General features: G+C 41.1%; 1 protein-coding gene across 1 annotated transcript; it reads right to left on the bottom strand.

Annotated features, from left to right (window-relative positions):
* Positions 1–21142: 21142 nt before the first annotated feature.
* On the bottom strand, positions 21143–21887 carry LOC142180036 (uncharacterized). The gene is made up of 2 exons (XM_075250956.1): positions 21645–21887; positions 21143–21541 (listed from the first exon to the last, which is right to left on the bottom strand). The coding sequence occupies exons 1-2, from the start codon at positions 21885–21887 to the stop codon at positions 21143–21145; spliced, it is 642 nt and encodes a 213-aa protein (XP_075107057.1).
* Positions 21888–72089: the final 50202 nt, after the last annotated feature.

Below are 72089 nucleotides of genomic sequence, written 5' to 3'. Positions count from 1 at the left end.
TTTTTAAATGCAAGTATTCACAAATTTTAATGTATCATTTATATGAACATGCTGTCTTTACTAATAAATATTTGCACTATCATATTTTTTTACAAGTAAAAATAACTGGTCTTCGTATGACATTGTATACGGTCGAAATCGAGCTCGCCTACAACTTGGTAGATTAGCCGTAAAACGTGGAAGCCAAGGACTGAAGATCGACCTTGAGTCCCACCGAGCTAGAATCCGAGGTCAGAACGCCTGCTTTCGAGGAGCAGTGAGTCCGGTGTCGACCTTAGCCTCGAACGAGCTCGGAGAAACATTATCGAGTTAACTAACAGAAGACCGAAATATCTGCGACCGATCGGATATTACGGCGGGAATCTCAACACGTATCAGTAAGGAACCGGCAACTAGCGAATCAAGAGATCTTTTACCTTTTATAGAATTGTACCTAAAGTAGGATTCCTCTACTATATAAAGGGGGTCTAATTATTCATGGAACACATTGTAACAAGCATCCCAAAGCAATATATTATTATTCTCTTTAAGTTTTTATTATTCTCTTGTTGTTCTACTCTGATATCGATCAAGGCACTTTTGGCTCGAGGGTGGCTAACCTTCCAGGTCTAAGACCATGCAATTCATGTGGTTTGCATTCACTTTTCCATTACTTATTTCAATTGCAAATTATTTTATCGTTTTCTATCAAGTTAGATCACATATCCCTAAAATCACTTACAAATTCAAATGTTATCCGATTTTGAGGGTAAACAATTTAGCGCCCACCATGGGTCTAAGGATAATAGTGGTTATTTGATACAAATCTCCATAACAAACACTATTTTTCGCTTGTTCTTTGAAGTGTCTTTAATTTCAGGTTAAAACACAAAATGTCAAACTCTCAATCAGCAGCACCCCTACATGTCCTCCAATATCTGAATAGTGCGCTCGAACTATCCGTCCGTCTAAGGGTGGAATGTTGTACTCAACTCAACCTGTGTGCCTAGATCTCGATGTACTGCTCTCCAAAACTGCGATGTAAACTGCGTGCCCCGATCTAAAATGATGGGCACCGTTACACCCTGAAGGCGAACAATCTCGCGGATGTAGATCTCAGCCAACCGTTCCGAAGAATAGGTAGTACAAACTGGAATGAAATGCGAGGACTTGGTCAACCGATCCACAATCACCCAAATAGCATCAAACTTCCTCGAAGTCCGTGAGAGCCCTACTACGTTCCCATTTCCACTCCGGAATCTCAAGCCTCCGAAGCAATCCGCCCGGTCTCTGATTCTCGTACTTCACCTGCTGACAATTTAGGCACCGATCTACAAACCCCACTTTGTATTTCTTCATCCTCCTCCACCGATAGTGCTGCCTCAAGTCCTGATATATCTTTGCGGCACTCGGGTGAATGGAATACCGCGAACTGTGGGCCTCCTCAAGAATCAACTCACGTAGCCCATCCACATTGGGCACACAAATCTGACCCTACATCCGCAACACCCCATCATCCCTAATAGTAACCTCCTTGTCCTCGTCGTGTTGACCCGTATCCTTGAGGTCAATCAAATGGGGATCATCATACTGACGCGATCATATAAGGAAGACCGATAAACCACACAAGCTAGAACCCGACTGGGCTCCGAAACATCTAACCTCACAAACTGATTGGCCAAGGCCTGAACATCTGATGCAAGCGGTCTCTCACCAACATGAATAAATGCAAGGCTACCCATACTTATCGCTTTTCTACTCAAGGCATCGGCCACCATATTCGACTTCTCGGGATGATACATAATGGTAATATCATAGTCCTTTAGCAGCTCTAACCATCTCCGTTGCCTCAAATTTAGATCCTTTCGTTTGAACAAGTGCTGAAGGCTCCGATGATCCATAAATACCTCACAAGACACACCGTAGAGATAATACCTCCAAATCTTCAATGCATGAATGATGGTTGCCAACTCCAAATCATGAACATGGTAGTTCTTCTCATGAGGCTTCAACTGGTGTGAAGCATAAGCAATCACTCTACCCTCCTACATCAAGACACACCCAATACCAATCTGACAAGCATCACAATACACTGTATAAGAACCTGACGTTGAAGGCAAAACTAGAACTGGAGTTGTGGTCAAGGCAGTTTTGAGCTTTTGAAATCTCTCCTCACACTCATCCAACCAACTATATGGAGCACCCGTCTGGGTCAATTTGCTCAAAGGCGCTGCAATGGAAGAGAAACCCTCTACAAAGTGACGATAATATCCGGCCAAACCGAGAAAACTCCGAATATCAGTAGCTAATGGGCCAACTCTAAACCATCTCTATCTTCTTTGGATCCACCTTAATCCACTCACTAGACACCACGTGCCCTAAGAACACTACCGAACTAAGCCAAAACTCACACTTGGACTTGGCATAAAGTTTCTCCTCCCTCAACCTCTGTAGTATAATCCTCAAATGTTGTGCATGCTCCTCCTGGCTACGTGAGTACATCAGGATATCATCAATGAATACTATGATAAACGAGGCAAGATATGGCCAAAATACATTGTTTATCATATGCATGAATGTTGCTGGGGCGTTGGTCAACCTAAAAGACATCACAAGGAACTCATAGTGCTTTAGCGGGTCCTGAATGTTGTCTTCAGAATATCCGAGTCTCGAATCTTTAACTGGTGATACCTAGACCTCAATTCAATCTTAGAGAGCACTCTAGCCCCTGAAGCTGGTCAAATAAGTCATCAATGCGTGGCAAAGGATACTTGTTCTTGATTGTAACTTTGTTCAACTTCCTATAGTCGATGCACATCCGTATAGTACCATCCTTCTTCTTCACAAACAGAATCGGTGCACCCCAAGGCGACACACTAGGCCTAATAAACCCCTTATCAAGGAGCTCCTGAAGCTGCTCCTTCAATTCCTTTAACTTTGCTGGTGCCATACGATACGGAGGAATAGAAATGGGTTGAGTGCCCGGTACCAAATCAATATCCCTATCGGGTGACATGCCCGGTAGGTCTGCAGGAAACACATCCGAAAAGTCTCGCACTACCAAAATAGAATAAATAGGAGTATCAGCACCAACATCTCTCACAAAGGCCAAATATGACAAACACCCTTTCCCAACCATCCGTTGGGCCTTCGAATATGAAATCACCCTGCTGGGAACATAATCCACAAGACCTCTCCACTAAATCCTTGGCAATCCCGGCATCGCCAACGTCACGGTCTTAGCATGACAATCCATAATGGCATGACAAGGAGTCAACCAATCCATACCCAAAATCACATCGAAATCAACCATAATAAGCAATAAGAGATCAACTCTAGCCTCCAATCCCCCAATAGTCACTACACACGATCGATACATACGGTCCACAACACTAGTATCGCCCACCGATGTAGATACATGAACAGGTGAAACTAAGGACTCACTGGGCATATCCAAATAACGAGCAAAATATAATGATACATACGAATAAGTGGAACCTGGGTCAAATAATATAGAAGAATCCTTGCGGCATATTGAAATAATACGTGTGATCACTGTGTCCGAAGCAACAACCTCTAGTTGGGGAGAATAACATAGAATCGAGCCTGACCACCACCTGATCGGCCTCCCCCTCTAAGGCAACCTCTAGCTGTCTGAGCTCTACCCCGAGCTGGCTGCGCGGGTGGTGAAGTAACTGGTGCAGAAGTCATAGCCTGACCCCTCTTCTGAACTGGATCTCCCAAGAGATGGGGACAATGCCTCATGATATGTCCAAGCTCCCCACACTTGTAGCAACCTCGATCCGTCAATGGTGGTGAGGACTGAATCGGACCCCGAGAACTAGAATAACTACTAGAAGAACTCGGCACAGACAAACCCTAAACTGATGGAGCACGGGATGTACTCTGAACTGGGAGAGCACTGAGAAGTAAAAGAATGTGAAAATTTTAAAAATGAAAAGAAAAAGAAAGTTGGAATTAAAAAAAAGTAAAAAAAAGTGGAAATTAAAAAAAAAAGTAAAATAACTGGAAATGAGAAAAAGGATAAGTAAAATAAGTGAAAAAAAAAAAAGCAAAGTAAAAAAAGTAGGAAATTAAAAAATAAAAGTAAAGGAATGTGGGGAATTTATTTATTTTTTAAAAAAAGAAAAATGGGAAGTGAGAATTATTTTTAATTAAAAATAATAAATAAAATAAATCTGAAAAAATTCCAAAATATTTTCTATAAATTGAAGAGAAATTTGAGGATAAAAGGAGAGAAAGGGAGAAAAAAAAGGGAGGAGGGAATTGAGAGAAATTATTTTTCTTCTTCTATGCTAAGGGAATTTCTACTCGTGTCATTCTTTCTTCGTTTTTCTTTCGAAAATTCCAGCAAGTCATCACCCAAAACCCAACAAAAATACTTCATAACATCCCTTTTTACAAGCCAAAAAGTGGAGTCAATAGTCAAGGTTGAAGATTCCGTTGGAGCTCCGTTCACTAGGTTTGATGTTATTCGTCATGCTTGTTCGATGTTCGTCCGAGTTATTGTACATGTTCTTGTGGACTCATTAATTGAAAATTTTGCATTAAAGGTTTATTCTTTCCTCTGTTCTTTTTATCTTATTTCATGTGATTTTATTTATTTGCCTTTAAACTTTATAAATAATAATGTAAGTTAGTCCTTAAATGTTATATGCTTAATCATATTTTTGGATATATGGTATTCAAACTTGCTTTAAAGTTGGGAAGATTTGGACCCTAATGAGTTTGGGCTTCAATTGTTGGGCTGTAGGGTATTGATATATGATGGTTTATTTATTCAAATATCTAAAATCATACACTTCTTCCACAAGTAATTTCATAATTCATGGCATTCACAATAATCTCAAACTTAGGAAAGAAACAAATCATGAATGCGCTAGAATGCTTTAGGCGTACTCTTAATTAATTGAATCATTGTAATGTATACGTTCGTGTGATATAATTACGATTCCCAAAACTAAAATCAAGGTACGCATTCGCGCAACTTTGGGCGAAACAACCTTAAATATAATTAAATGCTATTAATTGCGTATACGTACACGTGATATGATTTTGGCACAATAAACAAAATGGATTCACACACGTGATTTATTTCAAAGATAATTCCATATTTTAATATAAAAATGGATAGATAAAACATGAAAACCAATAAATTACAGTTTATCTAAAATTAATTCAAGCCAAGTTGTAGTCAATAAAGCGATTGTGCTAGAACCACGAGACTCAGGGAATGCCTTACACCTTCTCCCCGGTCAGCAGAATTTCTTACCCGGACTTTATTTTTGCAGACCAATAATAATAGAGTCAAACCTTCCTTTGACTAGGGATTCAAATCAAAGGTTACTTGGAACACCCAAAAAATCAATTTCAAGTTGCGACTCTGTAAATAAAATAATCCCTATCCAAATTTGTCATTTTTATTGGAAAAACTCTTTTAACCCACAACAATCCATAATACATATCTTTTGGGGTAAAAAAGAGGTGTGACAGAGCCAACCCTGAAAATCTCATCTCCTACTGAGTCACAGACATGCCCTCCTGGCGTAGCTGTTCAAACTACCTATGCAACTCTTCTCTGCGGGTCGATGAAACAAACTTCTCCAAGAAGAGAACGGAGAACTCGTGAAATGAAAGTGGTGCAGCATCGACTAGCCTGCTCCGCTCATAGGCCTCCCACCATCTAAAGGCTGCCCCCGTCAGCTGAAAAGTAGTAAATAAGACTAGCGCTAGTATCCAGAATACCCACCGTGCGAAGAATCCGTTGGCACCTATCCAAGAAGTCTTAAGCATCCTCGGACTCAGCCCCACTGAATGATGGAGGCTTGTGCCTCTCAAACCTCTCTAGTCTCTTTTGCCCCTCATCACTTATAATGGGACCCACCTGGGTCTGAGCAGCTGCAACCGGCTGGGCTGGTAATACCCCTGGTGTCTGAAGTCTCTGCATCACCTGCTTTAGGGTACGGGCGGCAGGAGTCTGAGCACCTCCCCCAGCTTGAGAAGTGGCTGGCGCGGCCGGAACTGAAACCGCCTGAGCAAATCTAGTGCCATCAATATCTGGGCCAGAGCTTCCTGAAGGCTTGGAATCACAATGGGCACAGCTGGTGCCTGAGCTGGTCTCACCTACTCAACTATATCTGGAATCTGCTCCTGAGCTGGAGCAACTGGTGGATCTGTAGGTGCTGCTCTAGCTGTTGTATGAGCTGCACCTCGGCCTTTACCGTGGCCCCGGCCTCTCGTGGCCATAGCTGGTGGTACTGGTAGTCATCCGCCTGGTTTGGTTGGATGTGTCCTCACCATCTATGAGAGAATAGAATAATAGAAGTTTAGTTCCCAGATTCAACAAATTCGCACGAAGTACAGGGTGTAGCATGAGTACAACCAACTCAATAAGTAACAAGTCTAACCCTTGGGCTGAAAGCAGTGATGAGCTCAACCAATATAATACTAATACAGAGTTTAACAGCACAAAAAATGTAGACATGCTTCAAGGTTTAACACCTAAGTTCAACACAGATAAAATATACCAAGTGTGACTGATATGAGGAATATTACATCTCTATATCTAAATGCCAATATGAATACCGTATGTGATGCAACACAATGAAAATCTCATGTACTCACACTCTCAGAGCACTTAATCTGATTGTCTCAATTCTCGCTCCTCACACTCAGTCACTTAGCACTGAATAGTGGCTGCTGCAGCGTGCAGCCCGATCCACGTATAGTCATAAGGCCTGTTGTGGCGCGCAACCCGATCCATATATAGCCATAAGTCTTGTTGCGGCGTGCAACCCAATCCACATATGGCCATAAGACTTTGTTGCGGTGCAACCCGATCCACATATAGCCATAAGGCATATTGGAGCATGCAATCCGATCCACATATCTCACTCACAACACGACTCTTAGGCCCCAACTCAGTCATCAATCTCTCAAGTCTCTCGGGCTCACAAATCTCATGCCAATTAGCCCAAACAATAATATATAACACAACAATAATAGTAACAGAGACTGAGATATAATTTGCAAATAATGGATGTGACTGAGTACAAAACTGCCATCTAAGCAAATAAGTCAACAGCAGAAATGACCACAGTGGGTCTTAACGGGATAAACATATAGCCCAACATGATTTCTAACATGAATCGGTAGCTCAATTACTCTAACACATAGAGATCACATAAATGGCTACAAGGTCTGATGACTACACAGTACCGCGAAATCAACCAAATCATAATTTCTACGGAGCACGCCCACATAGGCCTGTAATTCAGCATGTGCGTCACCTTAACACCAATCACATAACACGTAATTCAGGGATTTGTACCCTTAAAATCAAGTTTAGAAGTGTTACTTACCTCAAATCGTGCAATCTTTACTCCAACAAGCCCTTGCCTCGTGAATCAGCCTCCGAACGCCTCGAATCTAACCACAAATATTTCGATACGATCAACACATGCTATATGAATCAATTCCATATGAAAAGCTAAGTTCTTAATCAAACGTCAAAAAACCAACTCTGGGCCCACATCTCGCAATCCACCAATAGTTATAAAATCCGAACACCCATTAAACCACGAGTCCAACCATAACTAAATTACTTAAATCCGATCACAACTCGACCTTCAAATCCTCAAATTAAAGCCTAGGAAATTTCTACAATTTTTTCCAATTTTCAACCCAAAACACTAATTAAATGATAAAATCAATAATATATTCATGTATATTAATCAAATCCGAGTTCAAATCACATATCCCAATCAATCCCTTGAAAATCCGTCCAAGAATCGCCTCAATCCGAGCTCCCAAAGTACAATTATGAAATTTCACTCTAATTTTGAGGTTTTTATAATCGCGTGAACCCCATCCTTCTCTTTTCCTTTTCGCGAACGCGACCTTACCCAGGCGTTCGCGATTCACTACCTCACCAACTTACGCGATCGCAGACTTAAGCTCGCGAATGCATAGAACAAAATCGCAGCTGCCACAATAACACTACTCGATCGCGATCTTCCTTTCGCGATCGCGTACAAGAAAACCAGCACTAGCAAAATCAGAATTCTTCCAAGGTTCAAAATGCGCCGAACATGACCTGAATCACACCCGAGACCCAAAGGACCTCAACCAAATATACCAACAAGTCCTAAAGCATGATACAACTTAGTCGAGGTCTCAAATCAAATCAAACAATATCAAAAATATGAATCGCACCACAATTCAAGCCTAATGAACACTAATGAATTCCAACTTCTACAATCGATGCCGAAACCTATCAAATCAATTCTGATTGACCTCAAATTTTGCACACAAGTCATAAATGACTTAACGGACCTATTCCAACTTCTGGAACCAAAATTCGAGCTCGATAACTATAAAGTCAACTCTTGATCAAACTTATCAACTCTCCAAACTTCTAATTTTCAATTTTCGCCATTTTAAGCCAAAATCACTTACGAACCTCTAAATCACTATCCGGACACACTCCTAAGTTAAAAATTACCCTACGAAGCTATTGGAACCATCAAAACTCTATTCCGGACTCGTTTACACATAAGTCAGCATCCGGTCAACTCTTTCAACTTAAGCTTCCAACCTTGGGACTAAGTGTCCCAATTCATTTTGAAACATCCCCCGAACCGAACCAAGCACCCCGACAAGTCACATAACAATAATTGAGAAAAGAATAAATAGTAAATGGAGGAACGAGACTACAACACTCAAAGCGACCGGTCGGGTTGTTACAAAAACTTTATGCTTGATTTCAAGATTTTGTGTCCTCTCTAATCTGAGATAAAATATGGATAGCAACAATCTAGGTAAATCACTCTTAATGTTATTTATGTGGCACTTTGTGTGGCTGACTTACAAGTCTGTCTAAGGAGCATTTCTCCTTGGCTCTTATTTTTAAGCTTGTCTATTATTTTAAGCTCTTAGCTACAGGGCATTTTTCCTTGGCTGTACAATATTTTCCACGAGTTTTTTTAAATGAGTTTCATCGATAACTTTCTATTCCAAGGGTGTTGAAAAACAGAAACAATCACAGTTATCTTCCTTAAAACTCTTTCTATCTTCTTATTCTTTTTCCCTTTTGTATATTTTTCTCTTCAAGGAAAAGCATTAAAAAAACACACAATGAATTTCTCAGTATGGCATTGTCAGAAATATCCCTTTAGTGGATGATTACCATTAAAAAAATAGGAGGAAGTGCCTTTTCCTTATTTTTTCTTGAAGGAGCTTATCGTTATCTACTCTATTTTTCTACCATTCCTTGCTATTTGGTGCCTTCAGAGAAATGATTTCATTTATGGATAAGTTATGCTTTGTGTGGTTTTCTTCTAGCTCAACTGGAGATTTGCTTCATCATGAAAACAGATAATATGTTGCTTGCGTTGTTGTTTAATTTATAAGTGAACTTGTGACTTCTTAAAAGAAATTCAGTTGCCAAAATTGGTAAACATTGCAAGTACAAGAAACTTTTGTCAAATATGGACTTGACAAATATAGGCAGAATTTGCAAAAGACTGTATTTCTCAAATCATAGATCCTTCCTTTCAATCAAACGAAGGGAAAATTCTCTTTTAACTACTATTTTCAAGATTATACAAGCTGCATTTGCATCTCTTCCTTCTTGAAGTGCAGGGTTGAAAGCGGTTACATATTTTTGGCATTCATTCTGAATTTTGATAAGTGCTTCTATATAATTGGCATAACCTAGAGGTTCATACATCTAATGTAATGCTGCCAAAGCTTCTTTCTTAAAACCTAGATGCTTTACGACTCCTTGCTTTTATCTGCACTTCTTTGTCCTCTGATTGGTCATATCATGTATCTCTTGTTTTAATCGTCCCTCATGCTTACGGTCCTTCTTTTTCCATAGAAAAGTATTCTGTATTTATTTATTCGACCTTTTAACTTTTTCTACTAAGAACTCTCTCTTCGACCTTTTACCCTTTTCTACTAAGAACTCTCTCTTTCAGTTCTACTTTCAACTTTACAGCGTTACATATTTCTACGTTATACAGTAGTGAGAAATCTTATAAATTTTATCTTTTTAAACATAAAATGTAAAACCATTCTTACATGGAATTGTTGCTGAGATTGATTTTTTTTTAATCCATAATTACTTATTGATCTTGATAGAGAAATTGTTAATGATCTAGATGGAACCATTGCTCGATGCAAGATTAATTAGGGTGGGAGCTTGCGTTCAAGAGAAACTGCAGTAAATGGAGAATAGAAAGAACTTCCTCTCTTACAAAAATTCTTGAAGCAGTCAGCCCCTCTACGTAGTAATGTAGTGAACCTGATTCTATTAAATAGAATAGAAGTACCTATGGTTTTTTCTCAGTTGATGAAGTCCTGCTATCTGTTCTTTTCAAAAAGTACTGGCTCGTCTGGAACAAGAACTTGGAGGTGTATTTGGAAGAGCAAAGCAGCACCAAAGTTAATTTTTCTTGGAGTGGACTACATGTCATAATGACCTAACTCGAGCAAACCTCCCACATGATGGTGAAATCATATGCTTAAGATGTTACGTGTGCTTAGAGGAAGCTGAAGTCCATTGTTTCTTCCATGAACCATTGTTTCTTAGCTTTATTGCATGTTCTTGGATTTATAGAAGTAGCCATAGCTGGATGGGCGAGAAAGTAAAGAACATCTGAGAAATGTATGGAATACAATTCCAACTTGCATTTATTAACTAGTTTTATGTGCCATATAATTTTGTATTTACCTACTAAAAGAAAATCATGAAACTCTTAAGACTATGTTGAGCAAGTGATTATATTTTTTCAGAGAAGGTTACCCATCACATGTTTCCTGCACTTTGTTGTTGTAAGCTTCCAATTTTATTGCTTCTGGTCACTGTAAGAGATTAGAAATTCTCTCCCATTTGCAATGTGAGTATTTCGTTAATCTTTTCTACGTGATAATAGTTCTTAAGTTTGGTTTCTTTTGTTGGGAAAAAGAAGGCAAATAACCATCCCACTTTGGAAAAGAAATATGTATAGGTAAACAAAAAGAATATAAAAACCGAACAGTTCTAAAATCTTATTCACAATTTGCAACATTGGACCCGCGAGCTCGCGGGCATGCCTCATCTAGTTATACTTAAGATGCACTTAATGCCAAATATGTATGAAATGTAACAAATATTTTCTTGCACTTAATCAACTAGGTCTAAAGTGAAAATTTGTACTTTAGATGTTCTTAAGGCTAAATAGGTCTAAAGTGCAACCAATGTTTTCATGCATTTAAGGCCAATAAGGTTTGAAGTGTAAAATGACACTTCATATGCACTTAAGACCAAATAGGTATGAAGTGCAACCAATATTTTCACGCGCTTAAGGCCAAATAAGTCTTAGGTAATCATATGCACTTAAGGCCAAATAGGTTTGAAGTGCACCCAATGTTTTTATCCACCTAGGCCAAATAGGTCCGAAGTGCAAATTGCTGAGAAACATATTCTTGTTATTCGAATTTTAACAACCCAATACACGATTTAATACCTAAATTTACTCCAAATGAGCTCAAATTGGAAACACAACCTCCAAATATCATCAAGAACAAAACACAATCATCAATTTGTCAAAACAATAATAAATCTAACAAACTCATTTTGCAATTAAGAAGAAGAAAACCCCAAGCAGTAGTAAAAAATAAAGTTCCATAGCAGTTAACTCCTGTAAAACACCATAAACTACCTTAAAACATGCTCATAAATATCATATAAATTCAATATCACCTTTATTATTACAACGAAGAAGGAAGAGGAGGAGGAGGAGAAAACAGCCTGAAGTTGTCTATACTTTTTGGGTACTAGTTAAAAAAAAAAAAAAGTGAATATAGGTTAAGTTGGAGCGACCAAATAGGGCGTCCCATGAAATTTTTACGACACTGTTAGAGTCTCCCACATCGCATGGGATGGGAAACTTAGCCTCCTTAGCATGGGTAATCTCCATTTCATGAGCTAGTTTTTGGGGTTAAGTTAGGTTCAAGATTCATTTTTTATTATAGTATTAGAATCAAACACATCTCAATTCTTATTTTACTGATGTTGGGACCTAATATTATATTATCCATGCTCCAGTTGGCAGGTATGAGCGTGCGGGGGTGTTGAGTTTTTCACTCCGGATGAGGATAGAGGTATTTGGTATCCTTATATAGCTTTTACGATCCCCGCATCAATAGTTAGCTTTCGAGGATGAGTTAGGCTCAAGGTCCATAATCTTTATTAGTTCCTTCACCAATACCACTTCCTTTACTTTTCTAACGATAATTTGCAGGATCTACGCTCAGTAAAAGCTAGTAGCTTTTAAACATGTAAATTGAGAATTATGAAAGTTTACGTAAAAGGAGTATTAAAAAGAAAAAAACTAAAGATTGTTAACCGACCGAAATAGTGGGGAGAATTAGGAAAACTAGTACGATATACAATGAATGAATGACTAGCTAGCTAGAGGTTGAATTATTGCAAAGGTATATAGTATCCTCAATTGTCAAAATGAAACTAGTTGATTATTACTACTAGCTAGTCAAGCCACATGCATTTCATCTATTTAACTTCATTCACTTCATCAACCTAGTTTTGTAGCTTATGAACGACTCCTGCTTTGTTTCTTGTGGTTACTTGAGCAAGCAATTTACTCATCTATCATTTATCATCACACACAAAAGAGTAATTATAGAGTAGAAATAAGTAACTAATACTAACAGAAAAATACACCACACTGGTATATTATGATATTTTCAACAAATAACAGCTAACTATTCTCAAATTATCGAATGTTCATGGTATCTGTACAAGAAATATTAACTCAGCCAGCTCGCTCGTGGCTTAACTTTACTTGCAATAACTCTCAGGTTTTGTGGTCAAGATTTAGAGACTTATCAGGATTTACTTTTAATGGATATGCGTTCATGTATGCTTCCACTAATTAATCACTTAAAATGCACCATATAGTTAGGTAAATTTTCTACTACTATTAAGTTAGTCGTCAGCAGGCCACCAAAGATATTATATTCCCATGAAACTTGAAAGTTCCAGCCCACCAAATCCCACTCGGAGTCAACTCAAGCTTACTCTTTTAAAGCAAGTTGAGATTTGTTTCTTTAATTATTTTTGTGCAAACATTCATCTGGGACGGCAAACATGATAGTGATTAATCATGTTCGCAATGTTCTTAGCAGGAGCGCTGTTTAATTTATTTAAGTAGGGCAACGGTAGGATACATTTTTGCTTGCAATAAAAACAAAATGAAGTTAGGTAATTTGGAATTATGCCTATGCGTATGGCATGTAGTGGTGCCAAGAGAACTAATGGAATAGAATAATGTGATATTTTCATATGAGAGTTATCCGTGTATGCTTAATTGAGGATTTCGTGTCACATCCATCAGTCCGAAATAAATATTATTTATACCTAATTGTAGTTGAGACACTCTTTCGAATAGTTTAGACTTTCTTTATTTGAAGTGGTGAATTCATCATTAGAGAAGCATTCTAATCCGACCCTAAAACTAGAGGAGAGGAAATCATTTCTCAATAACGTTAAAATTATTTTTCAATGACAGTGATTAGTTTTGCTGCCTCGTTTTTTTACAGTTCAATATTAGGCAGCTAGCTCAGGACGAAAGTTAGTGGAAATTCAGGAAACTGAAAAAATAAATTTGTATAGTCGCCTTCTTAGGTTTGTATATTTTCTGTTGTGTCATTGTCAAAGACGTATAAGCATGATCGCATATACTTTTTTTCAGTTTCAATAAAATCAGCCTAACTGCGTTGGTATATGTATAGGTCAAAATCTATCGTCGAGTATTTAGGGCGAGGTAATATTGAGGGAAGAGTCAATCGAGGTCGATCAGGAAACGGCAAAGCTCGTAGTCGGGATGTCAACAATGACCGAAGTCGAGCACCGTGGAAAGGGTTGTAACAACTAGTTTTTAGAATAGTATAATTGAGGGAATATTCTAAAGAATATTCTTGGTACATGTACTATTAGGTTTATTTTTAGAGATATGTCCCATATAAAGAAGAAAAAAGATAAGGAAGGGGGGCGTGTGATATTCACGGGATAAGAATAGACTTCTGATAAAGATTCTCTCTCTTGTAAAAGATACAAAGATTACCTTTTTATCAAGATTCTTGTTCATATTATTCCACACTTTTCCATCAGATCCGAGAATAGTTCGAACATTCTAGGATTTATCTGTCACTCATCATTGTGAGGAAGAACAATTATCTAGTTCATTCATTATTGGGTGAACCACTTCTCCTATTTACTTAAATTTCATTTATTATTATTTATTGCTAGTTACTCCTCCATTATTGCTCATACCTTTTAGAATATTTAATGTATGTTATTGTTAGTCTCCCACTAGATCTGTTCCACATTATCCACATGTTCAGAATTCGCATTTAGAGACATTATCATTAACTACGTTTAATCCATCATTACATAAATACAATAATTTTAACCGAAAGTTATACTTTTTGGTCAAACAGTTTGGCGCAGCGTGAACAGAAAGGAGCAGAGGCGGACCCATGTGTACGGGTGAGGAGTCACCGTACCCCATAAACTTCGGCCGAAATTCTGTATATATATACGTATATACCTTGAAAATGATCAATTTAAAACAGTTGGCACCCTGAACACTAAAAGTCGGTAATAATGCTTTTACTAAATGCTTTAATGTTCAGAATAATGTGTCCGTCCCATAAAAGTTCTGGTTCCTCCGGAAAGGAGCATACATATTACTAATCAATCAAAGCCTGAGAATAACTGTCATCTTATTCTAAATGGTCCAACACATTTGCTCTCTGGTCCTGAGATATTAAACGTAAAGAAGGAAGAATTTAAGGGATACTAAAACCAACCTTTGGGACATCTCTAAGGTCGTAGAATAACCTAAACTCCTCGAACAGAAACCCTATGCTATGAATTGTATTTTAGGTACATGTCCAGTCGATGGTGTATTCAGTGCATGTAACAGGTGGAGCTCTAAAGCAGCACCTTTAAGTAGAAATGTTTACATTGTGGGTCTGCAGTTTACATTTACCAGCAATAGGAGAAGGGACACCAAACCCAAAATTTTGAGTACTAAAGATTAATAAGAATGTCTAACTCCTAATTAGAGCAAGTAAATACAGAATTAAAAAATTAAGAAGAAAAACATGACTTCGTCCATAAGTAAGGGAATTCATTATCCCCTTTTGAAAGAATACATTTTCTAGCAACCAAACACCAAAAAATAATTTCTTTATATAAGATATTTTCTTGAAAAACAACTTAATTCCAAACACACCCTAAATAAGTATTCAATTGTTAGATTAAGTGCATAAAAACGATTAATTCATTGTTGCCATATCTTAGTAAGCAATAATTTACTACTTTTGTGCATGAATATTAATATAAGTTCAAGATTATAAGACCAGATAGTTTTATAGAGAAGAATTGAATCTGGTTTTTGTGAGACGTTTATGGAGTGGTTTTTTTTTCTTCTTTTCTGAAACTTATTCTGAAGGAAAGTTTTTTTGGCGTTGTTGTCATTATAGCTACTAGTAAAACAAAAATTGTACTTTGAAGTTTTGATGCAAATACAATGTCTAATTTATTTTAACACTTGTCTTCATCCATAGTCAGATAGTGGTTATAGATTACTCGTTAACGAAAAATTTTATTTTGTGCCTCACGCTAGTTGTGTGAGTCCTCTTTTTTATCTCACAATTTTGTTGATCCAAAAGTGTAAGATATGAGTCCACAAATTTGTGAGATAAAAAGAGACCTAGTTGCTAATGTATAAAGCACACCATAAATATTTTTTGAGGGATTCTAGATAAATAATCCAAGTGGGACAATGTCCGATCATTTTTTTCTCAATCGAAATCTATGACGTTGAAGAACGGAATGATAACCACAGGATTCCACCTCTCTATTTTTCAACCTCATCACAATTATACAACCCTAAATAAAACAAAGCAGAAGCACCATGCATAGTATATACTTGTCCGATCTTGTATGGAGCCAATATAAGTTTGCTTTGATGGACCATTTCACAGCCTAATATTGTTGAATGAGCACTCTTCTTAATTGCTAGTCAAACTTATTATTCTTCAAAATAGTGCCATTGTTCTCTGTATTGTAAAGCTGTTAGATTACTCTACGTAAGAACGTACGTTCTACTTCTTCCTTTCAGCTTGGGTGGCCGCCATAGATGTTGATGATTTAATAAGAGTTTTTTTACAGGTCAACTATTTTGCTACTTGACTTATTAGACTAGTACATGAACCTGTGGAGTTAATTTAATGTCGACACCAATCATCTTAAATCAGTGTCGTGACATTGGAGTCCTTCCATCATACTATTCATATCCTACTTATCCCCAATTTTTGGGACCAAATATACTTTCCAATTATGCGATTTAGAAATAGAGGTTATGGCATGTAAATATTTCACTTTATAAATTACACATCAGAAAATAAAAGAAATCACCAAGTAAAAATTTAATTTGTTTTAAATAAAGAACAATTAAAAACACATTTAATTGTAAACAAAAAAAAAAGGAAAAATTGATTATAGTATAAAACCGATTTTCTAAAAAACTGAATACTACCTTTTATGTTGTAATTTGTTATGAACATGCCCTTTACCAATTATACTATTGGGCTGGTATTTGGGCCAGTTGTTAAAATGAGAAAATACCAATATGGGAATATGTGATGTGGGATCCGGGTTGAGAAAATTCATTAAAATATTAAAGTGAAATAGAGGAAATATAAATGGCTGGAGTGTGTAGTAGTTGTTAGGCGAAGCTAGAACTTGGTCTTTTCTTTTCATTTGCTATTTTGTAATAGCAATCTGGAATCTCCCTTTTCTTATTTTTCATTTTTTTGTTCCATGAATCAGTTGTAATATATTCCTCAGTTTGGTTGAATATCAGATTATCGTAACATTTGATAAATATGGATCAATTACATAATTGTTTGTGAATTCTGAGACTGTTACATTTTTTCTTGATAGAAAATTCCAATTTTTCTTCTGTAGTTTCTGCGCACAATATTGTTATCAAATTAAGTGAATGCAGAAAGCATCGTTTTCCCTTGTATCAAATTACCAAATTTAGATGTAAAAGGAAGCTATGTTTATATTTTCCAAATGTGGTCATCAAATTCTACATGAATTGTGTTTTCAATATTGGCGTTTGTCAAAATTAAGAACAATTGCGAGTTGATCTACAATGACAATGATTCTATGACCTAGGGCTCATGCATGGAAGAATTTTCTAGAAGCAAACAATAGGAATGAGGAAGAAGTTTTCTAATTAGCTTGAATGAGTACAAGAGAGCTGCCTTTATAGACTCATACACACGCGACTATCACGTGACTCTAACTGCTACTATCAGTATTTAACTAACTCTAATAATAGTTGTACATTAGCTGGCTTATTACACACTAACACTGCCAGTTATTTAGCTAACTATTTCAATACTCCCCCTCAAACTGGAAGGTGAAATACATCGAGCACTCCAAGCTTGGATAAAAACAGCTGGTGCTGAGCAGTTCCCAGAGCCTTTGTCAGAAGGTCTGCCAACTGAGCTTTGGTATTGATATGCTCAGGCAATATTAGATCATCTTTAATGGTGCCTCGAACAAAATGACAGTGTATCTCTATATGCTTTGTTCTTTCATGATAGATGGGATTGAATGCAATTTGGATAGCTTCCTTGCTATCACAAAATAATCTCACATGCTTAGTGACAGATATATTCAGCTCTTCTAGCAATCCAGTTAACCAAATCACCTCTGAAACTGCAGTTGTCATACTTTTATATTCTGCCTCTACTGAGCTTCTACTCACAGTGTGTTGCTTTTTTGATTTCCATGATATAAGAGAATCCCCCAGCTTCACAATGTACCCAGTCACCGACCTTCTGGTGTTTGGACAGGCTGCCCAATCACTATCACAGTACATAATTAAATGTGTGCATGGACTGTTTTTCAACAGAATACCCTAGCCAGGTGACCCTTTTAAGTACCTTACCAATCTGAGTACTGCTTCCCTATATGAGACCTTAGGTTGCTGCATGAATTGGCTAAGCACTTGTACATCAAAGTTGATATCTGGTCTGGTGATAGTGAGATAGATCAATCTCCCAATGAGCTTCTGATATGAGGTAATGTCTGTAAGAACAGGATTTGTGATCCCTCCTACATGTGCATCATAGTCTACTGTGGTGAACTTTGCATTTACTTCCAAAGGTGTATTCACTGGTTTGGCTCCACTTAAGCCAACATCAGAGATTAGCTCAAGGGTATATTTGATTTGGTTAAGTAATATCCCCTTCTGAGATCTCAGAACTTCAATCCCCAAGAAATATTTGAGCTCACCTAAATCTTTTACCGTGAAGTTCTTATGTAGTGTTTGTTTTGCTTGATCAACTAATCTTCCACTATTCCCGGTAATAAGGAGATCATCCACATATACTAGAATGATAGTTATCTCCTCACCTTCTCTTTTGGTAAATAAGGAATGATCATAGGGACTCTGAATGTAGTTAGTTGTTTGAAGAGCATCAGTCGGCTTGATGTTCCATTGCCTGGATGCCTACTTCAAACCATATAATGATTTGAGAAGCTTACACACCTTATACTCCCCCTGGCTTTGGAACCATTGAGGCAAAGCCATGTAAAATTCTTCTAATAAATCTCCTTGTAGAAAGGCATTATTGACATCCATTTGGTATATAGGCCAATTGTGTGAGGCTGCAACACCAATCACTGTCGTGACAGTTACCATCTTGGTAACTGGAGAGAAATTTTTATAGTAATCCAATCCTTCTTGTTGAGTGTAGCCTTTAGCTACAAGTCTTGACTTGTACTTGTATACTTCTCCATTTGGCTTATACTTGATCTTATACACCCATTTTGACCCAACTGCTTGCTTCCCTTTAGGTAGGTTTACTAGCTCCCAAGTCTGATTTTGTTCCAGTGCATTAATTTTTTGTTGCATAGCTTCAATCCATTTCTGGTCTTTGGATGCTTCGTTGAAGGTTTTTGGTTATGTATGAGCTGAGAATAGGCTGAGATATTCTTGATAGGCTGCAGACAAGTGACCATACCCCATATAATTGGCAATGAAGTATGGACATATAGTAGGCTTTGATGGAGTGATGACATAATCCTTCAGCCAAATAGGTGGCTTGGTTACTCTCTTTCCTCTGCCACAATCAGGAATTTGTTCACCAATAATGACTTCTTCAACTGGTTCTGTAGCCTATATAGGTTCTATGGGATCTGCAGATGCATTAGACTGTGAAGAGGTGGCATTGTCTTATGTGTTTGTAATTTCTGTTGTCTGTATCTCATGATCAACATTGGAAACTGGTTCTGCTGTTTCCTCCAATCCAGCAGAGTTATCTACTTGTTAAAATGGGAGGTTGATCCTCATACATATTATAATATTGTGTATGTTTGACATTGCTTATCATGTCTGTAAGAGGCATGAACAACACCTCTTCTTCCTGCTCAACTGTATTGACCTAAAACGAGAAAATCTCGTCTTTGAAGCTGACATCTCTGCTAACAAAGAAAGTTCTTGAGTCTAGATCAAACAGTCTGTATCATTTCTGAGTCTCAGAGTACCCAATCAGTACTGCCTTTCTAGCTCTTGGAGTTAGCTTGTCAGCCCTAGGTAGATTGCTTATATAACACAAACAGCCAAATACCCTAAGATGGTCCAGTTTAGGCTTCTTACCATGAAACAGTTTATAGGGTGACTTCCCATCCAACACTACAGTAGGTAACTTATTGATCAAGTAGACTGCAGTCTTTACACATTCTCCTTAGAATTTGACAGGGATGGAACTGTGAATCTTCGGGGATTTTGCAACTTTCAATATATGCCTATGCTTCCTTTTTACTATTCTATTCTGCTGTGGTGTGTAGGCACAACTGCTTTGGTGAATTATACCTAGAGAAGAGAATAATTTATTACATTGAGAGTTGAAAAATTCTGTTCCATTGTCTGATCTTAGTGTTTTCACAGTGACACCAAAATGATTTCTTATCATTGCCAGAAAATTCTTGAGTATAATTGAGACCTCATACTTTGACTGTATCAGACAGATCCAAGTGTATCTACTGTAATCATCAATTATGGTTACAAAATACTGCTTTTTATCAAATGTAGGCTTTTTATAGGGTTCCCAAACATCAACATGTATTAGCTAAAAGATACTACTAGGCTTACTTTTACTATTAGGAAAGCTTAACCTGACTTGTTTTGCCATTGGTCATACTGGACAGTGTTCCTGCACTATGCCATTGGCTTTATTTCTTAAACTAGGTATGTGTTGCATCGCAACTGCTGATGGATGACCTATTCTTAAGCGCCATAGTTTTACTCCATTTTCATCTTTCCTTATTATTGTTGCACGTACAGTAGGTTTCCACCCCCTTTGAAGAATGTAAAAGCCATTGTTTTCTTTATCAATCCCCATCACCTTGCCATTGTGAAGTCTTTGAAACACACAGTAATTAGGGAAAAAAGTGATTGAACATAGTAACTCCTTGGTTAACTTCGAGACTGAAAGCAGATTGAACTTGAAGTCTGGTACATGTAACACATTTGTGATTTTTTGACATTCTAAGATCACTGTACTGCCTGCACTTCTTATGGATGATTTATTCCCTGTTGGTACTTGTACTCTACTATCATATTATTTTTCTAAACTCCTTAACTCTTCTAATAACTCTTTGCAGAGTGTAATGTAATGTGAAGCTCCAGAATCAATTATCCACTCACAAGCATATGTAGTAGATAGCAATGAAACATTACATGCTACCATATTTGTATTGCAATCAGTTGGTGGTGGCTTATTCAGCAAACCCATCAGTTGTGAATATTCTTTCTCAGTGAAGAAATGTCATTGCATCTGATCTTCTGTAGCTGCATTATTGGCATAAGGTCTGAAACCTCCACCAGTTTGTGCTCTCACATTTGATTGTCCTGAGTTTCCACCAAAATGTCCTGCTTTAATTTCTTCTTGCTTTTAAAATCTGGAGGATACCCTATAATCTTGTAACAATTCTCCTTTAAGTACCTTTTTAACCATAATGTTCACACACCAATCCTGTAGCCTTCTACTTAAAGCCTTGTATCCTCCCTGCAAGCATAGTTAGTGGATCACTATGAGTGTCCACTAAACCTAGTGATCTCTGGCTTTCTTCCTGAGTAACAACAACATAGGCCTCATTCACTGTCACAACTGGTCTTCTAGAAAGGATGTTGCTTCTCACATTGTCATAGCTCTCATTTAGGCCCATAAGAAACTGCAGCGCACGCTGTGACTTTAAGTGGACTACATATGTCCTAGACTCTTCACAATCACAGGAAGATAGTGGGGCTAGAACATCCAATTCATCCCATAGGTCTTTTATTTTTGTGTAGTAGCTAGTCACTGAGTCTATACCTTGCCTCATTGTTGCAATTGCAGTCCAAAGGTGATAAATTCTAGTGAGGTCTAATTTGTCAAACCTTTCCTGAAAATCATTTCAGACTTTTCTCGCATCTGAGGCATACACAATACCGGCATTAACTCAGTCGAAATCCATGACAATAGTGACTCCCAATCCATGACAGTACTTTCGCGTTACATTTTTCCCATTGTTCAGCTAATTCACCTATGTATCTACTTTTCACACAAGATCCGTCTACAAATCCTGGCTTACCCTTTCCTCGCAGAGCCAATTTCATTCTCCTGCTCCACAGGGCATAATTCTCTGGCCTTGTGAGCTTAAGTGGGATTAAAATCAGCCCTGGAGTATCTCCTGCTTGGAGAAATAGCAGATGAGTGTGATCAAGTGAGCTTACCTCATTTCCGGCCATATCTGCAGATTTCACCTCGAAAAATAGCTCGATTTCATCGGAACTTTGCGCCGATGAAGATTCGTCACGATCACCGCTCTAATACCATGTCAAAATTAAGGACAATTGAGAGTTGGTCTACAACGACAATGATTCTGTGACCTAGGGCTCATGCATGGAAGAATTTTCTAGAAGCAAACGATAGGAATGAGGAAGAAGTTTTCTCATTAGCTTGAATGAGTACAAGAAAGCTGCCTTTATAGACTCATACACACGTGACTATCATGTGACTCTAACCACTACTAACAGTGTTTAACTAACTCTAATAATAGTTGTACATTAGCTAGCTTATTACTCACTAACATAGCCAATTATTTAACTAACTATTTCAATAGCATTCCAATATGAAAATAATAATATTTCAATCCGTGGTAACGATCTAATTGGAGTTCGACGAGTCGATATTAGAATGCAAACAAAAATCGGATACTGATAAATTAGGAAATAATATAAAGGTCTGATATACACGTGATTAATAAATACCAATCTTATCAATTGGGAAAAAAAGTAGCTAACGAAACAAACAAGAAAACCCTGGTCACTGGTCAGCACAAAAATTGGAGCGCAATACATTGGCTTTACCCCAAGTAAGTTCGACGACCAAGTCTTGTCAATACCACACATTTGTTCTCTTTCTCCTTCTTCATATTCATATATTTCATGCGTCATGTCAATTAGGAAGAATCACAAAGTACAATGGAGCTGGTGAGTTTATTTCACCTTTTGTCATTCTTTTTATTAAGATAATCCGTCATCATCCATAATGAGATGACTTGTTTTTTTCCAATGAAACAGTAAAAAGCCAATTAGACTGAAGGGGGGAGATAAGGGTTGCTCTAGTGACGGCGGAGCCATGTTTAACCAAGAAGTGTCAATTAACATTCTTTTAATTTTTTTTTGTTTTATGCATATATATTATATGTTAAATCTCTTTATTTCTTTTATTTATTTATTTTTTTATATTTTGGCACTCAGCAGTGAAACTCTAGCTTCACTATTGGGTTGCTCTAACAAAGTGTGTTGACATAATGATGAAGAAACTTTCCTTTCTTTCTTTCTTTCTTTTTCCTTTAGGTTTTTCTACAATAAATTGCCACCACCTTTTTGGATTTAAACGCACGTGGGACAACATCATTTTGTTTCCACAATATTGCCATACGATTATTAGAAAATGAAATATAATAGGACGGAAGGTAAGGATGATGAAGACAGGAGTGGTGGAAGTGTAGTAGGACTACACAAGATTACGTTTTACTACTAATAAGCACAACAAATTTCATTAATTTTGGTAATTGACTCCAAAGCTTTTGCTTATGATTTGTTGGTACTTTATTGATCAAATTAAAATAGGTTTGATTGTGGAGAAGTACTTGTCACAAGAAGATTGCTCCACATGAAGAACGATCTAATGGGACAATTGTATACGGTCGAAATCGAGCTCGCCTACGACATGGTAGGCCAGGTTCGAAACATGGCAATAAAGGACTGAAGATCGACCCCAAGTCCCACCGGGCTAGAATTCGGGTTTGGAACGCCTGCCTTCGAGAATATCGAGGTCGTGATCCCGGAATCGATCCTAGTCCCGAATGAGCTCGAAGAAACATTGTTAGCATAACAGAAGACCGAAATATCCGTGACCGATCGGATATGACGGCGAAAATTTCGGCACGTATCAATGAGGAACTGGCAATTGACAAATCAAGAGATTGTTTACCTTTTATAGAATTGTACCTAAAGTAGGACTCATCTACTATATAAAGGGGGTCTGATAATTCATTTCCCACATTGTAACACGCATTCAAAAGCAATACATTATTATTTTTCTCTTTAAGCTTTTGTTCTTCTGTATCGTGATACCGATCAAAGTGCATCTGGCTCGAGGGTGGCTAACCTTCCGGGACTAAAACTGTCTAATTCGTGTGGTTTGAATTTACTTTATCATTGTTTATTTTAATTGCAACTTAATTTATCACTTTGTATCAAGTTAATCCGCGTATCCTTAAAACCACTTACAAATTTAATTATTATCCGATTTTGAGGGTAAACAGTTTGGCGCTCACCGTGGAACTAATGATAATAGTGGTTATTTGATACAAATTTCCATAACACACACTACTTTACACTTGTTCCTTGAAGTGTCTCTAATTTCAGGTTAAAGCTCAAAATGTCAAACTCTCAATCAACACCCCTACATGTTGACAATGAGTCCGGCCATCACAGTGAAAATAATAACATAGTGCCCAATGATGAGGTACCTCTGGTTGATCCCATCGAAATTCGGGTTGCGGACCCTATTGACGGTAATTCACATGTGGCTATCAACGCAAACCTGCCTACCGATCCCGAGAATTACGTCTGTGGTGGAGCCTGATCGGCAACTCAAAATACACAAACTATTGAAGGAGACAAGATCAATTTACGGATGATCTTCGAAATGTTACAGGCTCAACAGGCGACGATAGCTCAGTTGCAGAACCAAAATCGCACATCGAGCAGAATTGAACCCGATCCGTCCCGGAAAGTCACTCGCAGGGATGAATCGGTTGGTAAGAGATCGAATGAAAATGAATCGGGGACTAACCCCGAGATCATAAAGTTGCTCGAAGAACTGACAAAACGGGTAAAGTCAGGGGAGAAGAAAATCGAAGCTAATGACAAAAAGGTAGAAACCTACAATTCCAGGGTCGACCAAATCCCAGGCACACCACCGATATTGAAAGGCCTGGATTCAAAGAAGTTCGTGCAAAAATCTTTTCCTCCGAGCGCGGCTCCAAATCCAATCCCTAAGAAGATTCGCATGCCCGATATTCCTAAGTATAACGGAACAACCGACCCAAATGAGTTGCACGAACTTAGGAATATTCCAAAGTCATACACATGTACCATCAAAGGGAACAACTTGGAGGATGATGAGATCTAGTCTGTCTTGTTAAAAAGGTTTGGGGAGACCTTGTCAAAAAGAGCTTTGATATGGTATCACAACTTACTTCCTAATTCTATTGACTTATTTGCTATGCTTACAGATTCTTTCGTGAAAGCATACGCCGGGGCTATCAAGGTCGAGACTAGGAAGTCGGACCTTTTCAAAGTAAAACAGAAGGATAATGAGATGCTCAAAGTTCGTTTCCCAGTTTCAAATGATGGACCTGTCACCAGTCGTTGATGATTGGGATGTTCAGGCTTTCACCCAAAGAGTCAACATTCGGAGCTCGTTGACTTCATAGCAGTTAAAACAAAACTTGGTGGAATATCCAGCTGTCACTAGGGCCGATGTCCATAACCGGTATCAATTGAAAATCAGGGTCGAATGTCCATAACCGTCGCTATGTAAGAGTCAAGAGAGACATTGATCGTTAACTGAGATCAAACAGGGATTGGTATCAGTCGTACAATGGGGACCGAAGAAACAGTGGGTCCGGACTAAACTCTATGAAAATGAAAGGAGAAGTGATCGAGGTCAGAGCAATCGGGGACTCATGAGCAAAAACAACTTCAACAGGCCCACCGGACCTAAAGAAGCGCCAAGATTATCAAAGTATAACTTTAACATTGATGCCACCGCTATCGTATCTGCCATCGGACGCATCAAAGATACCAAGTGACCTAGACCTTTACAGTCTGATACAACCCAAAGGGATCCCAACCTAATATGCAAATATCACGGCACTCATGGCTACAGAACAGAAGACTACCGACAATTAAGGGAAGAGGTAGCCCGACTGTTCAACAACGGGCATCTCCGAGAATTCCTGAGTGATCAGGCCAAGAACCACTTCAGGAACAGGGATTCTAATAAGCAAACCGAGTAGGAAGAGCCTCAACACGTCATTAACATGATCATTGGTATAGTCAACATTCCCTAGGGTCCGATGATAAAGCGCACCAAAGTATCCATCACAAGGGGAAAATGGACTTGGGATTACGTACCGGAAGGAACTTTATCTTTCAATGATGAAGACATTGAGGGGATCGTGAAGCCTCATAATGATGCACTGGTAATATTGGTACTCGTAAATAAATATCAAATTAATCATGTGTTAACTGATCCAGATACCAAGTTTGTCACACCCTGAAGTCGAGGAGCGCGGCCGGCGCTCAACCGAGTGAACCCGGCCAAACAAGCATGTTAGATTTCATTCTACCCACACTCATCCATGAATAAAGAGGAGATTCACTCCATTAATTAAATACTAAAAAGATTTCATTAACAACTCCCTTTTCATTTCCATTAGTAGCTTCATTCAAAATTTTCAAAATATTATAAGTTTATAGATATAATGAAAAACATGTTTGCCAAATGCCAACATTTCTAGTTCAATATCCAACATCATACACCACCCACAACCTGCCTACGGAGCCTTTAAGTATGACCGAAGAATAGTATGGAAGTGCCGGAAATAAGGCCTCGGCTATACCTCAAGACATAAAGTGTAACATCGAGTGACATCGGTCCTGGAATAGAGTAGGGCTCACCAAAACCTGCTGAATAGGGAGTAACTGCTAACGAGGACCAAAGTTGCCCGCTGCTGAATCACCTGCATCCATTGAAGATGCAGTGCCCCCGACAAAAGGGACGTTAGTACATATGGAATAGTACTAGTATGTAAGACTAACTGTCCTCTTTCAAAATAGAATGCTAATGTAAGAAAGGAAAAATCATGGAAACAACAATCAACAATCAATAATATCCAAATGCCAAGTTAAAACCTAATAATTTTCAAATTACGAAGATAATATTATTTTTGGAATACCACTATTCACAATATCAATACCATCGTACTTTTAGCATGGAGTCCGACCACGACCCGATCGGCTAGGCCATCTCATTAGAGATGCCAACCGCAATCACTCTCAATACCAATACCACCTTACTTTTAGCACAGAGTCCGATCGTGACCCGATCGGCTAGGTCATCTCATTAGAGACATCAACCACAATCATAATTTTAATTATAATTTTCAGCACAATCACCACCATGTGTGCGGCATGGTATCCGATCACGACCCGATCGGCTAGGCCATCTCACCATAATGCCGTGTGGAATATCATACTTTTCTATCAATCATCTTATCCCAATTAAGGGGAATAATTTTATCATATCAATCTCATCCCAAATAAGGGGAATAATTATAATCCACTCCTACACCGACACGTGTAGTTTCGGGGTTAGGTTATTTCAGCCTACCATTCCTCAGTGACTATCGATACTCCAAAAAATATTTTTGATTTGCTTACAAAGGAAACAACAATACAAATGCATTTACCTTATAACCTTTCATACCATATATAGCCACATTGGCACTTTCAACAACTTTCAACATCATTATTCCATTGTCTCTCTTGGCAATGCATATGATTCTTCATATAGGGCACAATGGACGTATTTTATATTCCACACATTCATTTTTTTCCTTCTCATGGATCATCATCATAAATATCAACAAATAGAATATTCTGAAAATCACAACTTTAGGTTCATTAGTAATGAAGACTTTAAACACAATGGATTTCTTTCCAAGGAATGGATTAAAATGATTGGCAATCAAAGCACAATTTAAAATCATAAACGTATAACACACCATTTCTACTCATGATTATGCAAGAGCTCAAAATATGTTGGAAATATCTACCAACATATTTGGTACCACTAGATGGTGAGGACTCGTACTACCAGTCATGAGGGTCAGCCACCAGTACCACCAGCTAGGGTCGCGAGAGGCCGAGGCCGCGGTAGAGGCTGTGGTAGGGGCAGAGGTGTAGCCCGCACCGTAGCTGGGACAGTACCTACAAATCTACCACTTGCCCTAGATCAGTACCAGATTCTAGTTGTTGATGCACCAGCTCAGGCACCACCTGTGCCTATTGTGATTCCAGGCCTTCAGTAGGCCCTGGCTCAAATTCTGACAGCGTGCACCGGCTTTGCTCAGGCAGTCTCTATCTCGACGGCCGCAGCCACTTCTCAGGCCGTGGGAGGCACAGGCACTCACACTCTCGTCGCTCGCACACCCGAGCAGGTTGTCAGGGACTCCCAACACAGGTGGCACCACCAGCCCAACCGGTTGCAGCTGCACATGATTATGTGATTCCTGCTATGCCTGAGGATGATAAGCGTAGGTTGGAGAGGTTTGGTAGACTCCAGCCGCCACCTTTCAGTGGCACAGAGAGAGAGGATGCTCAGGACTTCTTAGACATGTGTCAGAGGATACTTCGTACTGCTGGTTTTCTGGAGCCTTATGGGGTCTCATTCACTACTTTTTAGTTTTCTGGGGCTGCACTCAGATGGTGGGAGACTTACGAGAGGCGTAGGCCTGTTGGCGCAGCACCCCTTACTTGGCAGCAGTTCTCCGTGGTCTTTTTGGAAAAGCTCGTGCCTCGTCCCGCAGAGAGGAGCTGCAGAGACAGTTTGTGCGGCTTCGCCAGGGTAATATATCTATGAAGCAGTATGAGATGCGATTCTCGGAGTTGGCCCGTCATGCTATCTAGTTGGTTCCCACGGACATGGAGAGGATCATGAGGTTTATTGATGATCTCACTTTTCAGTTACAGTTGCTTATGACCAGAGAGAGGGTGTCTGGTGCTACCTTTAATGAAGTTGTCGACATTGCTAGGCAGATTGAGATGGTTCGCGGTCAGGAGAGGGTTGAGAGGGAGTCCAAGAGGCCTCGTGGTCAAGGTGGATTCAGCGGTGCTCCTTTTGGGGGGTTAGTTCCAGCATGGTAGAGGTCGTCATTTCAAACATGCTCAGTCAGCTCTGGCATTTCACCGTGGTGCATCATCTGGCCATCGTTCTCACAGTTCTCATCAGGGCCACTCATCATTCGGTGCCCTTCCAGCTCAGAGTTCAGCTCGTGCTCCATCAGTTCAAGGCTCCTCCATGCCAGGTTCTTCTGCCAGTTATCTCGGTGCTAGGGGTTCCCTTCAGTTACCGCCACCAGCACCGAGGAGTTATTTTGAGTGTGGGGAGTTTGGTCATATGTGGAGGCAGTGTCCTCATCGTCATGGAGGTCTATCTCAGCAGAGGAGCCAGACTTCAACTTCAGCACCAATTACTTCACCACCTGCCCAGTCAGCTCGGGGTGAAGGTCAGTCAGGTAGGGGTCGCCCTAGAGTGGGAGGCAGATCAGGGGGTGGCCAGGCCCATTTCTATGCCCTCCCTGCCAGACCAAATGTTATTGCTTCAGATGGTGTGATTACAGGTAGCGTCTCAGTTTGTTACAGAGATGCCTCTGTATTATTTAACCTTAGTTCCACGTATTCATATGTTTTCTCGTATTTCGCTCATTTTCTGGATATGCCCCATGAGTCTTTAGTTTTATCTGTTCACGTATCTACTCCAGTGGGCGATACTATTGTTGTGGACCGCGTATATCGGTCATGTGTGGTGACTATTAGGGGTCTGGAGACCCGAGTGGATCTATTGTTGCTCAGTATAGTTGACTTTGATGTGACATTAGGCATGGATTGGTTATCTCCATGTCATGTTGTTCTAGATTGTCACGCAAAGACCGCGATGTTGGCTATGCTGGGATTTCCGAGGGTTGAGTAGAGCGGTTCTGTAGATTATGTACCCAGTAGGGTGATTTCATATTTGAAGGCTCAACGTATGGTTGAGAAGGGTTGCCTATCTTATTTGGCTTTTGTGAGGGATGTTAGGGCAGATACTCCTACCATTGATTCTGTTCTGGTAGTACGTGATTTTCCGGATGTGTTTCTTGCAGACCTGCCGGGCATGTCGTTTGACAGGGATATTGACTTTAGTATTGATTTGGTGCCGGGCACTCAGCTCATTTCTATTCCACCATATTGTATGGCACCGGTGGAGTTGAAGGAATTGAAAAAACAGCTTTAGGAACTCCTTAATAAGGGGTTTAGTCATCCTAGTGTGTCACTTTGGGGTGTACCAGTTCTATTTGTGAAGAAGAAGGATGGTTCCATGAGAATGTACATTGATTACAGGCAGTTGAACAAGGTCACAGTCAAGAACAAGTATCCTTTGCCTCGTATTGATGATTTATTTGACCATCTTCAGGGGGCGAGGGTGTTCTCCAAGATTGATTTGAGGTCCAGTTATCACCAACTGACGATTCGGGATTCGGATATCCTTAAGACAGCTTTCAGGACACGATATGGCCATTATGAGTTCTTAGTAATGTCTTTTGGGCTGATCAATGCCCCTACAACATTCATGCATTTGATGAAGAGTGCATTCCAACCCTATTTGGACTCATTAGTTGTTGTATTCATTGATGACATCCTGGTGTACTCTCGTAGCCAGGAGGAGCACGCTCAGCATTTAAGAATTGTATTATAGAGATTGAAGGAGGAGAAACTTTATGCAAATTTCTCCAAGTGTGAGTTTTGGCTCAGTTCAGTAGCATTCTTGGGACACGTGGTGTCCAGTGAGGGTATTCAGGTGGATCCGAAGAAGATAGAGGTGGTGCAGAGATGGCCTAGACCATCCTCAGCCATAGAGATTAGGAGCTTTCGTGGTTTGGCGGGTTACTATCGTCTCTTTTTGGAGGGATTTTCATCTATTGCATCGCCCTTAACCAAATTGACCCAAAAGGGTGCTCCATTCAGGTGGTCGGACGAGTGTGAGGAGAGCTTTCAGAAGCTCAAGACTACTTTGACCACAGCTCCAGTGTTAGTTTTACCATCAGCTTCAGGTTCTTACACTGTGTATTGTGATGCCTCGAGGATAGGCATTGGTTGTGTTCTGATGCAGGAGAGTAGGGTGATTTTCTATGCCTCGCATCAATTGAAGACCCATGAGAAGAACTATCTTGTCCATGATCTTGAGTTAGCAGCCATTGTTCACGCATTGAAGATTTGGCGCCATTATTTGTATGGGGTTCATTGTGAGATCTATACTGATCACCGGAGTCTCCAGCATCTGTTTAAGCAGAAAGATCTTAATTTGCATCAGCGGAGATGATTGGAGCTTCTTAAAGACTATGATATCACTATTTTGTACCATCCGGGGAAAGCCAATGTGGTGGCCGATGCTTTGAGTCGCCGGGCGAAGAGTTTGGGGAATTTAGCATATCTTTCGGTAGCAGAGAGACCTCTGGCATTGGATGTTCATGCCTTAGCAGACCAGCTTGTGAGATTAGATATTTCGGAGCCGAGTCGGGTGTTGGCTTGTGTGGTCTCCAGGTCTTCCCTTTATGACGGTATCAGGGAGCGTCAGTATGATGACCCCCACTTGCTCGTTCTTCAGGACAAGGTTCGGAGAGGTGATGCTAGGTATGTGACTATTGGCAGTGATGGTGTGTTAAGGATGTAGGGCCGGATATGTGTGCCTAATGTAGATAGGCTTCGGGAGTTGATTCTTGAGGAGGCCCACAGTTCGCAGTATTCCATCCATCTGGGGGCCGCGAAGATGTACCAGGATTTGAGGCAACACTATTGGTGGAGGTGGATGAAGAAGGATATATTTGAGTTTGTAGCTCGGTGTCTCAACTGTCAGTAGGTTAAGTATGAGCATCAGAGACCGGGTGACTTGCTTCAGAGGTTAGAGATCCCAGAGTGGAAGTGGAAGCAGATCACTATAGACTTTGTAGTTGGGCTCCCACGGACTTCGAGGAAGTTCGATGCTATGTGGGTTATTGTGGATCGGCTGACCAAGTTAGCGCACTTCATTCCAGTGGGCACTACTTACTCTTCAGAGCGGCTAGCTGAGATTTACATCCGAGAGATTGTTCTCATGCATGGTATCCCAGTTTCCATCATTTCAGATAGGGGGACTCAGTTTACATCGCAATTTTGGAGGGCTGTGCAGCGAGAGTTGGGTACTCAGGTTGAGTTGAGCACAACCTTTCACCCTCAGATGGACGGGCAGTCCGAGTGCACTATTCAGATATTGGAGGACATGTTACGTGCTTGTGTCATTAACTTTGGGGGTTCATGGGACCAGTTTCTGGCACTCGTGGAGTTTGCATATAACAACAGTTATCAGTCGAGTATTCAAATAGCTCCGTACGAGACTTTATATGAGAAGAGGTGTATATCTCCGGTTGGATGGTTTGAGTCGGGTGAGGCTAGGCTTTTGGGTACAGACTCAGTCCAGGATGCATTAGATAATGTGAAATTGATTTAGGAGCGGCTTCGCACGGCATAGTCTAGGCAGAAGAGTTATGCGGACAAGAAGGTCCGTGATGTATCTTTCATGGTTGGGGAGAAGGTTTTGCTGAAGGTATCACCCATGAAGGGTGTTATAAGGTTTAGGAAGAGGGGCAAGTTGAGCCCCCGGTTCATTGTGCCTTTTGAGGTGCTTCAGATGATAGGGGAGGTGGCTTATAAGCTTGCCTTGCCACCCAGCTTGTCGAGTGTGTACCCAGTATTTCATATTTCCATGCTCCGAAAGTATATCGGAGATCTGTCCCATGTTTTAGATTTTAGCACGATTCAGTTGGAGGGTGATATGACTTATGATGTGGAGTCGGTGGCTATTTTGGATCGGCAGGTTCGAAGGTTGAGGTCAAAGGACATAGCTTCAGTGAAGGTGCAGTGGAGAGGGTAGCCTGTAGAGGAGGCCACCTGGGAGACCGAACAGGAGATGCGGAGCAGATATCCATGCTTATTCGAGACTCCAGGTATGTTTCTAGACCCGTTCGAGGACGAACGATTGTTTAAGAAGGGGATGATGTAACAACCCGGCCGGTTGTTTCGAGAGTTATACCCCCATTCCACTATTTCTGCTTCTTTTTGTGCTTTTCAGCTATTTTATGATATACCGGGTTAGGTGGTTCGAGTCCGGAGTGGATTGAGACACTTAGTCTCTAAAGTAGAAGCTTAAGTTGGAAAAGTCAACCGGATGTTGATCTATATGTAAACGATCTCGGATTTGAATTTTTATTGTTTTGTTAGCTCCGTTAGATGATTTTGGACTTAGGAGTGCGTCCGAAATGTGATTTGGAGGTCCATAGTGGAATTAGGCTTGAATTGGCAAAATTTGAAAATTTGGCGATTTCGGTTGGCACTAGAAAATTTAATATCGGGGTCGGAATGGATTTTCGTAAGTTGGAGTAGGTTCATGGTATCATTTCTGACGTGTGTATAAAATTTGAGGTCATTCGGACGTGGTTTGGTAAGTTTCGGCATTGTTTGTAGAATTCAGAATATTTGAAATTTTTAGGCTTGAATCCGAGGGTAATTTGGTGTTTTGATCTTGTTTTAAGTGATTCGAAAGTTAGCCTAAGTTTGTATGTTGATATATGACTTGTTGGTATTTTTGGTTGAGGGCCTCGGGTGTGTTTTGGATGGTCGACGGATTGGTTTTTGGTGTTTGAGAGTTGCTGGTGTGAATTCTGCTGGTGTTTCCGCACCTGCAGAAGGGGAGTCGCGGGTGCGAGGTCGCAGGTGCGCTTGGGAAGTTCGCAGGTACGGGCATTTCTAGGCTAGGCAGGATGCGCAGGTGTGAGATATTGGTCGTATATGCGAGCCCGTAGGTGCGAGACTTGGGGTGCAGATGCGGAGAAGGGGATTTTTGCAAGCTTCGCAGAAGCGGAGGGAGATGCGCACGTGCGAGATTTGGAGCGCAGATGCGGAAAATGGGAGGCCAAGGCTGGAGCACAGGTGCGAAGGATTGGCCGCACATGAGAGCCCGCAGGTTCGAGGCCTGGGCGCAGGTGCGGAGGCTGAGGAATTAAGTAGGTTTCGCTAGTGCGGTCCCGCAAGCGCGTGGAATAGGCCGCAGGTGCGCAAAACCTGGGCAGAAGGCATATATTGCACACTTCGCGAATTTTGGTTCATTCTTCACCATTTTCAGTCGGGTTTGGAGCTTTTGGGGGTGATTTGAAGAGGGATTCAAGGGGGTTTTCATTGAGGTAAGTTGCTTGAGCCCTAATACTCGTGTTTATTGTGATTTCCCATTTTTTAATCATGTAATTAGTGGAAAAATGGGATGAAAATGAGGAATTAGGGCTTGGAATTTTGGAGAGTTTAATTTAAGGATTTGAGGAACCAAATGATGTCAGATTTTGATAAATTTCATATATGTGGACTCGTGAGTGAATGGGCTTTCTAGTTTTGTAAATTTTGTCGAATTTCGAGAGGTAGGCCTGGGGGCCGGGTTTGAGCCAACCTCGGGATTTTGGGCTAATTTGATAGTTTTTCTTGTGGAATTCATTCCATTAGCATAAATTGATGGTATTGTATTGATTGTTAATAGATTCAGAGCGTTTTGAGGCCGAATCGAGGGGCAAGAGCATCGCGGAGTAGGGATTTGATCGGTTTGAGGTAAGTGACGATTGTAAATCTAGTCCTGAGGGTATGAAAAACCGGATTTTGTATCATTTTACTATTTTGAGGTGACGCACATGCTAGGTGACAGGCGTGTGGGCGTGCACCATTGGAGATTATGACTTGGTCCATCCTGTAGCAATTGTAAAGTTGCATATTTTGTTGAAACTATATAATACTTATGAGTTTTAGAAATGAGTTTCTATAAATTGGGTGGAATGCCATGTTTGGGCCTTATGCCATTGCTGTTTGGACCCTTAGGGGTCTTTTTCTTACTATTCTCTCACTGTTTTCAATTGAAAATCTATACTCAATCATGGTTATACCTGTTTACTGCATAACTCGATTTTATCACTCTGTTTTGATGCATATAAATGTTGTTTTGGGCTGAGTACCATGTTTTTACTGAGAGCTCGAGCGGCTTGAGAGGTTTACGACTGAGTGAGGCCGAGGGCCTGATTTGTGAGGATATTTATGGGATCGGGCTGCACGCCGCAGCATGTTTGATATAGGCCGAGGGCCTGAGTGATTTATGCCATGATTTGGCTTGATATAGTGCTTGGGCTGAAGGAGCCCCTCCGGAGTCTGTACGCAACCCCAGTGAGCGTAAGTACCTACTGAGTGCGAGTGTCGAGTGTTGAATGACTGGGAGGCATGAGTGATTGTGAGGTATGCCCGAGAGGCATGAGTGATTGTGAGGTATGCCCGAGAGGCATGAGTGATTGTGAGGTATGCTAGAGAGGTTGTATACGAGTGATTGTGAGGTTTGCCCGAGGGGCTGTATACGAGTGATGTTTCCCGAGGGGCTGTGTATGATTTCATCATTTTTGCTCACCTTTTTATTGAGCCTTTGTTTGAAACTGTTGAAAAATATGTTTAAACGATTTTTACTGGAACTGGGTTTAAACGAGATGAATTGATTCAAACACTGATTTTTAAAGCTTGTTGTATTTTACCAAGATTTCATGATATGAACTTTATATGCTTTATTCTTCATCACTGTTGCTCAGTCTTTATTTACTGTTGTTGATTACTAAGTTGGCATACTCACGCTGCTCCCTGCACCTTGTGTGCAGATCCAGGTGTAGCTGGACACGGTAGCGGTTGTTGACTATTCCGGTTGCAGAGTTTCTCGGGGATAGCAAGGTAGCTGCCTGACGATCGCAGCACTGCTCTTCTCCCTCTTATCTTCCTTTAGTTGTATTTAACTTTTTTCCAGACTATGTTAGTCTCGATATTGTTAGACAAATTGTAGTAGATGCTCATGACTAGTGACACTTTGATGTCGGGCTTTTCTTTTCCGCACTTTTGTTTTTGATTTGGACTCATTTACGAAAGTTTTTATGTTAAATAGCCTTGAAATTTTTCTTTGAAATAAAAATATCGGTTTGTTTTGGAAATGAGTCGGCTTGCCTAGTTCCACGATAGGCACCATCACTACAGGGTTAGTTTGGGTCGTGACATAAAGCTACCCGGTTTAGCGCTTGTTATGCTTCATTAAACAGGCAGGGGGCGTCTACCTCGTTCATCTTAGCTTGGTCTTCCTCGGTTACCAGACATTGAAGGTAGATGGCCACTTCTACAGGGGCAGAGAGGACCCCGAGCATCCTCCGGAATGGAGATGACGATCGACCGCTTCCGGTCAGGATCCACACTCGGAGCTGGGAACCGGTTGATCGATTTCAGGCTTAAGGAAGGCCTACTTGTTCCCTAAGATGGACTTTTCTTCGGGACCTCCAAGTCACCCAATCTGGTGACTTACTCCGTGGCAGTAGAATCCACTCCATCAAAAAAGTCACGGAAGGGGTCGCCTGCTCTGTAGTCCCTCTCGATGGGAGGTTCATTCACCGTCTGAGTCTCGTTATATATGGACTCGATGAACGAGGGCGACTTGTTGATGTCTATCACACCATGTGCTTCCTTTGGGGCATTGCCGACATCCCAGAAAGCTTCGGCTACAGCCTCCTCGTCGGCCTCCCTAACTTTAGGCAAATCGGCCTCACCTCTCTTCGGTTCGGAGGCCCCTTGCTCCGCGAGTTGCGATGACACGCGGGCCATCAGATCGAAGGCTTCCCCTTATACTTTAGATTCGCCCCTTAACCGATAGAGTGAATCCAAAGATGGTGCTCGAGCACTTCTACTTTCTTTGGATTTGCGCACCAACCTTCTCCTTAGTTTCTTCTTTTCTGAGCTCGGAGAACTCGGAGCCCTCTTCCTTTTCTTATCATCACCCTATCTCGGAGCAGGGGACTAGGCGGAGAAGTTCTCGCCACCGGATGGAGGCCTCAGTGTGATGTTCTTGGATAAACATTCAAAAGGAAATGAAACAAATGAGAACTTAATGACACGAGAGGAACCCAAATATTACTTACTCGGGAAAGGAATCTCACCATGAGAATAGGCCTCCCACCGGCCCTTCGAAAGTTAGCGCCATGATCACTCGAAATACGGCCTTTGTAACACGATGCCCTCGACCCACTCCTTGAGTCGAGAGACTGCATTCGGGACCCGAGCGACAGCTGCACCACCACAAAGCACCGATAAGAAGGAAAGAAAAAGGTATAAAATAAGATTTTGAAAACGAAATTTCACTTAAATTTTATATTCCACTTCTCAGGGAATGACATGCGCTCAACTGGGACCAAGTATGAGGTCCTTACTCGGACGAAACATCCTATCCAACCTCTATCCTGATCTTCATCAATACTCAAAAACGGGGCTTTACTGGCCCGACACGCGAGCTTGATCAGTCCCTCCCATCCCCCTTCCCCCCCCCGAAAGATTCGGGGACTATATAAGCACATGAGGTGGTCAACGGTGAACGAGTATCCATCTATCTTGCTCACGAAGAACCTAAGAAGGATCATGATCCTCCAGAAGTAGGGGTGAATTTGACCGAGGCTGTAAGGCCCCGTAAAATTTCGGCAAGGAATTTAAGGGTTCGTGGTGTCGAGGTAGGCTTACATGTTTGAAGAATTTACTGATGAGTTGATGAAAATTTTTGGAAGAATAAGGCAATTCTGCGGTCTATTTCGCGACCGCAAAACCGGTTTGTGGGCCGCATATCCATCGCATAGTTGAGCAGAGAGTTGTTGAATTTTGCAAGTTGTTTTGCGACCATTCTGCAGTTGCATGATTTATTTTGCGGCTGCATAAGTGGTCTGCGGACCGCAAAATGGTTGCAGACCTGACCAGTCTAGCCCGGATGTTTTAGGACCATTTCGCGGTCCTGTTTGCGGACCGCAGAGTTGAGATCGGAAGGTCCATTTTCTTATTTTTATAACCCGAGCCCATTTTGTTAAATAGCCTTTGGGGTTTATTTTTGGGCCATTATCATGATTTAAGAGAGAGATAAGAGCATTTTAGGGAGAGAAGGAGGAAACCTAACATTCTAATCATCCAATCTTGCTCAAGCCTTGAAATGTAACAAGAAATCTCACAAGTTCTTCATCTAAGAGGTACGGTTCAATACCATAGTTTTCAATTTTGAATTTGGGTAGAAGATGGTTAATTAGGAGTATAAATCTTGGGTGTAAGAGTATTATTTATACATGCATGTACCAATAAGGTTTGTGGGAAGATATTTGAGCTCAAATAAGTAAAGATTGGGTTGTGGAATGAAGGAAATCTTGTAAAAGAACCTTGTAGTCAAATTTGCACACCTAGTGTTTGATAAAATGCTTAAATGAGTTGAAACCATGAATTCCTAATTTGTGTTCAATTTTGTTATGTCTCAAAATAGATTAGGATTGCTAGGATTTTCGGAATGTTGTAGTAATATAAGGAAAGCTCAAAGCGAGGTATGTTGGATAAACTACTCTCTTAGAATTGAATTCCATGATGTTCCCGTTAGTTTCAAGTATGGTGCCTGTACAGTTTGGGAAAGGGTTTTGATTTGGCTCAAGTTCCTTATTCCCATGTTCGGAGTTGTCCACAATAAATTTGATTGTCCCGAGTAAGCAAAGTGTCTAGAATTATGTATTCAAAATGTGTTCCGAATGTTCCTATCACATTATGTCATCCTTCGGGAATGTGTTCAAGAATGATATGTGTATTAAAATATTATGGCTTTGAGTTGTGTTTTAAATGAGAGTCCATTATGCTTAACTTGGAAAGAATACTCCATGCATCTAAAACTCCTATTGCTCATATGTGTACCTAAAGTCTTGATTTGAAATGCCTTATTGTTGATAATCTATAAGGATGATGGAAAGTGAAAGAAGTGGGTTGAAGATGTAATGTGTGGCCACCGTGCCGATAATGATAGTTATACTTCTGTCTAATAGTGCCAATGAAATGAAATGATATGAGAAAGGTTATGAAATTTGCCTTGGTTCAATTGTTCCAAATGGACCTCGAAAATAAATTTGCCTAAAAGCTTATGTCCTCAAGTCGTGCTCCAATGTGGCTGATTTAACTAATGATATGTTTTGTAAATATTTCCAATGTGTTTTAAGCCTTTACATATTTGTGAGTTAAAATTGTGCATTGCCCTTTTGGGAAAAGTATTTCAAAAATAAATGGTATATTTCTCGTTTATGATTTTAACGTGTGCATCTATTGCTGGTCAGTCTGCCCCATTCTTTGGGAAGAAACCTATAGTGTTTAAAGTTTTCATTACTAATGAACTTGAAGTTATGATTTATGGAATATTTGATTTGTTGATATTTATGATAATGATACATGAAAGGAAAAAAAATAAAAGTGTGGAATATGAAATACGGCCATTGTGCCATGAATGAAAAATCACATGTATGGCCAAGAAAGCCAATGAAATAATGATGTTGTAAGTGGTTGAAAGTACCAATAAGGCTATAAATTATGCGAAAGGTTATGAGGTAAATGCAATTATATTTATGTTTCCCTTGTATAAAGATTATTCCCCTTATTTTGGTTGGGAGATCTTTAGTACTGATATACGACTATTCACAATACCACCATTCACAATGCCAGTACCACCATTATATTTATGTTTTCCTTGATCGGACACCATGCCGCACACATGGTGGTGATTGTGCTGGAAATTATAATTAAAATTATGATTGTGGTTGATGTCTCTAATGATATTACCTAGCCGATCGGGTCGCGAACGGACTCCGTACTAAAAGTACGGTGGTATTGGTGTTGAGAGTGATTGCGGTTGGCGTCTCTAATGAGATAGCCTAGCCGATCAGGTCGTGATCGGACTCCGTGCTAAACGTACAGTGAAATTGATATTGTGAATATTGGTATTGTGAATAGTAGTATTGCCAAAAATAATACTCTCTCCATTTCAATTTATGTGAACCCATTTGACTGGGCACGAAGTTTAAGAAAAGAGAGAAGATTTTTGAACTTGTGGTGTAAAATGAGGCACATATATTTTGTGTCGCTATAAATCATTGCATAAAGGTAAATTATTTCCAAATAAGGAAAGAGGTCATTCTTTTTGGCACAGACTAAAAAAGAAATAGTTCACATAAATTGAAACGGAAGGAGTATTATCTTCGTATTTTGGAAATTATTATGTTTTAACTTGGCATTTGGATATTATTGATTGTTGATTGTTGTTTTCATGATTTTCCCTTTCTTACATTGGCATTCTATTTTGAAATAGGACAGTTAGCTTTACATACTAGTATTATTCCATATGTACTAACGACCTTTTTTGTCGGGGACGCTGCATCTTCAATGGATGCAGGTGGTTCATCAATGGGCAATTTTGGTCCTCGTTAGCAGTTACTCCCTTTTCAACAGGTTTTGGTGAGCCCTAATCTATTCCGGGCCTAATGTCATTTGATGTTGTACATTATGTTTTGAGGTATAGCCAGGACCTTGTTGCCGGCACTTACATACTACTCTTCTGTTGTACTTAGAGGCTCCATAGACAGGTTGTGGGTGGTATTTGATGTTGGGAATTGAACTAGATGAGTTGGTATTTTGGCAAATATGTTTTTTTATTATATCTATAAACTTGTAATAATTTGAAAATTTTTAAATAAAGCTGCTAATAGGAATAAAATGGGAGTTGTTAATGAACTCTTTTCAGTATTTGATTAATGGAGTACATCTCCTCTTTATTCGTGGATGAGTTTGGTTAGAAGAAAATCTAACAGGCTTGCTCGGCCGGGTTCACTCGATTGAGTGCCGGTCGCGCCCCCCGAGTTCGGGGCGTGACAGAGGCATACCTCGTATCTTTTGCAAAAGTCGATAATGATCAGATCCAATGGACCCGGTGTAAATGGATAAGTGTAAACACTTAAGTATCCCTCGTCGTGGGTAGTAATGTCTTCATCGGGTCCGGGAACCACCACATGCTTGTTAACCCAATTGTAATCTTTTTTGACCATAGGGAGGACTTCTTCGATGATCGAGCATATGTATCTCGAGACCTCCTCACACCGGCCTTGTACGGGGTAAGGTTTTTCAACCTTGAAATTGGCGGTTATCGAGCATCCTCCAAAGACGAACATTTTCAATGGGGGTTTCGGTACTGGTCCCTCGATAGTAGTAAGCGAAATGGTCTCCTCGGTAGCTGACCGCGAGATAGAAGGAGTTTCCTTTTGGGGAACGGTTTTTGAAGTCTTCGCCATTTCTTTGAAAGTGGAGGAAAGATGAGGAAAACGAGGAAGTTAAAGGAGTACACTTGATGGCTTGAGATGGAAATGAACAAGGTTTCTTGCAAAAGATCTCAAATAACCAAAGTATAACTGGTTGAAAGTATTGAAATTTCGAAGGTACGATGGTAGAAGGTTTGAATGTAAAGTTGGAATAAACAAAGGAAGATGTATTTATAGTATTTCAGTGGTTGTTCACATCGAGTAATGGCCAACCGGCAACTGACATGCATTTAATGCTATTAAAACTTGACTGACGAGACGTTTTGTTTGTTTTATCGTTTATGTCGCGGGTATTGAAGTAAGAATCGGAAGCTCATGTCGTTTCTCGTCGTCTACTCTCCGAGAAACAAGGGGACTATCTGTATACGTTCGAAATCGAGATCGACCCAAGTCCTACCGGGCTAGAACCTGGGGTTGGAACGTCTGCCTTCGAGAATATCGAGGCCGTGATCCCGGAATTGATCCTAGCCCCGAATGAGCTCGAAGAAACATTGTTAGCATAACAGAAGACCGAAATATCCGTGGCCAATCGGATATTACGGCGGGAATCTCGGCACGTATCAATGAGGAAATGGCAATCGGCAAATCAATAGATTTTTTTACCTTTTATAGAATTGTACCTAAAGTAGGACTCCTATACTATATAAGGGGGTCTGATAATTCATTTAGCACATTGGAACACGCATTCAAAATAAATACATTATTATTTTTCTCTTTAAGCTCTTGTTCTTCTGTATCGTGATACCGATCAAAGTGCATCTCGCTCGAGGGTGGCTAACCTTCCGGGACTGAAACTGTCTAATTTGTGTGGTTTGAATTTACTTTATCATTGTTTATTTCAACTGCAACTTAATTTATCACTTTGTATCAAGTTAATCCGCGTATCCTTAAAACCACTTACAAATTCAATTGTTATCCGATTTTGAGGGTAAACAACAATTGTCGTCGGAGGAACATAAATCTACCAAAGGAAATCCCTGGTTTTGCAAATTAGCTTGGCAGCAACAGTATATATAGACTTATTTGGCGTTTTTCTAATTCTATTAATTACGTAATGGATTAGGAAGGGAAAGAAATAGGGGGTTGTGACAATTGAATTCACGCTTATAGTGTAGAATATTTATACTGATATTATATTACTATAAATTTTAGTGGTAACTTATTTGGCCTTTATTTGTTCCAAAAACCGACGAAAAAATGTTCTCAATTTTTGGCAAAAACAGGAACAACTTAATAATGATTAATTGAAAAAAGAATCAAAAAAGTCTTTCAAAAGAATTTCAGCACTTATGAAAAACAACCATCATATCGACGGTCGAGACACTGAGTTGAGTGTTTTTTTTTTTTCTTTCAAAACAGCCCAAGGTTAAATAGGGCTTGGTTCCGGAAACTATGGCCCAAAACCAAACCTGGTTCTTCCAAAACCAAAAATTGCCTTCAAGGTTAGAGGTCAGACTTCAGAGAATTAAAGAAAGGACATTATTGAATTAAACGATAACAATAAGATTAGTACATTTGTTTAAAAAGCACTATTTTGTTACTCGGGCTTTATTTGATTAAGAAAATGCACTATTTTCTTATTAACCTTTCCTTTCCTTCTTAACTCCAAACGACGTCAAGATCTTCTTTTTTCTGTTGCTCCCTCGTTTATTTTCCAAGTATAGCATAAGAATAGAGTGTATGTTGGGTCAACTTTGTTGAGTTGAAGAAAGATGGGCCCAAATATGACGAGCTGCATTTACATGCTTGCATGTCAACAGAATTTCGTAATGTCCATTGACCACAATCCCGCCCCAACCAATGACAATAAGAAAGTGAAATGACACTTGAAATCATATAATTTAAAAGTAAATTTTGATTAGCCTAATCATTTGCCGCATCTTTCTCTTGGCTAAACGCCTCCTTAAAATCATTTAATTTAAAAGTAAATTTTGATTTTCGAAAATCAAAACAAATCACTTACCTGCAAATCATATATATATATATATATATATATATATATATATATATTATTAAAGCAATAAAGTTTGCCTTCTCATTTAGCCAAGTGATAAGTTATTAAAAAGCCAAGTAGCAACCTATTATCAAGCCACTTGGCAACTTAGTACAATTAAAATAGAGATTGTAATACACAGATTTTTAGGCCAAGAAACACTCAATCATCCCAATTTTATTGCCTCTTTTCTAAAAATTTTCATTACTTAAAGTTAATTGTATATGTTTTCAACTAAATAAATTAAAAATACTGAAAAAATACAGAAACACTACATCTTAAACAAAAGAACCGTATTTCATATTTACTATACCTTCTTATCTCTATCTCTTCCTAAAAAAATTCTCAATTCTCATGTTAACTCAATTGTCAACATAACTTGGTCATCGAAGATGAGAAGAAACTCAGCATCAAAAAACGGCGTATGTTTACAAAATTAGAAATGGGCTAAGACCTCCTCAGATCGGAATGGTTATTATCTAAAATGGAGGGATTTTTACTTGGAAAAGATTCACAATTTTCCAGCAGCTATTACATTTTATCATCTCCAATCAAAATCCAATTCGAGGTATGTTTGTGCATATGACTTTCCTCCTTAATTTTTGATATAAACCCTAAATTAGTTGCTTGGAATTCAAATCTCTATATAATATTCAATCACACATTTTTCGGTTCTTTTTATGAAATTTTCTTTTTCATAAAATTTATGCCCCTTAGAACATGTGTATTGTTTCTTATTTATAGCAAGTAAAAAGATTATGAGAATATATATTATATACTTTACATATATATAGCAACTGAAAGTACTTTGAGGAGGTAATAATACTTAAAGTTGATGGTGGTTTAATACTTGAACATTCGCTGACGTTGCCGTCGTTGATACTATGGTTCGTCTCTCTCTCTCTCTCTCTCTCTCTCTCTCTGCTAGCCCCGATTCCCTATTTATTGCTCCCTCTATCTCATTTTGTGGTCACTTCACTTGTCGGGGTGCTTGGTGTCGGGTTCGGGAGAGTTTCGGGGTGGAATGGGACACATAGTCCCAAATTGAAAGTTAAAGTCATGGTTTAAATTGTGTGAAAACGACTTCGGAATGGAGTTTTGACAGTTCCAACAGCTCTGTATGGATATTTTGGTCTTAGGAGCGTATCCGAATGTTGATTTAGAGGTCTGTAAGTTTCAAAGTGGAACGGAACACATAGTCCCTAAATTTAAAGTTATAGTCATAGGAGTCAACCGTAGTTTGAATTATGTGAAGACGGATTCGGAATGGAGTTTTGACATTTTCAATAGCTCCATATAGTTATTTAGGTCTTAGGAGCGCGTCCGGATATTGATTTCGAGGTCCGTAGGTTATTTCGGTGTTAATTGGCGGAAGTTGAAAAGTTGAAAGATTTTGAAGGGTTTGACCAGGAGTGGACTTTTTGATATCGAGATTAGATTCCGATTTCGTAATGTCAATTATGACTTGTGTGCAAAATTTGAGGTCAATCGGACTTGATTTGATAGGTTTCGGCATCGAATGTGGAAGTTAGAAGTTCAAAAGTTCATTAGGCTTGAATCGATGCGCAATTCATATTTTTGATGTTGTTTGATGTGATTTGAGGTCTCGACTAATTCGTGTCGTGTTTTAGGGCTTGTTGGTATGATTGGTGGAAGTCATGGGGGCTTCGGGGGTGATTTAGATCGATATCGGATCATTTTTGGACTTATACAATGGCTGAAGCTCCCAGCTTCTGGTGTTATCGCACCTACGGTGGAATTCGACGCAGATGCAGACTTGCATGTGCTAGCGATGGAGCATAGAAGCGGAAATTGGCAGTCCAGGCATGACTCACGGGTGCAAAAAAGGTTCCGCAGAAGCGGCTTCGCTTCTGCAGTGGGGGAATGCGCAGGAGCGAGTGAGGTCGCAGGCGCGACACGTTTTGTCGCAGGTGCGGCCGTTTGCTCGTAAAAGCGGACTTAGTGGATTTAAGTGAAGTCTGCACCTGCGATGTAAATTCCGCAGGTGCAGAACCGCTGATGCGGTTGTTGGTTCACAGATGCGAAATCGCTGGGCAGAAAAGGCCTAAATTCGAGGGTTTGATTTCATTATCCATTTTTGGACCTAGAGAGCTAGCATTGAGGCTAAATTTTATGGAATTTCAGAGGAAGCATTTGGATAAGGATTCTTTTTTGATTAATTCCCACGAATTTATTGTTGTTTTCATCATTTAATTAGTAATTTTAGTTGGAAATTTGGGGAAAATTAGAAAAACTTCTTAGGCTAAAAATTGGAGATTTGAAAGGCGATTTGAGGTCGGATTTGAGTATTCTTGTATGGTTGGACTCGATATCGAATGGGTGTTTAGATTTTATGATTTTGGTCGGGTTCCGAGACGTGGGCTAGGGTTGACTTTTTGGAGCGATTTTTCAATTCTTTGCTAAAGTCGTAATTTCATTATTTAAATTAGTTTCCTATAATTATATTTATAGTATGAAATTATTTTGTCTAGATTTGAGCCGATCGGAGTTGGAAAATCAAGGGAAATGCCTTCTTATTAATTGAATGAGCGAGGTTTGAGGTAAGTGACTCATCTAACCTTGTATGGGGGAAACTTCCCTTAGGATTTGGTATTGTTGTGACATTTTATGATATGTGAGGGCTGTGTACGCACGGTGATGAGTGAGTACACGGGCTAAATGTTGAAATTTCAATTTTATCTAAGTAGTTTCCTTTTTATGCCTTAACTGAGTTACTTTAGCATGTATAGTCATCATGTTTAGCCTATTTCACATGTCTACTTTTCTTATCTCTTATTTGCAACTTGTACTACATGCTTAGTCGAATTACCTACTTTCTTGATTCCATATTCCTTATTTGACTGTGGGATTCTTTATTGAAATTGTTATCCTTGAAATATCATCGTTTCAATTGTTATGTTTTGGTTTCCGTGATTATTGTTGAGATGATTATTTGGTTGTTGCACGAGGTTTATGCCAGGTGGTTGTTATTGTTTACACGAGATTTCTACCGTGTCGTTGTGATTATTGATACGTATGCGGTGGTATAAGGTCTGGGTGTTAAAACGCATGCAGTGAGATAAGGTAGGCTTGATACGCGTGACTAGTAGGGGAACTACTAGAAGTCATGCGGTATGATAAGGTTGGCTAAAACGTGGGATGCTATTTCGGGAAAATAATTTTCAAAATAAAATATAAAGGCTCATGCAGTGATATAAGGAAAGAGTGTGAGATATTTACTTTTGGGACTACGAGTCGGTACCTCGGGAGTGCCCCTATTGATTTCCTCTATCTGTTGTATTGGTTGTTATTGTCTTTCCCTAACTTGTAAGATTTTCCATTTTCTTTCATGTTGTATTTGTCTATCTTTGATTTTGTGTTGTTACCTTCCGTAAATTCTCATTGTTTCACTTCTCTATCATTTCATTATATTATTTTATCTACTGTCTTGTTTCTTATTATTTCCAGTAGGGCCCTGGCCTGGCCTCGTCATTACTCTACCGAGGTTAGGCTTGGCACTTACTTGGTACCGTTGTGGTGTACTCATACTACGCTTCTACACATCGTTTTGTGCATATCCGGGTACTGCCTACGAGACCAGGTATCAGAGAGCTAGTATGTACGTGGAGACTTCAAGGTGCATCTACCTGCATTCGCAGACCTCGGAGTCCCCCTCTATCTTTATTATGTTGTTTCCTTATCCTCACTAGACTCTGATGTATAGGGATATTTAATATTTCTCTTTAGAGCTTGTGACTTATATCTACCAGGTTTTGTGAGTTGTTTATACTTGGGTTGCAGTTTTTATTTATTACAGTTGTTGATGTTTTGAGTTTTAGCTTAATATTTTAGTTATTCCACATACTTGTTAGGCTTACCTAGTCTTATAGACTAGGTGTCGTCACGACATCCTACGGAGGAAAATTGGGATTGTGACAAGTTGGTGTCAGAGCACTAGGTTCATAGGTGTTATGTGCCACAAGCAGGTTTAGTATAATCTCGTGGATCGATATGGAGACGTCTTTGCTTATCTTCGAGAGGCTATGAAACTGTTAGGAAACACTTCAGTTCTTTGATTCCTTATCATGCAAAATTTTTGACTTTGGATTCTAAATTTCTGTCTTTCTCTTCTCTCACAGATGGTGAGGACACGTATAGCTGGATTAGATGACCACACACCCACGCCCCCTGCTAGAGCCGCGAGAGGCCGGGGTCGGGTTAGAGGCCGAGGACGTCCACATAGAGTAGCCAGAGCACCCGCACGAGCTGCTACAGAGGAGCCACCAGCAGCTCCAGTTGGAGGGAAGGCACCTGAGATGCCTGTTACTGCACCAGCCCTCCAGGAGACTCTCGCCCAGTTTCTAAGCATGTTCAGAACTTTACCTCAGGAAAGGTTGATACCACTTGCTCCTGCCACATCTCAGGCCAGGGGAGGAGCACAGAATCATGTCGCCCATATCCCAGAGCAGCGGGTCCAGGTCGACCAGGTTCCAGAGGTCATACCAATGCAGCCGATAGCCCCAGTTCAGCCCGAGGTTAGGGCAGCTATTTCTGAGGAGGAGGAGCTCAGGCTCGAGAGGTACAAGAAGTACCATCCTCCTACTTTCAGTGGCTTGGCATCAGAGGATGCCCAGGGTTTTCTTTAGGAGTCCACCGTATCCTTCGTACTATGGGTGTTGCGGAGTCTAGTGGGGTTTCTTTCACTACGTTCTAGCTTAGAGGAGCGGCCAATCAGTGGTAGCGAGCATTTGAGTTGGGTAGTCCGACCGAGGCAACTTCACTCACTTGGACTCAGTTCTCATATATGTTTTTGTAGGAGTATGTTCCCCAGAGTCTCAAAGATGCATGGCGCACAGAGTTTAAGCAGTTACGCTAGGGTTCTATGACCGTGTCGGAGTATGCGGTCCGGTTCAGTGATTTGGCTAGGCATGCACCATCCTTGGTTGCTACTGTTCGAGAGAGGGTTTGTTGATTTATCGAAGGGCTCAACCCCAGTATCAGATTTAGCATGGCCCAAGAGTTGGAGATGGACATCGCATACTAGCAGGTAGTGGGTATTGCTAGGAGATTAGAGGGTATACTGACTCGGGATAGAGAGGAGAGGGAGGCCAATAGGTCTCGAGAGTCTGACACTTCGTGCCCCAATTGCATCTCGTCATGGTAGGGGCTATGTGAGTTGCCCTATTCATTCATCACTTCTAGCTTCCAGTGGTATTCTGGCCACTCCTAGGCCTCAGGCTCCCTATTATGCACCACCATTGTCTAGTGCATCTCCTACACATGGTGCTTTCAGCGCTCAGTCTAGCAAATTAGGCCCGAGCCAGCCACAGCAGCCATGTCCTCTGAGAGCTTGTTTTGAGTGTGGTGACACTCATCATGTGGTGAGGAATTGTCCCAGACTCAGGAGAGGTGCACCTCCATAGATTACTCAAGCTCTGCGTATTCCACCGGGTCCTCAGGCTTTTTAGTCCATGGTCGCCGCACTAGTTGCCACCCCACCTGCATAGCCAGCTAGAGGTGGAGGTCGAGTAGGTAGAGGTTTCCCTAGAGGGGGAGGTCAGGCCAGATACTATGCTCTTCCTGCAAGGACGGAGGCAGTTGCATCTGACTCTGTCATCACAGGTATTGTTCTGATCTGTCATAGAGATATATCAGTCTTATTTGATGCAGGATCCACTTATTCCTATGTGTCATCCTATTTTGCTCTGTATTTGGGTGTATCTCGTGATTCTTTGAGTTCTTCTGTCTATGTGTCTACACCCGTGGGAGATTATATTGTTGTTGACCGCGTGTATCAGTCGTGTTTGGTTGTTCTTAGTGGTTTTGAGAGCAAAGCCAATTTATTGTTGCTCAGTATGATAGATTTCGATGTTATCTTGGGCATGGACTGGTTGTCTCCCCATTATGCTATTCTTGATTGTCACGCCAAGACGGTGACGTTGGCTATGCCAGATCCACCGCGGCTAGAGTGGAGAGGTACTTTAGATTATGTTCCTAGCAGTGTTGTCTCATTTCTAAAGGCTTAGCGGATGTTTGGGAAGGGGTGTGATGCGTATATGGCATATGTGAAGGATGTTACTGTTGATACTCCTATCGTTGAGACAGTTCCGGTAGTAAGGGATTATCCAGACGTATTTTCGGTGGATCTTCCGGGCATGCCGCCCGACAGGGATGTCAACTTTGGTATTGATTTGTTACCGGGCACTCAGTCCATTTCTATTCCACCCTATTGTATGGCCCCACTAGAGTTGAAAGAGTTAAAGGAACAGTTGCAAGAGTTACTCAATAAGGGCTTCATTCGGCCCAGAGTGTTGCCTTGGGGTGCTCCAGTCTTATTTGTAAAGAAGAAAGATAGTTCTATGCGAATGTGTACTGATTATTGCCAGTTGAATAAGGTTATAATGAAGAACAGGTATCCATTGCCACGTACTGATGACTTATTTGATTAGCTTCAGGGTGCTAGAGTGTTCTCTAAAATCGACTTGCGTTCAGACTATCATTAGTTGAAGATTCGGAGCCAGATCTCTCGAAGACTGCTTTCAGGACTCGGTATGGTCATTACGAGTTCCTTGTGATGTCTTTTGGGTTGACCAACGCCCCAACAGCATTCATGCACTTGATGAACAGTGTATTCCAGCCCTATCTTGACTCATTCGTCATTGTGTTTATTGATGACATTCTAATGTACTCCCGGAGTCGGGAGGATCATGAGCAACACCTGAGGACTGTGCTGCAGACCTTGACAGAAAAGAAGTTATATGCAAAAACATTGAAATGTGAATTCTAGCTAGATTCAGGGGCATTTTTGGGTCATGTAGTATCGAGTGAGGGGATCAAGGTAGATCCGAAGAAGACTGAAGCAATGTAGAGTTGGCCAGATCGTCCTTAGCTACAGAGATCCGGAGTTTTCTTGGCTTGGTAGCATATTACCGTCGATTTGTATAGGGCTTCTCATCTATTGCAACACCTATGACCAGGTTGACCCAGAATGGTGCTCAGTTCAGGTGGACCAACGAGTGTGAGGAGAACTTGCAAAAGCTCAATACTGCTTTGACTACATCCCTAGTGTTGGTATTGCCTACTGGTTCGGGGTCTGATACGGTGTATTGTGTTGCGTCGCACATTGGTCTCGGCGCGGTGTTGATGCAGGATGGTAGGGTGATTGCCTACGCATCTAGACAGTTGAAGGTGCATGAGAAGAACTATTCTATCCACAACCTTGAGTTAGCATCTATTGTTCATGCCTGGAAGATCTGGCGGCACTGTTTGTACGGTGTCCCTTGTGAGGTCTACACCGATCACCGGAGTCTTCAGCATCTATTTAAAAAGAAAGATCTTAACTTGTGGCAGCGGAGGTGTTTAGAGTTGCATAAGGACTATGATATCACCATTATATATCATCCCAGGAAGGCCAATGTGGTAGCCGATGCCTTGAGCCGCAAGGCAAAGAGTTTGGGCAGCTTAGAATATCTACTGGTAGCAGAGAGGCCTTTATCCTTGGATGTCCAGGCCTTGGCCAACCAATTTGTTAGATTAGATGTTTCTGAACTGAGTCGAGTTTTGGCTTGTGTGATTTCTCAGTCTTCTCTTTATGATTGTATCAGAGAGCGTTAGTATGATGACCCCCCATATGCTTATCCTTAAGGACATGGTTCAGCACGGTAATGCCAAGGAGGTCACTATTGGAGATGACGGTGTATTATGGATGCAGGCAGGCTATGTGTGCACAATGTAGTTGGGTTGCGTGAGATGATTCTCCAGGAGGCTCACAGTTCACGATACTCCATTCACCAAGGTGCCACGAAGACGTATCAGGACCTAAGGCAGCATTATTAGTGGAGGAGAATGAAGAAGGACATAGTGGAGTATGTAGCTCAGTGCCTAAATTTTCAACAGGTGAAATATGAGCATCAGCGGCCAGGTAGATTACTTCAAAAGCTAGAGATTCCATAGTGGAAATGGGAGCGGATCACTATGCATTTCGTTATTGGTCTCCCACGGACTTAGAGGAAGTTCGATGTAGCATGGGTGATTGTGGATAGATTTACCAAGTCATCTCATTTCATTCACGTGGTTACTACTTACTCTTCGGAGCAACTGGCTCAGGTTTACATTTACGAGATTATAAGGCTTCATGGCATTCCAGTATCTACCATCTCTGACCGGGGTACGCAGTTTACATCGCGGTTCTGGAGATCCATACATCATGAGTTGGGTACTCGGGTGGAGTTGAGTACAGCATTTCACCATCAGACGAATGGGCAGTCCGAGTGCACTATTCAGCTATTATTGGAGGATATTTTTCGTGCGTGTGTGATGGATTTGGGGGTTCTTAGGATCAGTTCTTTCCACTTGCGAAGTTTGCCTACAACAACAATTATCAGTTGAGCATTTAGATGGCTCCGTATGAGGCTTTGTATGGTAGGCGGTGCCAGTCCCCGGTGGGTTGGTTCGAGCGGGGTGAGGCTAGACTATTGGGTACGGACTTGGTTCAGGATGCTTTGGAAAAAGTTCAATTAATTCTGGATTGATTTCATACAGCCCAGTCCATATATAAGAGTTATGAGGATCGGAAGGTTCGCGACGTCACATTCATGGTTGGGGAGCGGTTCTTGCTCTGAGTGTCGCCCATGAAGGGTGTTATGAGGTTCGGGAGGAAGGGCAAGTTGAGCCCTAGGTATATTGGGCCTTTTAAGATTCTTGAGAGGGTTGGAGAGGTGGCTTACAAACTTGCACTACCACCTAGTCTCTCTGCAGTTCATCCAGTGTTCCATGTTTCCATGCTCCGGAAGTATCAAGGCGATCCGTATCATGTGTTAGACTTCAGCTCGGTCCAGTTGGACAAGAATCTATCTTATGTTGAGGAGCCGATGGCCATTTTGGATAGGCAGGTTCGAAAGTTGAGGTCAAAGAACATCGCTTCAGTGAAGGTTAAGTGGAGGGGACAGCCAGTCGAGGTGGCGACTTGGGAGACCGAGCATGATATGCACAGCCGTTATCCTCATATTTTCACCACTTCAGGTATGTCTCTATACTCATTCGAGGGCAAACATTTGTTTTAAGATGGGGAGGATGTAACGACCCAGCCGGTCATTTTTACAATATAGAATAGAGGAGGCAATAAATAGGTGATCGGGGCTAAAACACTCAAAATGACCGGCCGGGTCGTTACATCCTCCCCCTCTTAAAACAAACGTTCGTTCTCGAACGAGTATAGAGACATACCTGGAATGGTGAAAAGATGAGGATAACGGCTATGCATATCATGCTCGGTCTACCAAGTTGCCCCCTCAACTGCCTGACCCCTTCACTGAACCTTCACTGAAGCAATGTTCTTCTACCTCAACTTTCGAACTTGCCTATCCAAAATGGCCAATGGCTCCTCAACATAAGACAAATCCTTGTCCAACTGGACTGAGCTAAAATCCAACACATGAGACGCATTGTGGTGATACTTCCGGAGCATAAAAACATAGAATACTGGATAAACTGTAACTAGACTGGGTGGTAGTGCAAGTTTGTAATCCACCTCTCTAATCCTCTCAAGAATCTCAAAGGGTCCGATATACCTAGGGCTTAGCTTGCCCTTCCTCCCGAACCTCATAACACCCTTAATGGGCGAAACCCGGAGCAAGAATCGCTCCCCAACCATGAATACAATGTCGCGAACCTTCCGATCCGCATAACTCTTCTTCATGGAATGGGTTGTACGAAGTCGATCTTGAATCAATTTAACCTTTTCCAAAGCATCCTGAACCAAGTTTGTACCCAATAGCCTAACCTCACCCGGCTCGAACCAACCCATCGGAGACCGGCACCGCCTACCATACAAAGCCTCATACGGAGCCATCTGAATGCTTGATCGATAACTGTTGTTGTAGGCAAACTCCACAAGCGGCAAAACTGATCCCAAGAACCCCCGAACTCCATCACATACGCACAAAGCATATCCTCAAATATTTGAATAGTGCGCTCGGACTGTTCGTCTGTCTGAGGGTGAAATATTATACTCAACTCCACCCGCGTGCCTAACTCATACTGTACGGCCCTCCAGAACCACGATGTAAAGATGCAGTAGTGATCGAGGCCACACCTACACCATTATAGAGTAGCGAGGATGGTCGATGCAGTTTTACCCAACGAGGTCGGGATCGATTTCCATAGGGAGTTAATTTGGTTTGGAGTTGGGTATCTAACTAATCTAGATGTGCGTGTTGTTCCTAATTGCACTTCCAAACATTGTTGCGATTGATTCTATTCTAATTTTATACTATTGTATGGTAAGTGTAAGCTAAGTACAATATTTTTGGTGAAAGTTTTCAAGTGTTAAAAAGCACTAGGGAAGTGACTTCCGCCTAGGTGAGTATCTAATGGGTATCAAGAATCTAGGACAAACTTGTTATGATTGGGGTCGTGATATAACCATCACACATAAGTGCTCACTCTATACCTCTCGGTAGTTTGAGGGACTTTGCCCGATTTGGCTTTCTCAAACCCAAATAGGTGTTCATACAAGTGAAATTGGCTCAAGTCGGGCATTACTATCTCTAGGTTTAACCCTTTAATTTGGGCTATCAATCTCTTGAGTTCATCCCAATTCCTTGTTAGCCTAATTTTTCTAGACTTAGTCCCTCTTTCTCAAGAAGAGCCTAAGTCATAAAGGCATGATTCAGTGTTTGCAACCACTAATTCTATAATTTTAGCATGAATTAGGCTAAATATCACTAACCCATAAACAGATAAGCCCTAAAATTCAAGACCCATTAAATACACACACTAGGGTTGGGTCAAAACCTTAGCTATGGGGTCTAGCTACTCATAATAATAGCACAAATCAAAGATAAAGATGAAATATAAGCCATAATATTAAAGTACAAGATGAAAATCTAAAGTTTTAAGGTAAATCTACTCTAAAATTGCCCAAAAGGGGAAAACCCAGCAGTTCAAGTGCTCTACTAAACAAAACTTAACCTAAAAATGTCAAAAAGGTCTATTTATACACAGCTAAAATTTTCGGACAAAAATGCCCCTGCGGAGGATTCGCGGACGCGTAATTCTGACCGCATCCGCGCTTGAGCTTTCGCGGCCGCGTAATAATGAGTGCGGTCCGCGTTTCTTCAATACTGGGCTTGGATTGGGCTTAGTTTTGCAGACCGTGTAATTTCAACGGAGTCCGCGTGTGCTTCCATCGCGGTCGCATAATTTGGACGCGGACCACGTTCTTCAGTTAAGCCTGACTTGCAGAGTCTCTGAACCTCAAGATGCGCTCTTAGCGAAATTCCCTTCGCGTCCGCGTAAGATCAATTCGCGGCCACGTAATTTGGACGCGGGCTGCTTTCTTCATTTGAGCCCAAACTGTAGAGTCTTTGAACCTCAAAACATACTCTCAGCGAAACTCCCCTCGCGACCGCGCCAAAGATTTCGCGGTCGCGCTTTTCCAACACGGTTAGCGATGATTTTAGTACTGAAAGCAGCTTCTCTTAATCTACTTTCGCGGTTCGCGTAATAGTGGCCACCTCAGCGGTGGTCCTTACGCGGCTTTGCTTTTCTGTCACTCTCAGTGCTCCAGTCTCAGCCTTGGATTCGTGCAAGTTTGACTCCTTCATGAGTTGATTATGGCTTATTTGCCTCATTTTGACCAAACCCTGCAAGCAAGCACATTAAGTTAGTTTTCGGGAATACCTTTACGCATTTTTAACCCAACATCTAAGCAAAAGAGAGCAAATAATAGGCTAAAACCCCTAGTTATCAGCACCCTACTTAGAGATGATGGATATCGGCACGCCATGAAGCCTGACAATCTCGTGAATATAGACTTGAGCCAGCTGCTCTTAAGAATAAGTCGTCACCACTGGAATGAAATGAGCTGACTTGGTCAATCTATCCACAATCACCTATACTACATCAAACTTCCTCCGAGTCTGTGGGAGCCCAACAACAAAATCCATAGTGATCTGCTCCCATTTCCACTCAGGAATGTCTAGCCTCTGAAGCAATCTACCGGGTCGCTGATGCTCATACTTCACCTGCTGACAGTTTAGCCACCAAGCTACATATTCCACTATGTTCTTCTTCATCTTCCTCCACTAATAGTACTGCCTCAAGTCCTGATACAACTTAGCGGCACCCGAATGAATGGAGTACCGTGAACTGTGAACCTCCTGGAGAATCAACTCACGCAAGCCATCTACATTGAGCACACATAGCCTGCCCCGTATTCGTAATACACCGTCATCCCCAAGAGTGACCTCCTTGGCATCACCGTGGTGAACTGTATCCTGAGGACAAGCAGATGGGGGTCATCATACTGACGCTCTCTGAAACGATCATAAAAAGAAGACCGAGAAACCACACAATCCAAAACTGGCTGAGAAATATCCAATCTGACAAACCGGTTGGCCAACGCCTGAATATCCAAGGATAATGGCCTCTCTGCTACCGATAGATATGCTAAACTGCCCAAGCTCTCCTCCTTGTGACTCAAGGCATCGGCCACCATATTGGCCTTCCCGGGATGGTACAAAATGGTGATGTCATATTCCTTAAGCAACTCTAACCACCTCCACTGCCGCAAGTTAAGATCCTTCTATTTGAACAGATATTGTAGACTCCAGTGATCAGTATAGATCTCACAAGGGAGTTCGTACAAATAGTGCTGCCAAATATTCACGGCATGAACAATAGCTGCTAACTCAAGGTCGTGGACAGGATAGTTCCTCTCACACACCTTCATCTATCTAGACGCATAGGCAATCACTCTACCCTCCTACATCAACACTGCACCGAGACCGAGATCGATACACGACGCATCACAGTACATAGTATAAGACCCTGAACCCGAAGGCAACACCAACATTGGGGTTGTAGTCAAAGATGTCTTAAGCTTTTGAAAGCTTTCCTCACACTCCTTAGTCCACCTGAACGGAGCACCCTTATGGGTCAATCTGGTCACATCAATAGATGAGAAACCCTCTACGAATCGACAGTAATACCCTGCTAACCCTAGAAAACTCTAGATCTCTGTAGCTCAAGACTGTTTGGGCCAACTCTACACTGCTTCAATCTTCTTCAAATCTACCTTGATCCCCTCACTCGACACTACATGACCTAAAAATGCCACCGAATCAAGGCAGAATTCACACTTTCAAAATTTTGCATACAATTCTTTTCTCTCAAGGTCTGGAGCACGGTCCTCAGGTGTTGCTCATGATCCTCCCAATTCCGGGAGTACACTAGAATGTCGTCAATAAACACAATGATGAATGAGTAAAGAAAGGGCCGGAATACACTGTTCATCAAGTGCATGAATGATGTTGGGGTGTTGGTCAGCCCAAAAGACATCACAAGGAACTCGTAATGACCATACCGAGTCCTGAAGAAAGTCTTCAGGATATCTGACTCACGAATCTTCAACTGATGATAGCCCGAATGCAAGTCAATCTTGGAGAACACTCTGGCACCCTGTAGCTGATCAAATAGGTCATCAATATATGGCAATGGATACGTGTTCTTCAATGTAACCTTGTTCAACTAGGGATAATCAGTGCATATGCACATAGAACCATCCTTCTTCTTTACAAACAAGACTGGATCATGATAAGTGGGTATTTTGACTAATTATTAGCGCCTTTTAGCTTTTGTTTTAGTCTAAAGGCATTGAATTGCGTTCCTGAAACTAATAAAATATGCAAAATTGCAGGAATGTTGGAAGTTAGACTCCCAAATGAAATCCGGCTCAAAGAGGGCACAGAAGCAAACAAAGTGCGGTCCACAGAAGAAATTGCGGTCCGCGGAATTCCATCTGCGGCTGCAAACAATGAAGGAAAATGCAGCAGACTTTTTAGCAAATTACGAACCGCACATGAATTGTGCGGCCACAAAAGAAGGGCTTGAGACCAAGATCAGAGAGATGACATAAAGACCAAGTCCAGAGCTTTATGGAATTGCGGTTTGCACAAGATTTGTGCGGCCGTAGAAGACTGTCTTGCAGCCGCAAACATAAATGTATGGACCGCAGAAGACTGGATTGCATCCGTAGACATTATCTGCGGACCGCAAAAATGTTGCCTCACAACCGCAACTCAAAATTTTGCAGCCGCAGAATCCCAGATCCTGCAAGTTAAAGACATATGTGGACCGCACATGGAATTGTGCGGCCGCAGAACTTCCCGAGGGGGAATTTTTGTCCGAAATTTTCAGCCTTGTATAAATAGATGAGTTTCACAAAATTAGGTTAAGTTTTGACATCAGCAAGTACTGTAGCCATTTTTCTTTGCCTATTTTGAAAGTTTTCTTTAATTTGGTGTAATTTACAATATATTTTATCATTTTAAGTTTACATTATGAGTTTAATTAATCTTTCTTCTTCTTTTTCTTCAACCCAAGCATGAGTAGCTAGATTTTTACTAGGGTTGTAACTCAACCATAGTGTGTTAATCTTATGGGTAATTAAATTAGTGCTTGTTTATGATTGGGAGTTTGTTATTTAGCCTAGTTCATGCTTTAATTTGTGGAATTAATGGTTACAAATATTAGTTCATGCCTATTTGACTTAGTCTCTACTTGAGAAAGAGAAACTTAGTCTCGGAAAATATGGCTAACAAGGAATTGGGCCAATCGAGAGATTGATTAACCCAATTAAAGGGTTCAACCTAGAGATAGTAATAACCCGACTAGAGCTTTTATCAATTGTTTTGTGTGCTACCCATTTGGTCTTGAGAAAGCTAAATTGGGCAAAACCACTCTCTGACCGAGAGGTATTGAGTGCGTAATTGAGAGTTGATAGCTACAACACACCCCGATCAACAAAACAAGCATTAAGTTATTCATCCTATTAGGAAAACACCTAGATAATGGTCACAACCCTAGGCTTTTTACCAATTTAAAAAACATCAAAAACAATCATCCTAGTCTTATTTCTTTATTCTGTAATCTTTAGTATAAACTTAGAAATATAAACAAAGTCAAATGTGTGGAAGTACAAATTAAGTTAATTCAATTTCACGTATTAGAATATATACCCCTAACTCCCATCTTGCTCCCTGTAGATTCGACTCCGACTCTTCGTTGGGTTACTATAATTCCAATTGACCGTTCCATACCTTATTTTGAAGTGTGAATTTGAGCGCGATTAAATTTTTGGCGTCGTTGCCGGGGAGTTAAAAATGGTGTTAGCTATATATTTAGGTGTGTTTTTGGAATATCTTCTTTTCCTTCCGTGTTACTAACGTGTTTGAGAAATTATAGGTGCAACCATATCAAACAATGAGTTCGGAAATATTGCTTTGGGGGATGTGGACATTGAGGATGATAAAGTGGATGAGGTTTCTCTTAAACCTCGGGCCAATAGAAGAGGCCGAGTGCCTCATGACAATGTGCCCGTTCCATACCCACCTCCACCATGATAGGCTCCACACCGGGTGTTTCCCAATAAAGGATATGCAAGTGCAATAGTCCCTCCCCATATTAGGACGGGAAACTTTCAAATAACCAATGTGATGCTCACTTTGCTAGAGCAACGAGGCTTCTTCACTAGTGCTCCAGGTCAAAATGCATACAAACATTTGAAGGGGTTTGTGGACATGTGTTGGGGGAGTAAACAAACAAATGTATCCGAGGATGCTTTGAGGCTAAGGATTTTTCCCTTCTCTTTACGATATTATTTGGAACGTTTGCCGAACTATTCCATTCACACTTGGGATAAATTGGCGGAAAAGTTTATTTCTAAGTACTTCTCTCCGAGGCACTTGGCTACACTTAGGGATGAGATTCTAGCATTCAAGAAAGAACCCAATGAACCACTACACGAGATATCAGAGTGATATAGAACAATGGTTAAAGAATATCCCAACAATGATATGATGGAGAACATGATTCAACAAACTTTCTATCGCGGGATCAGCACAACCAACCAATGTGTAGTGAATCAACTTGCTGGTGGGAACTTCATGACTATGCCTTATGCGGAGGCATGTGATATTTTAGATGAAGTGGCGGACACATCATCAGCATGGAAATCTCGGGCTAATGTTCCACAAGGTGACCCCAATGTGATTCACCTCCACAAAGAGTTGCATGACCATGGGCAAGCCATAGCCGAATTGACTACCACTATGAATCATCTAGCAAAGGCTCAAATTCAAGAAGTGCAAAATCCTAGGCAAGTCAATGCCATGGAGGTAGTAAACATGATGGTGAACAAATGGAAAACCAAGGGTCCGCAAGTGCAACAACGAGTGGAAACTTTTGTGCAAGAAGATAATGGGTTTGATCAAGATGATTCTTACAATGACCGAGAAGAGGAGGTGTAATATGTGAACAACTTTCAAGGGCAACGAAATAATTTTCAAGGCCCAAATCAACAACAATAGCGACCTCAAAACAATCAAGGCAATTGGAATTCTAACAACCAAGGTAATTGGAGTGGTGGAAACAATCAAGGGAATTGGTATAACAACATGCAAGAAAATTGGAATGGAAATAATCAAGGTAATTGGGGAGGTAACAATCAAGGTGGATGAAACAATAATCAAGGAAACCGGGGGTCGGGTTTTCAAAGGCCCCCGATGTATCAATACCCGAGCAACCCACCACCTTATCCTTCCCATGGTCCTAGTTCTTTAAACAATGAGATGGGGTATATTAAGAACATGTTCAAGCAAATGATGGAAAAGAATGATCATTCTGACGCCCAACTTGCCTCACACAACACATCGATCTGCAACTTAGAAGTTCAAATGGGGCAAATCTCTTAAGCTCTAAATTCTCGTCCTAAGGGGGCACTACCAAGTGACACGGTGGTGAACCTAAAGGGTGGGAACAACACAGGGAATGTCATGGCCATTACTACAAGAAGTGAAAGAGGTGGGAATGCACCCCCATCAAGTCAAAGACAACTTGTAGATGATGAGCAAGTGGTACAAGAAGAAGAGGTCATGAGCAATGTGAGGCAATCAAATAATGAAGTTTGGATTGATATTGATGACAATGTGGAAGAGACTCAAGAGAAAGTGAACCCATCTAGGGATCACGTTATTGACATACCGAAATCGGTAGTGCAAAATGCTAAGGCTCCATTACCTAAGCCTCCTCCTCCATATCCTCAAAGGCTTGCCAAGCAAAATGGCGAGAATCAATTCAAAAAGTTCATTGACATGATGAAGAGTCTCTTGATCAATGTGCCATTAGTTGAAGCTTTGGAACAAATGCCCAGTTACGCAAAGTTTATGAAGGATTTGGTGACAAAAAAGCGGTCGATAAATTTTGAAACTTATCAAAGTCATTCATCAAGTGAGTGCAATTGTGCATTCAATGGCTCCTAAATTGGAAGATCCCGGTGCTTTCACAATACCTTGTACCATTGCAAAATGCCGAGTTTGCTAAAGCTCTTTGATCTTGGGGCAAGTATCAATTTGATGCCCTATTCGGTTTTTAAGATCTTGGGAATTGGGAAACCAAGACCCACATCTATGAGATTACAAATGGCTGATCGCACCATGAAGAGACTGTTGGGAGTGATTCAAGATGTATTGGTTCACATTGATAAATTCATTCTTTCGGCGAATTTTGTCATTCTTGATTGTGAAGTGGACTATGAGGTACTTATTATTCTTGGAAGATCTTTTCTTACTACGGGGAAGGCTCTTGTTTATGTGGAAGCCGGAGAACTCACTTTTTGGGTGGGTGATGAAAAGGTGGTATTCCACGTGTGCAAATCTATGCGGCATCCAAATACCAATAAAGTGTATTCTTTTGTAGACTTGGTGACCGATGTGATTATTGATGATACAAGTGCCATGATCAATGTGGGTGATATGTTATAGGAAGTCTTGCTCAACTTTGATGATGGCTTCATGGAATGTGTGAATTCATTGCAAGTAAAGAAGTCGTACATCTATGCACCCTGGAAATTCTCCTTGGATATTAAAAATAGGAAAACTCCTCCTACAAAGCCTTCAATTGAAGAGCCTCCGACCTTGGAGTTGAATCCATTGCCTCCACATTTTCGGTAAGAATATCTTGGCCCTTATTCTACTTTACCAATTATTCTTTCCTCTTGTTTGACTAACGTTCAGGTTGACTCTACATTAGCAGTGCTACATAAGAGGAAGAAGGCTATTAGATGGACATTGGCGGATATTCGGGGAATAAGCCCCACATTTTGCACAAGATCAACTTGGAGGAAGACGCCAATCCATCTACTGAACATAAAAAGAGACTCAATGAGGCTATGCAAGAAGTGGTCAAAAAGGATATTATCAAGTGGTTGGATGTCGGGGTTGTCTACCCCATTTTTGATAGTTCGTGGACTTCTCTGGTGCAATGTGTCCCAAAGAAGGGGGGCATGACGGTGGTCACTAATGAGAAGAATGAGTTGATTCCCACAAGAACGGTGACCGGGTAGAGAGTGTGTATGGACTATCGCAAGCTCAACAAAGCCACAAGGAAATATCATTTTCCACTTCCTTTCCTTGACCAAATGCTTGATAGGTTGGCCGGCCGTGCTTTCTATTGCTTTCTAGATGGATATTTGGGATACAACCAAATCCTTATTACTCCAGAAGATCAAGAGAAAATAATTTTTACATGTCCCTATGGTACTTTCGCATTCAAGTGGATGCCATTTGGTTTATGTAATGCACCGACGACTTTTCAAAGGTGTATGATGGCTATATTCACGTACATGGTAGAGGACTACCTTGAAGTTTTCATGGATGACTTCTCGATGGCTGGAGATTCCTTTGATGATTGCTTGGAAAATTTGGATAAAGTATTGGCAAGATGTGAAGAAACGAATTTGGTGCTAAATTGGGAAAGTGTCATTTCATGGTTGAGGAAGGCATTGTCCTTGGCCACAAGATCTCAAAGAATGGCATTGAAGTCGGCAAGGCAAAGATTGAGGTGATTCTAAACTTCCACCTCCAACTTCGGTGAAAGGCGTGCAGAGTTTCTTAGGCCACACGTTTCATAAAGGATTTCTCTAAAGTGGTGAACCCGTTGTGCAAGATTTTAGAGAAAGATGCTAAGTTCCACTTCAATTATGATTGCATGAGAACCTTTGAATTGTTAAAGTTCAAAAAACCACTCCCATTATCATCTCTCCTAATTGGAGTATCCCTTTTGAGCTCATGTGTGATGCTAGTGACGTAGTGGTTGGAGCTGTTTTGGGGCAACGCATCAACAAGATTTTTAATCCAGTCTACTATGCCAGTAAGACCATGAATGGTGCCCAAGTCAAATACACTGTTACGGAGAAAGATCTTCTTGCCATTTTGTTTGCAATTGAGAAGTTATGCCCATACTTGATGGGTGCGAAAGTTATTGTCCACACGGATCATGCGGTACTTCGTTATCTTATGAGAAAGAAAGATTCCAAAGCTTGATTGATGAGATGGGTGCTTTTGTTGGAAGATTTGATATTGATATCCAAGATCGAAGAGGGAGTGAAAATCAAGTGGCGGACCACTTGTCTCATTTGGAGAAGGAGGGGAGGCCGCATGATGGACTTGAAATCAATGACTTCTTCCATGATGAGCAACTCTTGGCTATTTCAATGAAAGAGATGCCATGGTTCGCGGATCTAGCAAACTTCCTTGTGTGTGGAGTTATCCCGGATGATTTCTCTTTAAATCAAATGAAGAAGCTCAAACAGGATTGTCAAGATTATTATTAGGATGAGCCATACCTTATCAGGATTTGTACGGATGGGGTAGTTAGAAGATGTGTACCGGAAGAAGAGCAAAGTGTTATTCTTGGGGCTTGTCATTTTTCACCATATGGTGGTCACCATGGTGAAGAAGAACGGCGGCCAAAGTGATAAGTTGCGGTTTCTATTGGCCCACTCTTTACAAGGATGCAAGTTATTTAGTAAAAAGATGTGATGAATGTCAAAGGGCCGGTGGAATCTCGAAGAAGAATGAAATGCCTCTCACTATCATTTTGGAGATTGATATCTTTGATGTGTGGGGTATTGACTTCATGGGTCCTTTTGTGAGTTATTGTGGAAACACCTACATCTTGGTCGCGGTTGATTATGTGTCTAAATGGTTTGAGGCCATTGATCTACCCAACAACGAAGCGAGGAGTGTGGTGGCATTCTTGAAGAAGAATATTTTCACAAGGTTTGGTACTCTGCGGGCTATCATAAGCGATGGGGGGGGTCGCATTTTTGCAACAAGGATTTTGACATTTTACTTAGCAAGTACGGTGTTACTCATAAAGTTATGACTCCTGATCATCCACAAGCTAGTTGTCAAGTGAAAGTCTCCAATAGGGAGATAAAGAGTATCTTGTTCAAAACAGTGAATGCTAACCGGATAGCTTGGTCCAAGAAGCTTGATGATGCATTATGGGCTTATCGGGATGCTTTCAAAACTCCTATCAGAATGTCTTCATACCGGTTAGTGTTTGGCAAAGCTTGTCATCTTCTGGTGGAACTTGAGTATAAAGCCATGTGGGCTCTAAAGAGGTTGAATCTTGATTGGGATGTAGCCGCTAACTTGAGGGTTGCACATTTGAATGAATTGGATGAGTTGTGGTAGCATGCTTATAAAATTTCGTCCTTGTACAAAGAAAAGATGAAATATCTTCATGACAAATACATTTGGAACAAAGAGTTCAAGGTGGGTGATCTTGTATTATTGTTCAAATCACGATTGAGGATGTTTCCCGAAAAGCTAAAGTCTGCATTGGACTTGAAGAACAAAAATAATGAGGTATTCCTAATCAATGGTCACCGGGTGAAGCACTATTTGGGAAAAGTTGGTGATGGCCACGTTGTGGCGGTGATTCATTTCAAATGATGGTAATTTGAGTAGTGCCGCGACGTTAAATCATGCGCTTCTTGGGAGGCAACCCATGTTTCTTTTTCTTTTCTTCTCTTCTTTTGTAGTTAGGTGTTATTTTTGTGCTAATTGGATTTGAAGTATGTTGCAGGGATGAGTGTGCTTTACAGAAATTGTGCCTAGAAATTTAGTTAACTGTGGAAAGAATTGCAGACCGCAATTGTATTATGCGGACTACACAATTATGGTTGTTACAGCAAAAGGTGCTTTGCGGCCGCATAATTACATTGCGGACCGCACAAATTGAAGGTGGAAAATGACAACTCTCTGAAGTTGGTCCATCAGAAAAATGGCCATTCTGCGGCCGCACCACAAATTATGCGGTCCGCAACAAAATCGGTGGCCGCATACACAATTTTGCGGACCGTAAAATGAAAGGGAAATTGAGCCCCAGGTAATAGAGTGCGGGCCGCAATTGGAATTTTGCGACCGCACTCACTTCCCCCTTCCCTTGGCAAACATCAAACAGTATAAATAGAGAGGCTAGGGCATTGTTCCCCTTTTCTCTCTCTGAGATCACACCTTGCACAAATTTAAAATTTCATCTTAAATTGTCTGCCTACCCACCTAGCAACTATTGATCACTCGTATATTGCACTCATTCATATCTGGTAATCTTTATAATCTTGTTAATTTCTTTTAATTTTTAGAGTTTTAGTAAAACCTTAGACCATTTGTATGTTGAGTCTAATTGAACAACCATGTGGGGTAAATCTGTAGTGGGTTGCCTGGAAAATGCTCTAGGGGGAATGGGTCAATAGATTTTCATGCTTATATGTTATTTCCATGTCAAAACTGTGCAAAAATAGCAAGCCCTAGGCAAACGCACTACGTATTCCTCATTGTTTGAAATATGCGGCCGCACAAGAAATTGTGCAGTCCGCAAAAGTTGAGTCTAGGGTACTTTAGTAAGGAATGGTTCTGCGGCCGCAAGAAATTTGTGTGGACCGCAGAAATCCCATTGCGGCCGCAGAACAGCCTATTTTATTTGATGAGAGAGTTTTTGAATTGGTGACTCACATGTGCGGACGCAAAACAAATTGTACGGACGCAAAACAAATTGTGTGGACCGTAGAAAATAGGTTGCAGAGGCAAAAGAGCCAATTCTCTGTTATCAGGGAGTTGGCATATTGGTGGTATCTGAGTTGCGGCCGCAATGAGAAATGTGCCGACCGCAATCCAATTCTGCAGCCGCAAATGAGAATTTTGCGGTCTGCAAGTCCCATTCTGTGGCCGTAATGAAAAATATACGAACCGCAAATCCCTACCCTGCAAACATGTTTCAACTGTGTTCCTATCTTCTGGTGTGTCCTTACATTCATTGTATGTCTGAACTTGAAGTGCATCTAATAATCGCCTTTGCTTGGTATAGAAAATGGTTCGATCTTGAGGCAGAGGCGACACTTCAAAAGGAAGGGGTGACCCTTCTCGAGGACGAGGGAAGAGACCCTTGCCTAGTGCCCAACAGCAGGAAATCAGGAAGGAAACAGCAGCCGGCAGAGGGAGAGGTGCAGACCTTTTCGAGACCAGTTCTTATGCCCTATTTAGGGAAGCATCAGAGGGAAACTCAACCTCTGTACATGAGCAACCGGTTGTCCAGTCAAGGCCGCCAGAGAGGTATCAGCTCAGGGACGATTCATCTAGATCACACAACACTTCCAAGGGTTCGGAGAGTGCCAGTCAGGCTTCTTAGCCTTCTACTACACCTGTCCCCCAGGCACCAGAGACATCAGTTCAGGACATCCCCGATGATGGCAGAGGGGGAGATGCTACAGTTGTCGGCCTTGAGCGGTTGAAGAAGAAAGAAGTGTGGGAGGATCGGTTTGTCAGTTTGGCTGCTTTCTCCAGCTTCCGTGATTGGTGGCCAATGAGATCGCTCACTCTTGAGCGACAATTTCAGTTGAAAGATTTAGAAAAGTATAACCCTCCAGTTTTGAGGCAGTTTCAGGAACACGAAGAGTGGATGTGGTTTACCCAGAGCGTGGTGGTTGCGAAGGATACGTTGTCCGAGAATTCTACACCAATGTGGCACATATCAAGAAAGGGACAAAGGTGACTAAAGTGAGGAACCTCAAAGTGCGATTTGATCAGCACACATTGAACACCTACTTGGGGTTTGATGATGTCGAGCCCACAGAGTACTTAAAGAAATGTGCACTTGGGGATGCAGCTCGTCCTTGGCTAGCAGAGATTCTAGCAGCTCCTGGGCCACCACCACCATGGATCACAGCATGGGTTTCTATTCATAAGAGTACACTGAGCTTTGAGGCAAAAGAGTGGCCAACCTTTGTATGCAACAGACTAAACCCGTGCCAGAACGAGGCATATCTTTCGATCCCTCGAGCTATTCTAGTTGCTTCCATCATGGACGGGTACCCTATCAATATGGGTGTTGTGATGTCATCCAACATCTCTGTAGTCACTCGACAAGCTAACACATCCTACATATATCCCAACACCATTATAGAGTATCTCATGAATGCGAAGGTAAAGCCGAGGGATTTTGATAGAAAGGCGCGGCCGAAGAAGCCCTTCTCAAGGTATTCACTGATGGATGCACACAACCCTAAGAAAAATGATCAATCATCTACCACCACAGGCCAGTCTGATGAGCCATCGGTGGTAGTTGCAGAGGCAGTTGATATTCCATCCACTTCGGCCAAGCCTTCATCTAATGCTCCAGCCATGTCTCCACCACCATCCTCAGTTCCCACAACAGTTCCTGCCATAGATTGGGCTGTGCGAAGCCGATCTTGAATCAATTTAACCTTTTCCAAAGCATCTTGAACCGAGTCTGTACCCAATAGCCTAGCCTTACCCGGCTCAAACCAACCAACCAGAGACCAACACCGCCTCTCATACAAAGCCTCATACAGAGCCATCTGAATTCTTGACTAGTAGATGTTGTTGTAGGCAAACTCCGCAAGCGGCAAGAACTGATCCCAAGAACCCCCAAACTCCATCACACACGCACGAAGCATATCCTCTAATATCTAAATAGTGCGCTCGGACTGTCCGTCCGTCTGAGGGTGAAATGTTGTACTCAACTCAACCAGCGTGCCTAACTCATATTGTACGGCCCTCTAGAACCGCGATGTAAACTAGGGGTGTTCATGGTTTGGTTTGGATCGATTATACCCTAAAAAGAAATTAAACCAAGTAAGTCTGTTCTTCAAATATTTTAACCAAACCAATTAAGTCAATTTTTTATCAGTTTTTATCGGTTTTTTGATTTTAATCTTAAATATGAGACATACACTACCAAACACATATTCCGCCGAATACATTTTCAATGTAACACTATCAAACCAATTGCTCTTTGAGAAATCTATCATTTACCAAGATATATTGATGATAATTGAATCAAATAGTGATAAATAATTTAATTACCAATCAAACTAGAAGATTATTATAATAGCAAAGAACTAGACTAAAAATATAAATGACTAATATGTACCATAAAATTTTAGAAACTTTATATAAAAATATACATATATATAGGTGTAATAATAAATTTAAATAGCTACTTCTATAGTCAGTTTGGTTTGGTTTTTTCGGTTATTTTTTTATTAAAACCAAAACCAAACCAAATTTGATCGGTTTTTAAAATTCAAAACCAAAACCAAACGAAATCTAAAATGTATCGGTTTTTTTGGTTCGATTTTCGATTTTTATCAATTTTTTAAGTTTTTATGAACACCCCTAATGTAAACTACGTACCTCGGTCAGAGATGATGGATACCGGCACGCCATGAAGTCTGACAATCTCGCGAATATAAACCCGAGACAACTTCTCTGAAGAATAAGTAGTCACCACTGGAATGAAATGAGCTGACTTGGTCAACCTATACACAACCACCCAAACTGCATCGAACTTCCTTTGAGTCTGTGGGAGCCAGACAACAAAATCCATAGTAACACGCTCCCATTTCCACTCTGGAATCTCTAGCCTTTGAATCAATCCACATGGCCGTTGATGCTCATACTTCACCTGCTGACGGTTTAGGCATCGAGCTACATATTCCACTATGTCCTTCTTCATCCTCCTCCACCAATAGTGCTGCCTCAAGTCTTGATACATCTTAGCGGCACCCGAATGAATGGAGTATCGTGAACTATGAGCCTTCTGAAGAATCAGCTCACGCAAACCATCTACATTTGGCATACATAGCCTGCCCTGCATCCGTAACACATTGTCATCCCCAATAGTGAACTCCTTATCACCATTGTGCTGAACCGTGTCCTTGAGGACAAGCAAATAGGGGTCGTCATACTGACGCTCTCTAATATGATCATAAAGAGAAGACCGAGAAACCACACAAGCCAAAACTCGACTCGGCTCTGAAACGTCCAATCTAACAAACTGGTTGGCCAAGGCCTGAATATCCAATGCTAATGGCCTCTCCGCTGCCGGTAGACATATTAAACTGCCCAAGCTCTCCACCTTATGACTCAAGGTATCGGCCACCACATTGGCCTTTCCGGGATGATAAAGAATAGTGATATCATAGTCCTTAAGCAACTCTAGCCACCTCCGCTGCCGCAAGTTAAGATACATTTGTTTGAATAGATGTTGTAAACTGTGGTGGTCGGTATAGACCTCACAAGGGACACCGTACAAATAGTGCCGCCAAATCTTCAAGGCATGAATAATGGTTGCTAACTAAAGGTCGGGGACAGGATAGTTCTTATCATGTACCTTCAGTTGTCTAGAAGCGTAGGCAATCACCCTACCGTCCTATATCAATATCACGTTGAGACTAATACGTGATGCATCACAGTACACAGTATAAGACCCCGAGCCCGTAGGCAACACCAACACTAAGGTCGTAGTCAAAGCGGTCTTAAGCTTTTTAAAGCTCTCCTCGGTCCGCCTAAACGGGGCACCCATCTGGGTCAATCTGGTCAAAGGTGCAATAATAGATGAGAAACCCTCTACGAATCGACGGTAATACCCTGCCAAACTAAGAAAATGGTCTGGGCCAACTCTGCACTACTTCTATCTTCTTTGGATCCATTTTGATCCCCTCACTCGACACTACATGACCCAAAAATGCCATCGAATCAAGCTAGAATTCACATTTTGAAAATTTTGCATAGAACTTCTTTTTTCTCAAGGTCCAAAGAACGGTCCTCAAGTGATGCTCATGATCCTCCCGGCTCCGGGAGTACAACAAGATGTCATCAATAAACACAATGACAAATGAGTCAAGATAGGGGTAGAATACATTGTTCATCAAGTGCATGAATGTTGCTGGGGCATAGGTCAGCCCAAATAACATCACAAGGAACTCGTAATGCCCATACCGAGTCCTGAAGGCAGTCTTTGGGATATCTGGCTCCTGAATCTTCAATTGATGATAGCTTGAACGCAAGTCAATCTTTGAGAACACTCTGGCTCCCTATAGCTGATAAAATGGGTCATTAATGCATGGCAATAGATTATTCAACTGGAGATAATCAATACACACATGCATAGAACCATCATTCTTCTTTACAAACAGGACCGGAGCACCCCAAAGTGATACACTGGGCCGAATGAAACCCTTATCAAGCAACTCCTGCAACTGATCCTTTAACTCTTTCAACTCTGCTGGGCCATGCAATAGGGAGGAATAGAAATGGGTTGAGTGTCCGGCAATAAATCAATACCAAAATTGATATCCCGGTCGGGCGGTATGCCCGGAAGATCTGCTGGAAATACATTTGGATAATCCATCACTACCGTAACTGACTCAATGGTAGGAGTATCAACATTGGCATATCTCACATATGTTAGATACATATCATATTCCTTTATAACCATCTGATGTGCCTTAAGGAAAGACACCACCCTACCAGGAACATAATCTAAAGTACCTCTCCACTCTAACCATGACAAACCTAGCATAGCCAACGTCACTATTTTGGCGTGACAATCAAGGATAGTATGATAGGGTGACAACCAGTCCATACCCAAGATAACATCCAAATCTACCATACTGAGCAATTATAGGTCAAGTCTGGTCTCAAAACTACTAAGAACAACTAAATACGACCGATACACACAGTCAACAACAATGGAATATCCCACATGCATGGACACATAGATGGGAGAACCTAAAGAATCATGGGATATACCCAAATACGGAGCAAAATAAGATGATACATAGGAATAAGTGGATCCTGGATCAAATAAGACTGATGCATCTCTATGACAGACTGCAACAATACATGTGATAACTACATCGAATGCAACCACCTCTGTCCTAGTAGGAAGCGCATAATATCTGGCCTGGCCTCCACCTCTAGAGTGACCTCTACCTGCCTGACCTCCACCCATGGCTGACTGTGTAGATGGAGTGACAACTGGTGCGGAAACCACGGCTTGAGAAGCCTAAGGGCCCCGTGGAATACGCAGGGCATGAGTAGTCTGGGGAAATCCATCACCATATGACGAGTGTCACCATACTCAAAATAAGCTCTCGGAGGACGTGGCTGCTGAGACTGACTCGGTCCTGGTCAGCTGGAAGCTGGAAGTGCTGAATGAACAAGGCAGTTCACATAATCTCTATCATGACGGGCCACAACTAGGGAACAGGCACCACTATATGTGCTAGAATATCAAGGCCTCTTGGCTTCCCTCTCCTCTCTCTCTCTCTCTTGGGCCAACATACCCTCCAATCTCCTAGCGATCTCCACTACCTGCTAGTGTGGGATGTCTATTTCCAACTCTTGGGGTATGCTGAGTTTGATACTAGGGTTGAGCCCCTCGATAACGAACTCGCTCTCTGACAGTTGCAACCAAGGATGGTATGTGCATGGACAAATCACTGAACCGGACTGCATACTCCGATACAGTCAAAGAACCCTGGCACAAATGCTCAAACTCTGAGCGTCATGCATCCCTAACACTCTGGGGAACAAACTCCCTCATAACCATCTTTGAGAACTAAGCCCAAGTGAGTGAAGTTGCCTCGGCCGGACTACCCAACTCATATGCTCGCCACCACTGATATGTCACTCCCTTAAGCTAGAACATAGTGAAAGCAACCCCACTCGACTCCACAATACCCATAGTACGGAGGATGCGGTGGCACTCCTCAAGAAAACCCCGGGCATCCTCTGAAACTAACCCGCTGAAGGTAGGAGGGTGGTACTTTTTGTACCTCTCGAGCCTGATCTGCTCCCCCTCAGAAGTTATTGCCCTAACCTTGGGCTGAACTGGGACAACCAGTTGTACTAGTATGAACTCTGGGACCTGGTCAACCTGGACATACTGCTCTGGGGTACGGGTGGTGGGAGTCTATGCTCCTCCCCCGGCCTGAGATGTGGCAGGAGCAAGTAGAATCAACCATGCCTGAGCCAAAGTACCGAACATGCTCAGAAATTAGGCGAGAGTCTCCGGAAGTGCAGGGGTAGTAACAGGCATCTCATGTTCATGCCCTCCAATTGGAGCTACCGGTGGCTCCTCTGTAGCAGCTCGGGCCACTACTCTGGCTGCACCACGTGCCCGTCCTCGGCCTCTGCCCTGGCCCCGACCTCTCGTGGCTCTAATAGGGGGCGCGGGTGTCTAATCATCATATCCAATTGTGCGTGTCCTCACCATCTGTGAGAGAATAGAAAGACAGAGATTTAGAATTCCGAAGTCAATAAATTTGCATGATAAGGAATCAAAGTAGTTAAACTTTTCCTAATAACTCCATAACCTCCCGAATATAAGTACAGATATCTATGTTCCGATCCGCGAGACTCTACTAAACTTGCTTATGACTCATAATACCTATGAACTTAGAACCCTGATACCAACTTGTCACTACCCCTATTTTCCTCCGTGGAATGTCGTGATGACACATATTCTCTAAGACTATGTAAGCCTAACATTTATGTACAGATAACTGAAATAATACTTAAAGCCTCAAAATCCAACAACTAATATAAAAACAAAATCTCCACAACTCACTATATACATAATTGCCCAAAACCCGGCGAAAAATAAGTCACAAACTCTATGAAGTAATAATGAATATCTGTATACAATAATGTCTAATAAAGGATAAGGAAGCAAATAATCTAGGTAGAGGGGGACTCCGAGGCCTTCGAACGTTGACAGGTATACCTTGAAGTCTCCATGCACGGACTCAAATCACTGATGCTTGGACTAGTAGGAGGTACCTGGATCGGCACAAAAAGATGTGCAGAAGCGTATCATGAGTACACCACAACGGTACCCAATAAGAGCCAAACCTAACCTCGGTAGAGTAGTGACGAGGTCAGGTCAAGGCCCTACTGGAATAAATAAAGGACTGAACAAGTGTAAGGCGGTGTAATAATGACAGTAATGAAATCAAAACAACAAATATCATAACAAGGTTAGCTACACAAAACTAAGCAATTAGTGCAACATGGAGAAAACAATTAATAATATGCTAAGAAAAACAACAACCAAAGACAAGTGCAAAAATGGAGAAATGCCAACAAGAGTCACTACCGAGGTACCACCTCG

This window comes from Nicotiana tabacum, chromosome 4 (assembly GCF_000715075.1).
Source record: "Nicotiana tabacum cultivar K326 chromosome 4, ASM71507v2, whole genome shotgun sequence".
Taxonomy (NCBI): domain Eukaryota; kingdom Viridiplantae; phylum Streptophyta; class Magnoliopsida; order Solanales; family Solanaceae; genus Nicotiana; species Nicotiana tabacum.
This window is presented reverse-complemented; position numbering and strand designations above follow the sequence as displayed.

What these genes read in the sequence shown, in the direction of transcription:
- LOC142180036 (XM_075250956.1), bottom strand. Translation starts at nt 21,887, where the DNA reads ATGGCCGGAAATGAGGTAAGCTCACTTGATCACACTCATCTGCTATTT. An exon ending in GGGAAAAATGTAACGCGAAA is followed by an intron (nt 21,542 to 21,644) that starts GTACTGTCATGG and finishes AATGATTTTCAG; the next exon opens with GAAAGGTTTGACAAATTAGA.